Genomic DNA, 66472 nt, shown 5'->3' on the forward strand with positions numbered 1-66472 from the left:
CACAACTTGAAGCTGAACAAAAGATTGCTGGATATCAGATTTCCTAGACCATGAGGCTCTGATGCTGCGAGACCAGGAGAATTCAATACAACTTCTAGTAAGACCACTGTAACAATGTGATACCTCTAAGGAAGTTGGAGACTGGATTAAAAAAAATCACCTTGGGTTCTTTTTTTTTTTTTTTAATTTCAAGGCCATTACAGTAAGATCAAATTCAAAACATGGCCCCAAATCAGATCACATCTTGATTGGTACAGATTAGCTCCACTTCACAATTGCCAAAAAAGAATATAGAACAAGGAGAAATGACACTTAATTATATGTCATTTACATGAGATACATTTTCCATGCCAATAGACAAGTAAAATGTAAAATGCATAGAAAATATGTGAAAAACACTGAGCATAAAAATGCAGGTGTAATTATTTTAAAATAAAATATATTCCTACCAAAAGTCATCATCAGATATAAGACCACTGTAAATCATATTTATCAAAAAACCACAGTACTTCAAAATGTATAAGACCTAAAGATCAGAGCTTCAAGAATACATGAAGAAAAACTTGACAAAATTAAATTGAGAAGTAAACAAATCCATACTCATAAAGATTTTAATGTACTTCTCTATGTATTTGATATGAGTGAATTAAAAGACCAAGAGTGGTTGAACAATTCTATCAATTTAATCTATTTTACTTTAACAAAGGACTAAACTAAATAGCTGAAGAATACATATTCTTTCAAGTGCGAATGGAGCATTAACCAGAACATCCCTTATGATAGGTCATAAAACAAGTCTCAAAAAATATCAAAGGATCATCATCATTATATTTCCTGACTAGGTCACTACTCAATCAAATTTAAATCAATAACTACACAAATATCTAGAAAAACCAATATTCTGGGAAAATCAGCAGAACATCTCTGCATAACAAAATTTGATCAATTAATAAATTACAAGGAAAAACTAGAAAATATTTCATACTTGATAATAAAAACATGACATATTAAAATGTCCAAGGTGTACCTAAAGTATCTCTTAAAAGGAAATGTATAGTATTAAATGCTTTTCTGAGAAAAGAGGAATGGCATCTATACTTGAAGGATATTTGCCTTTCATGTAATCACAATTTATATATCTGTCTTTATGTAACCCTTTCCAATACTGAATTAGGGCTAACTCTTTATAATGAACTCTTTATAATGAAATAACTGCAGAAATGATGATGAGTGACTCCTAAACTAGATCATATGAGGCATACAGTTTCCACTTTGATTTCTTAGGCTATTTACTCTTAGGAAAATCAGTCACTAGGTCATGAAGCCACTCAAATGGCCCATGAGAAAGGTATTTGGAGAAATCGATTCTTTTTACCAAAAGGCAGCACTAACTTGTCAGTCAGATGAGTGACACATTGGAAGTGAGTCTTCCTTCACCAGTCAAGTCTTCTAACAAATGCAATCTTATTAATATCTTACTGCAACCCTACAAGAAACTTCAATTTAGAATGTCCACACATGAACTCTTTCTAAATTCTTTACTTATACAACCTATGAGCTTAAATATTTATTTTATTTCATTAAGTTTTAGTGGTAGTTTGTGATGCAACATTAATAAGTGGAAGAAATGAATAGCCATTGATCTAAGTTTTTGGCTAACAAACCTAGGAAAAAGAACATCAGCCATTCTTGGATAACAGCAGTTTTAGTAGAGCTCTGACTGTCTTTCCTTGAACCTTTTTATTAAGCAGCCTATCTTTGTTGTTATTATATCTGGTATGTAACTTCCACTAAAATAGATTATTCTTAAATTAGGTTTCAAAAGAAACCTTATATCCAGTATAATTTTTTTAAATTAAGGCAAAATAAAGACATTTCCAAAGGGACAAAAATTAAGAGATGTTGTTTCTAGTAGACCTACTATACAAAAAATGCTAATGGAAGTTTTTCTGGCTGAAAGCAAATAAATCTAAACACTAATTTGAACTAACAAAGAAAAATAGAACATTGGTAAAGGTAGTTGTGTAACTACCAAACATGGTAGGATTTTTTTTATTTCTACTCATTTCTTCTCTTAACTGACTTATAAATATACATTTATATCATATATTTACATAATTTTGTTGTTGGCTCCAAAGTATGTAGAAATGTAATGTATTTGAAAGTAACCCAGTAAAAGCCCAGATTGATTCAAAGCTATACTGGAGCAAGGGAATAATGCTGGATGAAAGTATGAATCTATAAGAACAAAGGAGGGGCCCATGCTGTGGTGCAGTAGGCTAAGCCTCCACCTGCAGTGCCAGCATCCTATATGAGCACTGGTTCATGTCCCAGCTGTTCCTCTTCCGATCCAGCTCTTTGTATATGGCCTAGGAAACAGTGAAAAAATGGTGCAAGTGCTTGGGCCTCTGCACCAGCATGGGAGACCTGGAAGAAGCTCCTGGCTCCTGGCCTCAGATTGGTTGTCTCTGGTCATTGTGGCCATTTGGGGAGTGAACCAGAAGATGGAAGACCTATCTCTCTGTCTCACCTTCTATCTGTAGCTCTGCCTCCAAATAAATAAATAAAATATTTGAAAGAAAAAAGAACAAATGAAAAGAATCAGAAATAGTAAATAAGAAGGTTAATATAACTGTACAGACATAAAACTTCTCTCCTATTTCTTTAGTAGATATATAATCATTATAACAATGTATTTGTGGTTTATAACATATATAGAGATGTTATCAATAATAGCAAAAAAGAAGGAAGAAGGAATAGAACTGTATAGAATTACATTCTATAATTCATTAAAATTAAGTCAATATAAGCCTGATGCAGTTTCTGATCCATTAAGGATATATATGATAAACCACAGAGCAACCACCAAGAAAATCATTAAAAACATATAGTGAAAAATCACTAACAGAATTAAAATGAAATAGTGAAAAATACTGAGTCAACAATATAGAAAGCAATAAAGGAAGAATCAAAGAACAAAAAAGACATGAGACACTATGTCAAAAATAACATTAAATGTGAATGAATAAACAATCCAATCAAAAGCCAGAGGCTTTCAGATCAGATTTAAAAACATAATATCCAACTACATACTGTCAACAGGAGATACAGTTTAGATTGAAATGTACAGTTGAAAGCAAAAAGAATGGAAAAAATATCATACAAACAGCAACCATAAGAAAACTGTCAGTATACTAATTTTAAAGAACAGCAAAAGACTTTAAAACAAATGTATTACTAGAGATAGAGAGGAATATTTCATAACAATAGAAGGACATGCTCATTAGAAAGATACAACAATTAATAAATATATTCAGACCTAGCCCTAGAGTGGTAAAATACAAAAAACGTTAGCTAAATGCTTATAGAATTGAAGAGAGAAATAAACAATTCAAAAATAATAATCAGAGGCTTCAATAGTTCCCATCCAATAAAAGATAGGACAACTAGGTACAAGATCAAAAAGGAAACAGAAGTCCTGAACATCATCACAAACTACGTAGAACAGACATCTATAAAACACTCTACTTAATGAAAACACAGTATACGTCCCTTCTCAAGCGCCATGGAACATTCTCTAGAAAAATAATGGGCTGGGCCATAAAATAAGCCTAAATAAAGTTAAAAAGATTGAAACCATTCAAAGTATTTTCAAACCACAGCAAAGAAAAATCAGAGACTGTGAATAGTAATTTGGCTCCTAAATATTCCTAAATATTCAATGGCTCAAACAAGAAATCACAAGGGACACCAGAAAAGACTGATGACGAATGGAAATGAAGTCTCAACACAACAAAACTTATGGGATGCAACTAAGGCAATTCTTGAAGGGAAATTTGCAACTATATGTGTGTCTATATAAGTAAAAAATAAATCTTTTAAATTAGTATCCTAAATTTCCACCTTAGTAAGATCCTGTAAAAAGAAGTGCAAACAAAATCTAAACCACACTGAAGGAAAAAGAGATTAGAATGTACATCATGAATATATATATAAGGGAATAAACAAATGTTTACTAACACATCACATTAATGAAATGAATAAATTCTTAGAAAATCACAATTACTGACACTAAATCAACAATAAATATAAAATCTGAATAAACATGAAAAATAAAAAGTGGATTATGTTTACAAATGCTCACAAATAAAAGCCCAGTTCCAGATGGCATCACTGGGAAAATCTACCAAATTTTATATAAACAATAATAACAATTCTAAAGAATCTTCAAAAACCTACTAGAACTAATAAATGAGCTCATTAAAGTTGCAGTATGCAACATAAATATGCAAATCAATTATAATTATAGGTGCTGGCAATGAATATGTGGAAACAAAACTAAAAATATAATACAATTTATAATTGCTCAGGAAAAAAATGAAATAGGAAGGTATAAATCTAACATAATACATACAAGATACATATGCTTAAAACTACAGAACACTGTGAGAGAAATCAAATATCTAGAGAGATGTGTTTATGGATTGAAAGGTTCAACATGGAAACATGTCTATTTTCCCCTAATTGATATAAAGCTATAATGAAATTGCTAGTAAAATCCCAGCAAGGCTTTTTGGTACATAAGCAATATATTTTGACATATGGACTAGATTACAATTTATACAGAAAGACAAAAAAATAGCCAAAATAATTTTGGGAAAATAAGAATATTACTTATTACAAAGTAATACTAATAAGGCTGTGTGGTGCTGGCAGAGGAGGTACATAGATCCATGGAGTAGAATAGAAAATCCAGAATAATTCCACACAGAAATATTCAACTGTTTCTTACAAAGATGTGAAAGAAATTTAGTGGAAGAGAAATGGACTTTTTTTTTTTTTTTTTTTTTTGACAGGCAGAGTGGACAGTGAGAGAGAGAGACAGAGAGAAAGGTCTTCCTTTTGCCGTTGGTTCACCCTCCAATGGCCGCCGCGGCCGCGGCCGGTGCGCTGATCCGATGGCAGGAGCCAGGAGCCAGGTGCTTTTCCTGGTCTCCCATGGGGTGCAGGGCCCAAGCACCTGGGCCATCCTCCACTGCACTCCCTGGCCACAGCAGAGAGCTGGCCTGGAAGAGGGGCAACCGGGACAGAATCCGGCGCCCCGACCGGGACTAGAACCCGGTGTGCCGGCGCCGCTAGGCGGAGGATTAGCCTAGTGAGCCACGGCGCCGGCTTGAGAAATGGACTTTTCAATAAACAGTGCTGGATTAAGTGGACATTAAAATCAAAGGATCAAAAATCTAAAATCAAAAAGGTCTAAACTCCATGCCTTCTAAAAAATTTAACTCAAAATATATCACACGCATGAAGTTAAATGGAAAACTATATAATTTTTTTTTTTTTATTTTTGATAGGCAGAGTGGACAGTGAGAGAGAGAGAAAGGTCTTCCTTTGCCGTTGGTTCACCCTCCAATGGCCGCCGCTGCAGCTGGCGCACCGCGCTGATCCGATGGCAGGAGCCAGGAGCCAGGTGCTTTTCCTGGTCTCCCATGGGGTGCAGGGCCCAAGCACCTGGGCCATCCTCCACTGCACTCCCTGGCCATAGCAGAGAGCTGGCCTGGAAGAGGGGCAACCGGGACAGAATCCGGTGCCCCGACCGGGACTAGAACCCGGTGTGCCGGCGCCGCAAGGTGGAGGATTAGCCTATTGAATAATTTTTTATAGAAACATAGATAGTCTTCAGATTACAGAGTTGGCACCAAAGCAAGACCATAAAAAGAAAACATTGATATCATTGATCTTGTGAAAATTTAAAATATTTGATCTGCAAAAGATCTTTACAAGAGGGTATAAAGGGAAGCTACAGAATGGAATAAAATATTTGTAACTTTTCTTACAAAGAAAGAATTCTCAAAACTGAATGTTAAAAAACATTCCAATTGGGGTTGTCATTGTGACGCAGCATGTTAAGCAGCTACTTATGACTCTGGAGCACCTGTTGAGTCCCAGTTTCTCTGCTTCCAATCCAGCCCCCAGTTAGTGCACCTTGGAAAGCAGCAGAAGATGATCCAAGTACTTGGGTGCTTGCAACCCACATGGGAGACCAAGATGGCTCCTTTGCTCCTGGCTTTGTCCTGGCACCACCTGAGCTGTTGCAGCCATTTGGGGAGTGAACCAATAGATGGAAGATCTTTCTCTCTCTAGTACCATACCTTTCAAATAAATTAAATAAATCTTCTTTTTAAAAAAATTTACACAGCAGCCGGCGCCGCAACTCACTAGGCTAATCCTCCATCTTGCGGCGCCAGCACACCGGGTTCTAGTCCCGGTCGGGGCGCCGGATTCTGTCCCGGTTGCCCCTCTTCCAGGCCAGCTCTCTGCTGTGGCCAGGGAGTGCAGTGGAGGATGGCCCAGGTGCTTGGGCCCTGCACCCCATGGGAGACCAGGAAAAGCACCTGGCTCCTGGCTCCTGCCATCGGATCAGCGCGGTGCGCCGGCCGCAGCGCGCCGGCCGCGGCGGCCATTGGAGGGTGAACCAACGGCAAAAGGAAGACCTTTCTCTCTGTCTCTCTCTCTCACTGTCCATTCTGCCTATAAAAAAAAAAAAATTTACACAGCAACTTATCTATAATAGCCAGACCAGAAAACAATTCTGATTGTTTATTTATATATATATATATATACATATATATAAATTATGGTACGTTTATTCAATGGAATACTACTAAAAGTAATGAACTACTGGGCTAATGGAAATGTTCTCCGTGTTACAGTGTTGGTGCATACATGACATGCATTTTTCAAGAATAATAGAACTATATTCCACAAAAAATGACTTTTACTACTTAAAAAATTTAAAAACTCAGCCAAGATGATAGGGAGAAACCAAAATGGAATGTAGACCATAACAATTGAACACAATTTTCTTTCAAATGAAGGATATAATTCAATCATAGGAGATAGAGAGAAATGAGTTGACTTAAATATCTTTATTAAAAAAGAAAACATGTTGACTATATATGTAAAGTTAAAAACTGCAGATAACCACTGAATTAAAGTTGAGAAATTTGTTTTTTACAAAGATGGAAATGAGTCACCATTCTGAAATTACTTTCAGGATATATACTAGACTAAATTGTAGATCATGAGAGCCAGGGAAAAACATTATAAAGAAGCAAAAGGAAGATGTTGGAATTAACCCTGTGGTGTGCTACTAGATTAGTGTCAGAGACACCAGTGTGACCACATATTTATACTAATGTGTGTTTGTGTATGTATGTGTTGTAGAATCTGTATACCTGTCTATAGGTGTGTATGTATGATTATACAAGTAGGTACAAAAGTAAATATAGATTAATGTGTATACATGTGTTAATAGACATATATGTATTTCCTAGCTCTTTTGTCCACAGAACCCAGAGAAAGTGATACCCCAGCAGCAACAAGTACATTTCTGGCCCAGATACTGGTTTTTGAACACCGCTCTCCCATATAAGGCACCAGGATTCCCTGAAGAAATTATTTACTCTAGAACTTGAATGGGAAAAATACAACTTGCCAGACTTGAGCCTAGAACATATTGAGGTGCCAGCAAATAGAAGTAATAAAAACTCAAAAATGGGGGCCACCTGAAAGAGATTCTAATGATCAAACCAGGGACAACAAGAATAACAAAAAAAAAAAAAAAAAAAAAAGCACAATCATTTTGATTATAACCTAAAGAATAAGATGTAAATGGCCATGAGTCAATACTAAAATAAATAAATGATTAAATTAGTGGTGGAGAAGGGCTAACTTTTCCTTACAGCAGAAATATAATTGATAAATGAAGATGAAATGAGAAAATAGAACATAATAATTTTAATACTGGGATCCAATTTCATCGGTGAATTCAAAACTCAGTAGGTCAAATTTAAAGAGATCCATCCTAGAGTTTTCAAGATGGAGGAATAGAGACAGAGCTTACTGCTCTATCTAGGGGAAGATAGTTTGAAAAAACGTGGAGAGAGAGCAATCTCAGGAAATCGTTAAGAGAAAACGGCAGAGGAAACTCCACACAAATTAGAGGGACATGGTGGACCTACGTGGAGGGTATGGATGTGCACAAATCAAGACCCCAGCAGCCAAGAGCCTCAGTAGCTGCTTTGGAGTGAGGTAAGACCAAACTTCAGCAACTCAAGCCACTGGCAAAAAAAAACTGCAGGAAGAGCCTAGAGGGAATCTAGCTTGGAGCCCTCTGGGGGACAGTGTGCCTGCCAACCTAGAGGAGAAAAAAAGAGGGGCACGTTTCTCTCTTCCTGACCACCTGGCACTGACCTCCTGTAACTAGCCAAGAGCAGGTGTGCACCATATTGGAAATATGTAACAACTGTGCAGCTCATGTCCAGGTGCCCAACCAGCCAAGAGACACCTGAGTCTGGCTGGGAGAATTGACAGTGGGAACCTTGTGTGCTAGAACTGTGAAAAGACTGTGGCTGTGTGAGAGGGCACAGGGTGTGGCTAGGAATTTGGACTTTCACTGTGGACAGCTCCCTGGTGAGGGTCATTTGCTACAGATCTGTGTTCACACTGAGGACTGCATGGATCCTTTGTATGGTTCTTGTGGCAGCACAGATGAAAACTGTACCCACTGAGACTAGCACCTAGGCATTGGTCTCTTTTGAGGAGAGGAGGTGAGTGTGAATACGCCAACAGAGGAGAACAAACCTCTCCTCTGATAAATAAAAAAAAAAAAAAAAAAAAAGAGGAGATTCACCACACCCAACTGGGATGTCTCACCTTCGACACTCCTCAGCCTAGAGCACTGAACAGAGTTCCCTAACCACACCCAGCACATGCCTCTGGGTGTTCATACAAAAAGCTGACACTCCACTAAGCCACAGAGGCATTGTCCAAAGATAAAAGTCATCACGGGAAAAAAAAAAAAAAAAAACAAGTAAAATCACAAATGCCTAATAATAAATGCAAGAATAAGGAAGACAAAATGACACCCCAAAAGAATACAATACTTCAATTCTAGAATGTGAAGATGAAGAGATTAATGAAATACTAGAAACCAAACTCAAAAAATTGATCATATAATTATTTAGAAGTAATCAGAAGCAAATTCATGAACTAAAGAAATCCATACATGGCATTGCAAACTATGCAACTGATAAAGAGTTAATAACTAGAATATATAAAGAGATCAAGAAATTCAACAACAAACTTAAACAGCCATTTTTCAAAAGAGGAAATCAAATGGCCAACAGACACAAGAAAAAAATGCTCAGGATCACTAGCTGTCAGGGAAATGCAAATCAAAACCACAATGAGGTTTCACTTCACCTCTGTTAGAATGGCTTTCATAGAGAAATATAAAAACAACAAATGCTGGCAAGGATGTGGGGAAAAGGTACCCCAACCCATTGTTGGTGGGAATGTAAACTGGTAAAACCACTGTGGAAGACAGTATGGAGATACCTCAGAAATGTGAATACAGACCTACCATATGACCCAGCCATCCCACTCCTGGGAATTTACCAAAGGGAAATGAAATCAGTAAATAGAAGACTTATCTGTACCCCCACATTTATTGCAGCACAATTAACAATAGCTAAGACATGGAATCCACCTAAATATCTGTTTACTGAAGACTGGATAAAGAACTTATGGAATATGTACTCTATGGAATACTACACAGTGATAAAAGAAATGAAATCTGGTCATTTGCAACAAAATGGATGAATCTGGAAAACATCATACTTAGTGAAATAAGCCAGTCCCAAAAGAACAAATACTATATGTTCTCCCTGATCTGTGATAACTAATAGAGCACCTAAAAGGTAATCTACACAAGTGAAATTAACATTTTGAGATACAATAACTTTGAACAGCCCTTGTGTTGACTGTTGAGGAACAGCTTTTTTTTTTCCATACAATTTGTTGAACTCTTTACTTAGTATAGAGTTAACCATATGTATATAAAGTTAATTGGAAATAGATCTTAGTTAAAAATAAGAATGGGAATAGGAAAAGGAGAAGGAAGAAGGGTGGGAGTGTGGGAGGGAAGGTAGGTGCGGTGGGAAGAGTTGCTATATTCCTAAAGTTTTATTTATGAAATGTATGAAGTTTGTATTCCTTAAATAAAAGATTTCAGGGTGGGGGGGGCACACTGTGGCATACCAGGCGAGGCCACCACCTGCAGTACCGACAATCCATTGGGTTCGAATCTTGGCTGCTCCTCTTCTAATCCAGCTCTCTGCCGTGTCATGGGAGGGCAGTGGAAGATGGCCCAAGTTCTTGTGCATCTGAGTGGGAGACCTGAAAGAAATGCCTGGCTCCTGGCTTCAAATAGGCTCAGCTCTGGCCACTGTGGCCATCTGGGGAGTGAATCAGTGGATGGAAGACCTCTCTCTCTCTCTCTCTCTCTCTAGCTCTGCCTTTCAAATAAATAAATAAATCTTTTTAAAAAATGTTTCTGTGGGAGAAAAGCTACACAGAGAGTAAAATATGTAGCTTTTGAAACCTTTTTTATTAAAGATGAGAGTTTAAAAATAAAGGTAATAAATGAAAGATCTCTGTGAGTGAGATCCCAGTGGAAAGAATGGGCCATTCCGGCGCCGTGGCTCAATAGGCTAATCCTCCACCTTGCGGCGCCAGCAATCCAGGTTCTAGTCCCAGTCGGGGCGCCGGATTCTTTCCCGGTTGCCCCTCTTCCAGGCCAGCTCTCTGCTGTGGCTCGGGAGTGCAGTGGAGAATGGCCCAAGTGCTTGTGCCCTGCACCCCATGGGAGACCAGGAAAAGCACCTGGCTCCTGGCTTCCGATCAGCGTGATGTGCCGGTTGCAGCGCGCCTGCCGCGGCAGCCATTGGAGGGTGAACCTTTCTCTTTCTCTCTTTCATTCTCTTTCTCTTTCTCTCTCTCTCTCACTGTCCATTCTGCCTGTCAAAAAAAAAAAAAAAAAAAAGAAAGAAAGAAAAGAAAAGAAAAAAAAAAAAGAAAAGAAAGAATGGGCCATTAAAGAAGGAGGTACCTTTCTCTGAAGGAAGGAGAGAACTTCCACTCTGACTATGGCCTTGTCTAAATAAGATAGGAATTGGTGAACTCAAGAGGCTTCCATAGCCTTGGCAGCTCATGACAAGAGCCTCCGGTGATTACTGACACCATAAATAAGAGTGTCAATTGTTAAATCAACAACGGGAGTCACTGTGCACCTACTCCCCACGTAGGGTCTCTGTCTTTAATGTGCTGTACTATGTGAATTAACAGTAAAACTACTACTCGAACAGTACTCTGTACTTTGTGTGTTTGTGTAGGTGCAGTCTGTTGAAATCTTTACTTAGTATATACTAAACTGATCTTCTGTATATAAAGATAATTAAAAATGAATCTTGATGAAGAATAAGATGGGAGAGGGAGTGGGAGATGGGATGGTTGCGGGTGGGAGGGAGGTTATGGGGGTGGAAAGCTGCTATAATCCAAAAGCTGTACTTTGGAAATTTACATTTATTAAATAAAAGTTGAAAAATGATAAATAGTATTAAAAATGGAAAAAATAAAGAGAACCATCCTATCTGCCTAGCTTCATCATCTCCTTGGAAATATTTATTACAATAGTAGCTTAAGATGTATCTCCAAATTCATTTTTTTCTAAAGATTTATTTCTGGACTGGTACTGTGGCATAGAAAGTTAAGCCTCCACCTACAATGCCAGCATCCCATATGGGTGCTGGTTCCAGTCCCAGCTGCTCCACTTCTGATCCAGCTCCCTGTTAATGCACCTGGGAAAGCAGCAGAAGATGGCTCAGGTGCTTGGGCCCTTGCATCCATGTAGGAGACCTGGAAGAAGCTCCTGGTTCCTGGCTTTGGCCTGGCCCCTCCCTGGCTATTGCAGCCATTTGGGTAATGAACCAGTGAATGGAAGATCGATCTCTCTCTCTCTCTCTCATTCTCTTTTCTCTCTTCTCTCCTCTCTCTCTCTCTCTCTTTCTCCTTTTCTACATCTTTGCCTTTCAAATAAATTGGAAGGCCAAATTGGGGGTGGGGGAAGAAGAGGGAGTAGGAGGGAGGGGGAACAGGAAGGGGAGAGGGAAAGATCTTCTATTCCTGGGTTCATACCCCAAACAGCTTCAACGTGCCAGGTCTGGGCCAGGTGGAAGCCAGGAGCCTGGGACTCCATTTGGATCTCCCGCATTTGAGCAGGGGTCCAAGCAGTTGGGCCATCTCTCATTGCCCTCTCAGGTGCATCAGCAGGAAGCCATAATGAAAGCAGAGCACCTGGGCACCCGCAGGTCAACCCACTGTACCACAAAGCTGTCCCCTGACCAAAAATCCTTTACTATATTCATCTCCAGAGGAACAGCTTAATTCCCCTCACAAGAAGTATGGGCCAGATTTAATTGCTTGCTCCTAAAATAGAATATGAAAAGAGAAATACAATAACTTCACAGTGAAGAAACCTCACAGATACCACCTCAACAAATGACCAGAGTTAAGGTAAGCAGTAATAAGATCTACTGACATGATGCAGCCTCAGTATCATACCACATCACCTCCACGGTATTCCCCCAGATCTATACCTTTAGCCTGTCATGACAAGACACCATTAAAGGTCAAAATGTATAATGAGAGCTCTTCAGAAGTGCCAAATCAGGAAGACAGAGATGTTGTCCTGGATTGGAGGAGACAGGAGAAACACAGCAAGTAAATTCAATATTGTATCTGGGTTTGGAACCTGGCACAGAAAAAAAAAATATCACTTATAGAAAAAGTGGGAAGGCTGGCGCCATGGCTCACTAGGCTAATACTCCACCTGCGGCGCTGGCACTCCGGGTTCTAGTCCCAGTTTGGGCACCTGTTCTGTCCTGGTTGCTCCTCTTCCAGTCCAACTCTCTGCTGTGGCGGGGCGGGGGGGGGGGGGGTTGGGGGGGATGGGCAGAGGATGGCCCAGGTGCTTGGGCCCTGCACCCGCATTGGAGACCTGGGGTGGGGGCACCTGGCTCCTGGCTTCGGATTGGCACAGCACCGGCTGTAGTGGCCATTTGTGGGGGTGAACCAAAGGATGGAAGACCTTTCTCTCTCGCTCTCACTGTCTAACTCTGCCTGTCCAAAAAAAAAAAAAAAAAAAGTGGGAAATGTGAATACTGTCTATAGTAAATAAAATGTTATGAAATTAAATTCTCAGTTTTGATCATTGTATTATGGTTATGTAAGATGTTAACATCAGGGAAAGCTGGGCATAGGCTCTGTTTAAGAACTCTTTGTAGCTCTGTAAGAATAACTGAAAAATGCCAAAACATAGATGACTATCGAAAACATTATGCTAAACAAAGGAAGCCAGATGCAAAGGAGTGTCTGCTATGGGATTCTATTTACATGAACTTCCAGACCATGTAAAAGCAACGGCGATAGAAATCTCATCCACAAGTGTCTCTGGATAGGGAAGGACTGACTTCAAAAGGATAGAGGGAGACTTTCCGAGGTCATGGAAATATCCCATATCATCACTAGGGTGATGTTTACATGGTTGTTTATATTTGTGAAATCTCATGGAACCGAACACTATAAAAGTTACATTTATTATATGTCACTTATACCTCAATGAAGTTGCTTTTTTAAGAAAAAGAGATTCTGCAGTGGAAATTGAAGACAAAAATATTTATAAAATACATGGGGCATAAATAAAAACACTAACTTGATCATGGAAAATATCCAAGAACAGGCTTAGGTCTGTTTAAAACTTTGAAAATAGTCATAACCCAAAAACTGACCCTAACCTTCTGAGCACTGAAACTGGGAAATGTTCTAAATTTCCAAGAAACAGGGCTGAGAGCAGGCTGTTCCCACATCTTCAGCTAGTTCTGGCCTTCGTGTATTTTTTAGATTAATTTACAACTATTAATATCCTAATAAATGATCAGAACTCATGGCACCATGGTAGGGCTCACTTTGAAGTTTAGGCCATTTCCTTCATCCGCTTGGAAGCACTTGAGGCAAGAGACGGCTGTGTTATCCAAAAAGCCTGTTAAGTTGACCTGAAATGAGACTGGGCAGCACCTTCAAAGAGTTAATCCAAGCAAACCTGGTGTCGCCATCATCCACACCTCTAGTCCCAAACAAAGATCTCCAGGGGACTGCCAAACACAGAAGCCACTGAGAGAGTAAGTCTAGTTGAGGGGGAAAACTGTGGGGGCTACTCCTCCCATTGCATCGATTGACTTTATGTATCTGGGGGAAAAAAATCACAAAATTCCTAGTAGACTTTTATTATGGGGTATATAAATCAGCTTTGAATGGTACTTGCTTGTTGGTAGTGCCTACAGAGTAGTCTTCTGGGTGTAGAAATGAGTGCCTTTGGCCCCATAGCCACTCCTTGGCACAACCACATCAGAAACATTGCCTAAAGATGCTGGGGAACACATCATAAGGAGCACAGAGGACAAGCAGGGACTGAGAGAAAAGCATAAATAAGATGATCAAAGAAGTAGGGGGACTATGGATGAAGCATATGACAGGACCACCTGGTCACCCACTTGACCATTTTTTTAAGATTTTTGTATTTTTTTACTTGAGAGGCAGATCTACAGACAGAGAGAGGGTGAGACAGAGATAAAGGTCTTCCATCTGCTGGTTCACTCCCCAAATGACCACAATGGCCAGTCAGGCTGAAGCAAAATCCAGGAGCCTCCCTCTGGATCTTCCACATGGGTGCAAAGGCCCAAGCACTCGGGCCATCTTCTACGCTTTCAGGCCATCAGCAGAGAACTGTATCAGAAGAGGAGTAGCCAAGACACAAACCAGCACCCATATGGGATGCCGGTGCCACAAGCAGAGGCTTAGATTACTACACCACAGCACCGGCCCTGATCAGTCATTCAGCCACCACCAATAGCTTAGCTACTTATCCCCATCAACACCCAGCACCCTTAAGTCTCTTCCATCTCTAAAAATCTCTCCTTTTATCAAATGAAGGGGCTCCAGAAAAATCCTGAAAAATGGAATTGAAAGATAAATTTATTTTGGTGCAAAAAATGTTAAAATCCATGCATATTAGGGTCTTCAAAATTTCATAAAAATGCATATTGTAAAAAATGCATGGATTTCAAACATTTTTGCATCTTTTCTTTTTTAAAACTTTTTGAAGTACATTCATACAGTTCTTTCCTTGTCATCTTTTATCTCTCATTCCCTTCCCAGTGAAAGTCCTTTTTTTAAAAAAAAAAAAAGAATTTATTTCATTTGACAGTAGAAAAAGAGATACAGACAGACAAAGCTCTTGTCTATGGGTTTGCTCCCCAAATGCCCACAACTGCTGATGATGCTGGGCCACACCCAAAGCCTGGCCTCCACGTCTCCCACATGTGAGGCAGTGACTTAAGTGTTTTGGCTATTACATGCTGCCTCCCAGGGTGAGCATTAGCAGGAAGCTGGAATCAGGAATGGAACCAGGACTCAAACTCATGTACTTTGAGATAAGTTGTGGACATCCCAAGTAGACTTAACTTCTAAGCCAAACACCCACACCCCAAACTCCTTTTTCCAAGGACATTAGGTTCTGACTGTTTCCATTTTCTCACCTTCATTCACTTTCCTCAGTTTGAGCCAGCTTCTTCCCTCACCCTCCCTAAAGTTGTCATTGCCAAGATCCACTATGACCAGCCTGTTGCTAAATCCAACAGACAAATATTTATCAGTGTCTACATATTTGCCTTTTCAACAGCATGGGCTCTGGGTGCCACTTCCTCCTGTTTGAGACTCAGCCATTGACTTGACTTACAGAGTGCCACTCCCCATAAGTTTGCCTGTCATGTCTATGGCTGCTCCTTTTCAGAGGCCTCCACATTCACTTCCCCTTCTCACGTGAGGTGTTCACCAGGTTCAATCTCCTATCCTCTGAGTGATCACACAGGCTCATCCCCCTGCCTTTCACAAACACAGCCAATGAGCCCAAATCTAAAACTCCTACCTGCAGCTCGTTCTTGAAACCAGTTCAGTGACTGTTTCTGTTGCATCTCTGAGCTTTGAGTTGTTCATCTCAAATTCAAATTGGAGCTTCAGCCTAAAACCTCTACCTCACCATCAATGCAGTCTACCAAGCCAGAATCTGGTAAATTTCTGGACTCATCCTTCTCCTCAAACTTTCTTTCACCAAATCCCTCTGAGGGTAACTCTTCTCTCAGTCAGATCACTGAGTCTCTGAACAAATGGCAAATGTGTCTTTTTCTTTTGTCATCTTTCCACCAGCATGGTCTTTTTGAACCTCCAATCTGATTATTTGAATCCTGTGCTTCAGCATACTCAAAGACTTCCTATTGCCCACAGAATAAATTGCAAACTCCTTAGCAAAGTGTTCAAGGCACTTTATGATCCCATACCAATCTAAATCTTGAGCTTCCTCCCTCTAGATTCCCAACCTTTTGTGTAATGCTTCAGTCCTTCTCAGACATTTCCAGTTACCCCAGCGAAGCAGCATGCTTTACACAAGTCCCTAGCCTTGGACATTCAGTCTCTTTACTCAAGGAGTCATAATGCTGGGGCAAGAGTTTGCCACAGCAGTTAAGAACATATGGCTCATTACACCTCCCACTTACTAGCCAGTGTTGTGCAGAGTTGGTCCACTCAACTACCACCTCCTCCAAAAAGTCTGCTATGTCCTCCCCACCTGAGACAGGTGCCTGGCCCCTGTGTTCACACTGCACCCAGTCCTCCTCGGACATAACAACCATCAGAAGGCTTTGTGTCATTCCTCTTTTCTGCCCCACTTTGCAGCTCACAAGATAATTTCCCAAAGTCTGTATCCAACCCATTGAATCTTTTATTTTTTACCCAAATAATACTTTAAAATAATACTCTTAGTTTCCCATAATAAAAATCAGGAGACTCTCTGTAATAAGATTTCTTAAACTCTGAATGTCTAATATTACATCAAACATCAGGCCACATGGTTCATCGTCCTGAAAAGTCACAATTTCCTGAGGTGGAGTTCTGCATGCCTCTTTGCAAAGAGAAATTGCTTCCCCAAATTCCACAGTCCTCACATGACCTTCTTTCCTCACTGGGCCTTACCTGCCTGGTCCCCAAGAAGGCATTTGATTTGTGTAAACTCCCAAAAGACTATGTGCTCCCTAAGAACAGGAATGGCATTTTGTTTATTTTACTATCTTTAGTGCAGCTTAATAACTGCTGTATTTTCTCTTCCTCACCATGGTAAGCCCAACAGAGCCCTCTGCATTCAATGGCTGCTAACTAAACAAAAGCTGTTAATCACTGCAACCACGACTTCATGAAAGTAACCAAGATGACTGGGCCTGGGGTTCCATGTACACGCTGGCAAGTGGGAAAGACAGTGGAGCTCAAATAGAGACATCTGAGAGGACTGCAGAGAAGCAAGGTGGCAAGCTATTGCATTCCTGCTACTGCGGCTCTGGGAATCCTACTCTGGTAACATTGGGTTTTTGGTGAATGAAGAGTTGGCCCAAATTTCTAAACACAATTTGAAGAAGGAAAATACATCTAACTTTCCCCATGCTGAGGATACAGCATTTTTTTTCTCCTTGGAGAAAAGACCAAGCTTAAAGATCAGTTTCCTCAAAGAGCTGAAGACTTTTATAACCAGTTCATATTGAATTTGTGACAGCAGACTGCCTTATTCCATCCCCAAGTTAGCAGTATTATGGAAGAGTGATACTCAAGACTGTGGTTTTCTGGGAGAAAAAAAATCTCCTAAGAATAACAATGGAACGAGGAACAAATGTTATTTCAAAGGTATTCCACCTCACCAATCATACATGCCAGGTGAGCACTTGGCTCTCTGGATGAGTCCTGGTGTTAACAAGCCAGCATCTCCCCTGTATGTCTAAAGGGAGGAGGCTCCCCAAACCTGAGCTACAACTGTGCTGAAGATTCAATTCCCAAATAAGTACAACTCCCATCCATCTTCCCTTAGTCAGCTGGCCCAGATAAAAACTATTTTTATACTTTTCATTCTTTCCCACACCCAACACACACACACACACACTTCTTTTTTCCTAGCAAAGGAAATTCACAGTTTTAAATTCATTCCATATCTTCACAGAGTTCCTTTTCATTCTTTATTTTTCTTATGCTTCAGAAATAGACATTTTAGATAACTAAAGCAAAGCTATTTCCATTTCAATGCAATACTGTCATAATGGTATAAGCTTTTACATCAGTGAGAACCATGCTCATATCCTGATGCTAACATTTTCTGAGTGACCCAAGTCAATTTATTTAACTTTACATCATAAGTGAATTATTATACATGAGTTTGGGAGAATATTCTGTATTTGAATATATATGAAAATTGTGAAATAAGGAATATAATTACAATGCTATGTGAACACAAAATTTTTTTCATTATCAGTAAAACTAAAGTTTGTAGAATGGTTTTTAGTTAATAAAGTTTTTTTCACATATATAAGTACAAGTGTATCTCAAAAATGTTTTGGAAAGTTGAATGGAAAGATAAGTTTATTTTAGTGCAAAATAATTTGAAATTCATACAGTTGACTACCATGGAATAGCAGGCCAATCGCAGAAATTAGACAATGGAGTAAATGTCAAGCCTGCAAACACACAGGTAGTGATATCTTGGCATCTGAGCTAGAAAAGAAGGAAGTCATTGGCCAGATTCAGGGGACTTACCCGTCTCTCTTCACATCATCATCACTTTCTCAAATACATTTTTATTTCTTAATTAAAATGAGATAAAACATTGGGGTCATAGAAATGCCTCAAAGAAAGAGAGTGATCTGGGAAGATGGCATATATTGGTCAACTAACTATAAGAGTCTTAGACAGTGGCAGAATAGCAGCAGATCGGTTTTCCATTCTTTGAATAAGATGGGGCAGGTGAGGAGGTGAGGGGGAAAAAGCAGGGCATTTCTGTAAGGAAGTATTTGAGGCAGGCTAACTTTACGAAGCAGAGAGCTTTACTTAACTCACACTTTGGGAAGTTCAAATGTATGCCATGTTCAGGGCTTAGCTGTCTCCTAGCTTTGTCACTTAATGACAGGAAAAGAGTTAGTTGTCTCCTAGCTTTGTCACTTCATGACAGAAAAGAGTTTCATGGAACAATGAAATAAAATGTTAAAGTTTATTTTGGTGCAAACATGTTTAAAATCTATGCAGTTTTTTCATAATATACATTTTCCATGAGCTTTCTGAAGACAATTCATATTGAACTATTCCTTGATTTAATTTCTCACTTGGAACATTCCATTTTTAGGCAATAGGAAACTGAAAACTTCTGTAGTCTAACCAAATTGATTTCAACACTTGTGTTCAACTTACTAATATTGTGACATGGCACAGATTAATTAAGTACTGCACTCCTCAGTTTGCATATGTACACTGGGAGGATGATTATAATTATTTGATCCTCAATAGATCAATATAATGTCTTTTCATTAATAGAACTTTGGTATCCTGAATAAATCTCGACTGTGGCTCAGTCTCAATAAATATGGCAATGCAAGAAACAGTTCAGTTATAAAAATTATTACTAGAATAATTCAGTGCTTTATTTTATCTCTTAGAAGAGTTATTCAATAATGCAAAACTTTTAAATATCCCTTTTATTCATCTGTTCCATTCTATTATCCTACAGCTGTTCCAGAAATGTGTTCCTTCTCTCCCCCCCCCCACGTCAGGTCTTTCTTTCTCCTTCATATGTGCCTCTTTCAGCTCTTGAGTATCTCAGTTGGCCTTAGCTTTATTCATATTTTCACTTTGTTTCCACTCTCTGCTTTATCTATTACTCAAATCCTTTATGACAAAGGACAAGAAGAATGACTCTTTTCCATTTCCTGCCCATTGTCAGTCCTGTCTCTTCCTCTATTAATTTCCTGACTATACTTTAAAACATAACCAAACAAAACTTAGGAACCAGATTGCCTAGATTAGACTAATTCTCACTTGGGAAGGGGAGGAGGTGAAGTTGGTGAGTGCAAATGAAATTCTGTGTATATAGGTTAGGGGAAAAGAAAGTTTGAGAAAACTTATATATGCCAAAAATGAGAGCTTCCTAAACTTTATCCATATTCAGGATAGCAAACTATGAAATTACTGTTTCAGTATGTAGTTTTCAATCTTGGCTCCACTTCCTGTTCTCTGCTTGGGGACACCTATAGGCCTTCAGCTGCTGCTTATTTTTCTCGTATTTTAACCTGTTCTGGAGTACATTGATCTCCCAACTCATTCTTCTCCCTAGAACCCTAGAATGCCGAGTGCTTCAATTTTCCACTTTTCCTTCTTGTTAAATCCAAGGCCAAGATTCCCCCAAGATACCATTATTTTCTAAATTGTGGTAGGAACACATGATATGAGATATACTTTCTTAATGAATTTTTAAGTATACAGAGTAGTAGGTCTGTAGAACTTATTTTGCATATCTAAGATTTTATATCATGGATCAGCAGCTCCACATTGTCCAGCTCCTCAGCCCCTGATAACCACCATTCTAGTTTCTGTTCTGTGAGTTTTGACTATTTTACATACGTCATATAAGTGGGAAAATCTAGCTATCTACTGGTAAATTAATGAATAAAAGAATGTAGTATACATATACAATGAAAACTTACTCAGCTATAAAAAGAAGGAAGTCCTACCATCTATGTGACAACATGGGTAAACACTGAGGATTATTATCCTGTCAATATGCCTCCAAAACGTATGTTGAGAATGGCCAAAGTGATAGTGTTAACTCCTGAGGGCAGAAACATCATGGATGGGTAAGAATAAGTGGAAGAACCCTTGTAAAAAAGGCTTGAGGGAGTGGGTTCATTCTCTGCTCTTCCACCATGTGAGAACAGTGTTTGCCTACATTTTTACATTTCCATCTCTCCCACCATGTGAGGATGCCACGGCAAACACCATCTTGGAAGCAAAGAGCAACCCTCACCAGACACCAAATCTGTCAACACCTTGATCTTGGTCTTCCCAGCCTCCAGAACTGTAACGTCACAGATGTCTGCACTTTATCCATTACCCAAGCTAAGATATTTTGTTAGAGCAGCACAAAGACAAGGACTTTTCCTTACGTTAAATAGTCAGGGTCCATTCCTACAGCTTCTGGGAGACTTTGAGTGTGGAAACTTCCTGAGAAGGTCTTTTTTCATCTCCTTATACCGAGCGCACAGAAGACACTGTGATGGCTGAAGCCGGAGTAAAGATGGTGGCGCGGGCGGAGTGACAGGGGTCCCTCCTCAGCCCAAGCCGGCGGCCCTGGTGGCAGCGGCATCGCAGGCCGAACTCACCGCGCCCCTTTGCCAGCCCGCGACGTCACACAAAAGCCAGGCAGCGGCCCGGCCTAGAAACCGCGAGAACTGCCTCACAACCCGCGGTCTGGCTGAGCGGCGGCGATAGGTGCCCGGCGGCCAGTTCTGGGTGCTGGGACGCCGGGAGAGCCTCGCTTGTCCACTTCCCGCTGCCCTCCTCCGCAGCCTTGCCCCGTGGACGAGCCTCAGGGGCCTCCGTCCTCCCCTCTGAGGTGTCCGGGCTTTGCCTTCATCTTCGTCTCTCAGGATGGCGAGCAGCCACGGCTCCAAGGCCAAATTCATTGCCAGAGGGAAATACAAACAGGTAGGGGAGATCAGGTCTGGCTCCTTCGGGGACATTTATCTAGCGAGTAACATCACCAACAGCGAGGACGTGGCGATGAAGCTAGAATCACAGAAGGCCAGTTGGCTGTACGAGAGCAAACTCTAAGATTCTTCAGGGTGAGTTTGGCACCCGGCACACAAGGTGGTATGGTCAGGAAAAAGACTATAATGTACTAGTCATGGATCTTCTGGGACCCAGCCCCGAAGACCTCTTCAGTTTCTGTTCAAAAAGGTTCACAGTGAAAACTGTACTTATTTTGGCTTATGTACTTATGATCAGTAAAATTGAGTATGTGCACACAAAGAATTTTATACACAGACACATTTAGCCGGATAACTTCCTAATGGGTATTGGGAGTCACTGAAGTAAGTTATTCCTTACTGGTTTTGGTTTTGGCCAGAAAGTACGGAGACAACAGGACAAGGCAACACATACCATACAAAGAAGACAAAAACCTCCCTGGCATGCATCAATGCACATCTCGGTGTTGAGCAGAGTCGCCGAGATGGCATGGAGTCCTTAGGCTGTTTTTTGATGTATTTTCATAGAACCAGCCTGCCATGGCAAGGACTAAAGGCTGCAACAAAGAAACAAAAATATGACAATATTAGTGAAAAGATGTCCACTCCTGCTGAAGCTTTATGTAAGGGGTTTCCTGCAGAGTTTGCCATGTACTCAAAACTATTGCTGTGGGCTGCGCTTTGAGGAAGCCCTAGATTAGATGTATGTGAGGCCGCCATTCCACATCCTTTTCAGACCCTGAACCACCAATATGACTACACATTTGGACAATGTGAAAGCCCAAAGCAGCACAACAGGCAGCATCTTCTAGTGGGGAGGGTCAACAGCCCCAAACCCCCACAGCTCTCTGCTATGGCCTGGGAAAGCAGTGGAGGATGGCCCAGGTGCTAGGCCCCTGCATCCACATGGGAGCCCCAGAGGAAGCTTCTGGATCCTGGCTCCTGGCTTCGGATCAGTCCAGCTCTAGCCGTTTAGGGAGTGAACCAGCGGATGGAAGACCTTTCTCTCCGTCTCTCCCTCCCTCCCTCTCTCTTTAACTCTACATCTTAAATAAATACAATCTTTAAAAAAAAAAAAAAAGACACTATCATTGCATATATTACCAAATGAATTTTATCCCACTAAAATTCTGACCCCCAGATCTCTACAAGACACTTAGCTGCATGTAGAGAGTCATTACATCCATTCCTAAATGAATCCTCATTAAATATCCATAGCAATTGTTCCAAATCTTCCATACACCTCTCACACCCAGTGCCATTTTCTAACAACCACCTCCTTTCTTTTTTTTTTTTTTTTTTTTTTTTTTGGACAGGCAGAGTGGACAGTGAGAGAGAGAGACAGAGAGAGAAAGGTCTTCCTTTTCTGTTGGTTCACCCCCCCAGTGGCCACTGCAGTCGGCACACCACGCTGATCTGAAGTCAGGAGCCAGGTGCTTCTCCTTGTCTCCCATGCGGGTGCAGGGCCCAAGGACTTGGGCCATCCCCCACTGCACTCCCAGGCCACAGCAGAGAGCTGGACTAGAAGAAGAGCGACTGGGACAGAATCCCTGGCACCTCGACTGGGACTAGAACCCTGGGTGCTGGCACCACAGGCAGAGGATTAGCCTATTGATCCACGGCGCCGGCCTCCACCTCCTTTCTTTTGGTCAGCCTATTTCATTCTTTGAAGCTACCTAAGGAATAATCTTTGCAGGTAATCATTTAAGTTTATGCTTCACAACTCCCAGCTACTCCCTAAAGATTTCTGCTGACAGAAATATTTTTCCAAATCACACTATTATGATCAAGTCCATACTTTTTCCTACAAAATGTCTAAAACATATTTTGAACCACATGGAACCATTTTTGAGCCCAGTGTTTTCTCACAGAAGTCTTTTTCCCTCCAAGTTAGACAGCCTCCAGAACATGCTTTATGAGAAACCAGAGAAAAAAATAAAGAAAAATCTGTACAAATACATCAGTCAGCTTTAGTCTAAAAATGTTTGCTCCTAGAAACCTCCCAGTTTTAAAAAAATATCAGGTTATTCCACGTTAAGAAATCTCATACATACTTTCTGGGCTCTAAATAATCTCCATTTTCCTAACAAACAATAGCAGGGTAGAGGCAAGGAGGCATTCACAGATGGGCACAGGCCAGTCATTTAGACAAATATGAGACTGCTATCTTTGGGTGAAAGATTCCTAGTATCAAGAAATTTCCCTGTGTCCATGTCAGAATGAAACAGGCTTGGGTTGATTCAATATTTAAAAAAAAAAAGGCATTTAACCAGTTTCTATAAGAATGGTTCTCACAAGACTTTGAGGAAAATTATTTTGTCTAAGGCACTTTGATGAGTATCTTAGGTCTGGTTCCCTGGAAGCAAGAATTGGGGTGGCCAAATAAATGTAATTTATTGAAGAAGCACTCTTCAGAAAGAATCCATAGGGGAGCAAGAAATGTAGAAAAGAGACAAATAAGAATGTCCAGTAAGGTCCAATCCTCTTTAAAAAAAAAAAAAAAAAAGATTTACATTTATCTACTTGAAAAGCAGAGATAGAAAGAGAGAGAACGAGAAAATTTTCCATCAGCTGGTTCACTCCCCCAAAAGGCCGCAAGGGCCAGGGCTATGTCAAGTAGAAGCCAGGAGCTTCCTCCAGGTCTCCCATGTGGATGCAGGGGCTCAAGTACTTAGGCCATCTTCTGCTGCTTTCCCAGATACACTAGCAGGGAGCTGAATTAGGCTGCCTGGAGCAGCTGGGACTCAAACAGGTGCCCACATGGGATGCCAGCACTGCAGGCAGAGGCTTAACCTTCTATGCCACAGGGCAAGCCCTAAGGTCTAGTCTTGACCTGAGCCAGCAGGAACCTGGGGTACATAAATTGTGCTTCAAAGTGATATTGTATTAAAACCAGGGTCAGTCTTTTGTAATCCTAAATCAATCAGTCATTAGTAACAGCATTGTGTGCTCTTCTGGGTAAAGTGGCTTCTCTTGCCTAACAGTAGGTAGCTTTGAGTTGATAACAGTGAATACTCACAGCAGTTTGGGATGAGTAGATGGGAGAATGGACATTAGCATGTGTCAGCCACCTCCTGCTAAGCAGTGTACCAGGTGATCTGCATACTTGTATGTGATTGCATAAAATCTTCCTATGAGGAAGGTATTATTTTCCCTTTCTTTAAATAAGTAAACTGAGGCTCAGCAGGGTTATGTAAATATTCTAATATTACTTAACTAGCAAGGGTAGCTGAGCTTAGCTTCTGGAGAGTTCCTCTCAAGCTCCTCTCAAGAATTTAAGATCCAACCTGATCATTTGCAGGTCTGTAACAAAAACTGAAACAATTCCATAGGAGTAAATTTTATCATAATATATATCAAAAAAGTAAATGAAATTTTTTGCACTAAAATAGGAATGCAACCTGACCTGTTTGGATATGGACATTGACTTAATGCCCTTGTCAACAATAACTATATTAATATTCTCCATTGGGAAACCTCTGTTGAATGATTTCTATCAGCCAAACACTGTGCTCAATTGACATCTACGCTGCTTCATTAATCCCCACAATAACCCTGTGAATTGGGCACTAGCATTATCCTAATTTTGCCAGTAAGAAAATTAGAGTCCAGAGAGGCCATGGGAGTTTCCCCAAATTGCACAATAGAAATAATGATAATATCAACTAATCTGTTGAGTTGCAACCACCTGACAACATTCTGGCTTGCATGCCTACTTTAAGGATTAAGCAGAAAAGTCAAGATTTACTCTGAATTTGCCACAAAGCTTTAGGAAGTTAGCACTTTGCCTTCTCTTCTGGAAAGTGGTGCGATGGAGGTCATCTCTCTAACCATAAAAATCCTAAATCCATTAGTCCTTGCATTCCTAGATTCCTGCATTATGTTTTTAGCCATGACCACTAAAGTTTTTTTATAGATCTAGACCTTACTGACATTAGCCAGCTAGTTGACATGAACTCTACAGAATGGGGTGATGTTCATCCTTGATTGTATCACACATAGTGAAATTTCCCGCATTTGAATTTCCCACTCTGAAGTTGGTATCCATGACTCAAATTCATTTTCCATAATCTTTACAGGTTTCAGGCCATTTGTACCGGACACATTATCAATACATTGAGGGAAAATGTCCCAAATATATACGTAAGGATATATCTTTTGAAAAATTCAAAATCTGACTAGGAAACATGATTGTTTCTTTGGTTCTCAAAGGTTTTGTTTACTCCACAAACTCCTATACAGGCATCTGCCTTCAAACAAATTAAACATCCAGTGTCCCAATACCAGTAAAGAGGCAGGAAAAGTCACACAAAGGCATTCAAGAAAAAAATATGGGTCATTCTCCATTTAGGGTAATTTACTACTCAAAAAATAAAAGTCTTGTAAAAATAAAGTGATGAAAAACATATTACACAGTGATAAAAGTGCTGAGTTGGAGTCATCTTGAACAAACCCTTCAGTTTATCTGACCTCTAGCTTTTTGCCTAAAAGCTGGGGACAATTGTGCCTGACCCAGTCACCCCGCATAATTATGGAGTAAGGAATAAGGTCCAAATTGGGCTGAGAGCAAACGTTCCATATGTGTAATCACTTGAAAATGCTATAGGGCTAGAGAAATGCAATAGAGGGTGTTTGTGAGACAATTATGGTGTTGTAGAGAAACCCTTTTATTTAGAAACAGAAGAGATGATAAAGAGTCTTGCTGTGCCTTGCTACTAGGGGGACCCTGACAACAGGGCCATTACTTTGGCCCTACCTAGGTGCTTTAACATATGCTTCCTGTGAGGTGAGGACTATATTTATCTGTTGTTATAAATGAGTCTTTGTGCTTCAGAGAAAAGAAGTTGCCTGCTGCATCTCACTTAGGTGAGAAGCAGCCAGGATTCCAAGTTAAGCAATGTCTTTTTACATCCCAACAATGACACCACCCAACTTGTCCTTGGTAACTCCGCCTGTCCAAATCCTTGTCTTATGATTGGTAAGAAGCTGATGAAGCTTCTCTTAGAGGCTTTGAGATACCTACATTCCATATGGGAGTGCTTGGGTTTGAGTCCCAGCCCCATTCCCAATTCCAGCTTTCTACTAATGCACGCTCTGGGAGGCAGCAGGGGATCGCTCAAGTGATTGGGTCCCTGTTACTCATCCAGGTGGGAGACCCAGATTGAATTGTGGGCTCCTGGTTTCAGCCTGTCCCAGCCCTGCCAGTCATGGGTATTTGGGATAGTAAAGCCATGGATGAAAGGTCTGAGTCTGTTTCTCTGCCTTTCAAAAAAAATTTTGTGAAGGATGAAATTAAATACATGTGCAAGTTTTTAATGACTTTAAAGGCTTAATACACAGGGAAACATTATAATCTTCCCTCTTGCAGTATTTGTAATTTCATCACACAAACCACCTTGAAAGAAATACAAATTGAGCACTAATATTATATTGTTCTAACAATCTATCATCGATGTTCTAGTTGTAGTTACAATCATTAATATATACTTAAAATAAAAATTACCTTTCCAAAGGGTTCATCTTAAAAATAAGGTCATTTTACCAGCATGTTGAAATTGCCTTTTTATGTCATGTCCTTCAAAATAGATCTGAGTTTACAAAGAGAAAAAGTGAGTGAATCCTTGCCTTAGAGGTATTCAGTGTGTGAATACCTTTTCCTTCCAGTTAGTTTTGGCTGATGAGATACAACAGCAGTGGGTTAAAGGACAGGAGGGGACTGAATCAGGGCACTTATTCTTTTAGAATTCCTTCTTCACCACTCCTGGATAGGTATTGTCTGGGTTCCTCTATCCTTTGCCGTTGGTTCACCCTCCAATGGCTGCCGCGGCCGGCGCGCTGCGGCCGGCGCACCGCGCTGATCCAATGGCAGGAGCCAGGTGCTTCTCCTGGTCTCCCATGGGGTGCAGGGCCCAAGCACTTGGGCCATCCTCCACTGCACTCCCTGGCCACAGCAGAGAGCTGGCCTGGAAGAGGGGCAACCGGCACAGAATCCAGCACCCAGACCGGGACTAGAACCCGGTGTGCTGGCGCCTCAAGGCAGAGGATTAGCCTAGTGAGCCGCGGCACCGGCCACTGCTTGGACTCTTGAAACCTTTCCTATTTAAAACTATTTGATGAATGAAATAGACCCAGAAATCTACTGGGATAATTTGTATTTCTTTTTCCTTGCAGTTAATGCCCAAACTCTTTCATGTCCCTTAAATATATTGCTAAGTATTACTCGTTTAATAAACACTTTTAGCTAAAAAAAAAAAAAAAAAAAAAAAAAAAAAAAAAAAAAAAAAAAAAATCACTGCTTAGGCCAAGCAGCCTACTTCTCCAGCTGCAGCTCTTTCTCTGGATGTCAGTATCAACTCCCTCTTTCTCCCTTCAGGTTTAAGGAAAACGTAAAGGTTCCTTCTATATCTAGGCTACTTCAGTCTACCTCATTGGTTTTCCTTAAATCAGCCCTGACATTCACAATTAGCTCATTTATTAAACTCACCCAACCACCTGTGTTTCAGTCATTTCCTATGAAATCTATCTTGGAAAAGTGGTGTTCAGAATTTGGAGACTCATAAATGCCTTGAAATGTACCCCTATGAGTTACTCAACACTTGGGTTAATGTTCGAAAACCATATTACAATGGTTTGAATAAATATTTACATAGTCTCTGTGCTAAGTAGGACCAAGATCTGAGGCTGAACTCATTGATAAAGTCTGTTAGAAAAAGCCATTATGCTGGATTAAATCAATTGAAAAAGCATTGTTTTCAGTAGCAAAAAAAATTAAAATAGTTTGAGTTTCCACCAATAATAAAATGGTTGGATAAATTTTATATCACATCTATAACAGGAATCTATTGAAGAATAAGTTATATCTATAGTTATAGATATTGGAAGTGTATCAGTGAGGTATTGTTAAGTGAGAAAAGATTTGCAGAGTAACATGGAATACACAATCTCATTTTTTATAAAAAGAAAGAACTATACATATATGGTCATAGTTTTTATACATATGCAAAAACTGTAGAAAACATACTAAATTATTAACATTACTTATCTCTGGGATCATTGGTGTAGAAGACATTTATTACTATTTACATAACTGCAATTGTGCAGTGAATGTAGTCTGAAATGGTATTGTAATTTTATAGAGAAATTCAATAAGGAAATTTTAAAGAAAAAACAAAACGTATCTTCAAGCCTAGAGTTACTCCTGAAATCTTTGGACCAGAAATGGTGTCTCCACAAGCTTGCTTCACTGGCCTCAGTGCTGCATAGAATATAAGCTAAGAAATGCTCATCTATTTGGATAAGTAGGTGATTACAGAATCACCATGAAATTAAGATTGGGTTAATGTAAAGTAGTGTAGCTAGTTTTCTTTTATATCAACATGTTTTCCAATTACCAAAAATTTGGTACTGATAAATCACTATTATTTTGGTCTTACCTTTTGACATGTACAGTATACAAGTGTAATTCAAAATGTGCATGAAAAACTGAAATTGAAATAAATTTATTTTGGTATAAAATTTTGAAATCCATGAATATTTTTTCAGAATATGCATTTTCCATGAACCTCTTTTTTCTGTGAAGTAATTTCATCTTTGTAGCCCTAGCTTGCATTTCACCTCCTCTTCCATCCACCATGAAACAACCACTATTGCCAAAAAATGCAGTCTCCAATTTGGCCTAGGCCTGAGCTTGACCTCCAGTCCTGACCCAATAACTAGTAAAAGGGAAATAGCTATGATGATGACTGATTGAAATCATTCTAGAGCCAGTGGAGTTCATCGGTCCCAAATCACAGGACATCAGTGGTTGATTCGTGGACATACTCATGTCCTAAACTGATCACAGGTAAGAAAAGTACTTCAGTTTGATGGTGGGGAGAAGATTCCTTCTTTCATTTCTGGCTGTAAACAACAAAGTACTTGTCCCCAATTACTGCCAACAACCATCTTAATTAATAGGAGGATTTTATAATTATGTTAATGCCTTGGGAAAGAAGGAAGCAGAGTAATAAAAGTAATGGTTGCTTCTCTCATTGAATCACTGAATCAAAACTGGCCCAGAATGTACCCAAACACTGGATTTTTACAGTTATGTAATCAATGTTTTCTTTATTACACTAAATTTTTTTAAGAATTCATTTTATTTATTTGAAAGGCAGAGTTAGAGAGACAGAGGGAGGGAGGGAGGAAAAGAGGGAGGAAGAGAAAAAAGAGATCTTCTGTCTGGTGGTTCATTCCCCAAATGACTGCAAGAGCCAGAGCTGGGCCAGGCTGAAAGCAAGAGCCAGGAGCTTCTTCTGGGTTTCCCACATGGTTGCAGGGGCCAAAGCATTTGGGCCATCTTCTGCTTCTTTCCTAGGCACATTAGCAGGGAGCTGGATAAGAAGAGGAACAGCCAGGACTCAAATCGACACACGTATAGGATACTGGCATTGTAGGCAGTGGCTTAACCCACTACGCCACAATGCCAGCCCCTATTACACTAACTGAAGTTTATTTTTCTGTTATATGTCACCAAAAAAACTCTTTTAAAAGAACCCCTCCCTTCATTATTTAAAAAAATCAAAATTGTATTTCCCCCTATAGATATTACTACTAAGAAACCTCTGACATCCTGCAAATCACCTTGATGAACGTGCCCCACTCACAGGAAGCAAAGAAGAACTAAAACTTGGGCCAGCAAAAGACCAGTATGAATGGTTGCTACCAGGGGCTGGAGTTGAGGAAATGGTTGTCAAAGCAAAATCTCAGTAGGAAAGAATGATCAAGTTCAGAAGATCTGTTCTACTATGTGGTGGTTGTAGTTACTAATGGTGTAGTACATTCTTTTTTTTTTTTTTTACAGGCAGAGTGGACAGTGAGAGAAAGAGACAGAGAGAAAGGTCTTCCTTTGCCGTTGGTTCACCCTCCAATGGCCACCACAGCTGGCACGCTGCAGCCGGCGCACCGTGCTGATCTGATGGCAGGAGCCAGGTACTTATCCTGGTCTCCCCTGGGTTGCAGGGCCCAAGCACTTGGGCCATCCTCCACTGCACTCCCTGGCCACAGCAGAGAGCTGGCCTGGAAGAGGGGCAACTGGGACAGAATCCGGCGCCCCAACTGGGACTAGAACCTGGATTGCCGGCGCCACAAGGCGGAGGATTAGCCTAGTGAGCCGCGGCGCCGGCCTACTAATGGTGTAGTACATTCTTGAAAATCAGTCAGGGAATAGACTTGCTTTTTAAATTTTCATTTTGTGTTTGACAGGCATAGAGACAAAGACAGAGATTTTTCCATCTGCTGGCTTACTACCCATATACCCATAACAGCAAGAGCTAGGCCAGGCTGAGCCAGGAACTGGAAACACAATCAGGGTCTCCTATGTGGTGTCAGGGACCCAGCTAGTTGAGCTGACACCTGCCGACTACCAGGGTAGGCATTAGCAGGAAGCCAGAATGGGAAGCAAAGTAGGGGCTTGAACCCAAGCACTCCTATACGGATTGTGGGTGTTCCAAGCACCATCAACACCTGCACCTAAGACAATAGATTTTAAATGCTCTCACCACCAAAAATAAGCATGTAAGGTAGCACAAATGCTAGCAGTTTAGTTAATCCTGTCACATAATACAAAGCATCATGTGGTACACAATGAATATAGAGTATTCTAAAAAGTTAGTGAAAACAATAAATTAAAATATTTCTATTTGGGTGCAAAAGAAATTTTGAAATTCATGGATAGTTTTTATCTACTACATATTTTCCATGAACTTTCTGGCTTGTCTGCATAGACTGCAAAATGTTTTGCACCAAAATAAGCTTGTCTTTTAGCTCCATATTTAATGAATATTTTCAGTCCCCTTGTGTATACAACTGTTTGTCAATTCCAAAAGTACTTTTGAAAACTTAAATTTATAAAAGACCAATATGGCTTGTCTTTGTGACGACACCCACGGAGCATATTTCCCTACCTAAGGTGGGCTTGACACCAGGTTTTGTATTCTATTCCATCAAAAACTGTTGCCCAACATTTGCCTTTCTCAGGAGGAAAGGCCACAGACGCAGTTGTTGGTATGCCATAAAACTCTTCAACAGAACAGATCTTTGTCTCTGCTGCTAATAAACAGGACGGCCCAAGGCCAGCAACATCATTCTGAAGGAGGGAAAGTGTGTTTGCTAAACTCATCTTCTCTCAGCTCCCTGCCTCTCCTTTGCTGGGTTTCACCCCACATTTGGTCTGAAAGCACATAGACACCTCCCTAGCTCTCCTGGAAGAGTAAGAAGCTAAGGCTGAAGAGCTGGAACCTAGAGGCACTTTGGAAAGTCTCTCCGGCAAGCAAGCACCTTCGGCAGCTTCTGGGGGGGGGGGGGGGGGGCGGTTGTTTCACTGTTACACAAGGTCCTTCAGAAAGTTCATGAAAAATGGAATTAAAGGTTAAGTTTATTTTGATGCAAAAAATTCATTGAATTCATGCCTATGAGGGACCTACAAAATATTCATAGAAATACATATTATAAAAAACTGCATGGATTTCAAAATTTTCTTATACCAAAATAAACTTCTACTTCTACTTCCCACCAACTGTTTGAATTACTCTCATATGTGTAGTCTCTGGAATGAAACACTTCCAGGTTTCAATATAGCCTTTGCTGTTTACCCATTCTGGGACATTAGAAAAGATTTTTTAATATTATTTTTATACCATAATTGACACATAATAATTGTGCATATTTATGAGGTACTGTGTGACATTCCAAAACATGTATACAATGTACAATAATCTGGGTAACTGGTATATTTAAAACTTCATATATTTGTCTTTTTGTGTTCACCAGGAACATTCATAATCCTCCCTACCAACTATTTATTCATTCTTTTATTTAACAGAGTAACAGAGAAAGAGAGAGAGACAGAGAAAGAAAGAGATCTTCCATTCTCTGGTTCACTCTTCAAATGGCCACAGGAGCCAGGTCAGAACCAGGCCAAAGTCACATACCAAGAACTCCATCCTGGTCTCCCAGATGGGTTATAGGGATACTTGGGCCATCATCTGCTGCTTTCCCAGGTACATTAGCCAGGAGCTGGATCAGAAATGGAACAGAAGGGACTTGAACTGGCATTCTGAAATGGGATGTTGGCGTCTCAAATGGTGGCTAAAACTGGTGAGTGAGAACACCTGCCCCAGTACTAGCTATTTTGTAATATTTGAGTAAATGTTGGAAACTTTCTTGACTTGTGCATGCTTCAGCATCCTCATCTAACTAGAGATAATAATGAACACCCAACTTTTAGGGCTGTAAGGCTTTGGCCAAGTGATTTCCAGAACTCGTTCAAGGGAGCCTTACACTCAGGAGCTATGAGCGCTAAAGGTGTAAGAATAGCAGAAGCAGTAATAGCAACAGGTAGCCCAACTGAACTAGTTAAAAATCAGGTAAAAATAATTTCCAGATGATGAACACAGCTGCAGGGAAATAGAGTTTAAGACTTATTCAGCCTTTTTAAGGGGTCTATACTGAATATTATATTTTCTTGACTAAGATTTTGCTAATTCTTGCACATTATTGATAATAACTTTGCCCATCACATCTGTAGACAATCAGATCAAGGGCAAAACCTTCCAGCCCAAGACTCAAGCACTCTTTTCTCCCCTCCGTTACATGCTGAAATTGCTTTTCCAGTCTCCTAATACCATAAACATGCACACAGAGGCTTATTGAGATATATTTTGTGCATGAGAGTGGGAAAAAAAAAAAGAAACATTACTTAAGATCAAACATTGTTTTCAAGTCTAGGTTAGCATTCCTGGAAAATTCATTCACAGTATTTTTCAAGCAGGTTAAAATCTCCAAGCTGTGACCAAACAGTGTGCCAAGAACATGGTCAGACAGACAGGCTTGGAAAACTGGAGAGGAAGGCTTGTTTCCAAGGAAAAGTATAGCATAGTCACAGCTGGCATCCCAGCATGAGGGGCTTTGTGAGTAAGACCATGTCTTGGAGACGGGTTTGGGGCCTGGAGCTAGATCACTATCGGAGCACGGTTTGGGTGCTGTGTGGTGCTTTTAAGGAGTCACTCCTTTCCACTTCTTCATTTAAAAAAATTGCTTCACTGTGGCACTTTTGCCTCCATCAAAACTTGGTAAAACTTTTGAATTGGAATCAGTAGAGGTAGCACATCTCTGTGCTGTATTGTTTGGTTCTGTTCTTTCTATTGTAGTCAACACTCTGATTCCCAGGACAAATGTCCCTAAAACCTGTGAATTGTATAGACTTTCCAAGTAATAATATGCTTCCTCTTCATCTTGGAGTCCTTTGGAGAAAGTTAAAGGACTGAACAGAAGTATTGAGGGGCCTTTCTTTTCCAAGATCCACCACAGAAAGGAACTGGGTTTCAGATTTGGTAAATAGAGCAGGTCTTACTAAGAAGCAATGTGAGCTCGAACTTGACTAATCCTCCCTATCTGGAAAGCCAAACTTTTGTCTTCAACATGATATAAAAAACAGAGCATTGAGATTTAGAAAGAAAGAGACTCGGATTTGACCTCCGATCTTCTCATTACTACCTATGTAATTTGTGGTGGAAAGGTTAAAACTCCTTTTCACTTTCATCATCCGTAAAGTGAAAATAATACAAATGGTTTCATAGCATTATGTAGCTCAAATGAGAGGGTAGATGGTTCTCCTTTGCAAAGGCAAACACAAGGCGCCTGATTAACTTTAAAATGGTTCTAATCATTACTCATTATACTTTCCACTTGCATTGAGACCTATAAAATACCTTTAAGAATAGCACTTTAGCAACGTCAATCATTGCATTTTTTTTTTTTTGACAGGCAGAGTGGACAGTGAGAGAGAGAGAGACAGAGAGAAAGGTCTTCCTTTTGCCATTGGTTCACCCTCCAATGGCCACCGCGGCTGGCGCGCTGCGGCCGGTGCACGGCGCTGATCTGATGGCAGGAGCCAGGTACTTATCCTGGTCTCCCATGGGGTGCAGGGCCCAAGCACTTGGGCCATCCTCCACTGCACTCCCTGGCCACAGCATAGAGCTGGCCTGGAAGAGGGGCAACCGGCACAGAATCCGGTGCCCCGACCGGGACTAGAACCGGTGTGCCGGCGCCACAAGGTGGAGGATTAGCCTAGTGAGCCGCTGCGCAGGCCAATCATTGCATTTTAATGTGAATAAAGAAGGTAAATAAGGAAGAAGACATGACTGAAGAAGGGTGCTTAGAAAGAGAAAAAGAGCCTAGGAGTCTTAATATTATCTTTCTCTGCTTCAAAACACTAGTTAAACTTTTCCTCCTGACTCTTTCATGCTGCTATTGGGTTAGCCTTCTCTTCCCCAGCAGAGAAATATAGCAGATATAGACTTTTGTTTAGGAAAATGTATATTTATTGTATTGCATGCTAAGTGCCAAGCTTTGTGATAAGTGTTGGGGCTATAACTAACAGACTTGTCAAAACGCCCTTTGGGTGATTACAATCCATGGAAGCAGTTGGCATCACCTAGAGAAGAGGACCAGGGACAATGCCTTGAGATCAAGTACATGTAAGAAACTGGAGGAAGATGAAGAGAGAGCTATAGCTAAGTAAGAAGAGGTGGGAAGAGAGGGCATAAGAGCACAAGTGAGAAACAGTCTCAGGCAAGAGAAGGGTAGTCTTCTCCATTGATAAAGCTAATTCCCAGTTATTGAATAGATGGCTTTTTGCACTTACAGTTTGTGAAAACTGGACTAGGCCCTGACAACTTGTCACTGAAAAAATTAAAATTGTTACAGATTGGGCTTTCCAGGAAGCAACTTTAATAGGGAGATCAATGTAGAGGAGGTTTATTATGATCAACACATGATTAAGGGAGAAGCTAGAATCAGGATTGGGCAGAGAGAGGGGTCAAACTGCAATGCACCTGCAAAGAGAGCCTCAGAAACCCCACAGGGATCTCTGTAGCTAGAATGGCCCTTCAGAATTGTCCACACTTGGGCGGAGACAGTTGCATGGACTAGTCACTGTAGAGGATGACCCTGAAAGATGGTACTGGCAAGGTAGCTCTCTGTTGCTGATGGAGTCACAAAAGAAGCTGCTTGCTGAAGGCTGTCTACCCACAGCACCCCCAACATCTATGGAACCAAGTGCATCATTGACAAAAGATTGGAAAGACATTACAGTGCATACCCCAAAAAACAATGCAGTCCCTTGTTCCTGCAGGACACAGTATCTCCCAAGGTACAGATATTAAACTATGAAGCCAGCAGGTGGCAGCATCATAATTCAGGTCAGTCGGATTGAAGTAGGATTTGTTGAGTCAGGGTCCTTGAAGGCAAACTGAAAGGGACTGCAGCTATCTAAAGTAAAAAAAAAAAGGGGGGGGGGCGGAGTTTAAGGAAGGGCATGGACTAACTCAGGTAGTAGAAAGAAAAGTCCAAGAAACAAGGTCATAAATGAACAGGAATAGTGAACAGAGAGTAGGTGTCCAGAAGCTCAACTGTAGGAACAGTCTGGATTGGGTGTCTCCAGTGACCCTAGGAGACACTGGTGTCAACATCTCAGCCTCTGGAATGAATTTTTATCTGTGCAGTGCTATTGTGTATCACTGGTTCCAAAATGAGAGGCTGAGGCAGGAGCATCTGGCCTTTCAGGCATCTGTAGTGAGAGGTGAGGTCCTACCCACCACCTCAGCTCTGCAGATACAGAGTCCCAGGCAGAAAAAGATTCAGATACTGCACTGATTAAAAACAACAACAAGAATACATAAAGGCAAAGTCTTGGCCATCAACTTGACTTAGTGCTCATGGGAAGGAGTTAATTAGGGTTATGCAGATTATGGGGCCTCTAAGCACATGAAGGAGGTTGACACAGTGGGCTGATAAAACAGACAAAACAAACACTGAAGACCAGACCATAACTTGGGCTCGGTACCTATGAGAAGGGGTTAGGGAAACTCAAGCAGATACTGGGCCCAGCTGGATAGATGTGGTGTTGACAGAAGGCTCTAGTCCCAGCAGACTGACATGCGCTCAGGAAACCAAAGCTGAGCCTCCGATGGAAGATGGGGATTAGAGAGGAGAGCTGGAGTGCAGAAAGGTGGAGAGATGCCCATCATCCACCCCAGTACAACCTTGGCAACAAGATGAATCCCAAGTCCTTTTCAGTGGTAAGGGTTGGCCCTTCAAATGTAGCCACGTTTGGTCTGAACTGGCAGAGGCACTAAGTAAAGGCTCAATCTGTGAGCTGAAAGTTTTCTAGTCCAGTGACGGAATGGGGCTGGAAAAAGTAATACCAGGAGGATAAATAACCCAGAAGGAGTTTTCTTTTCTTTATCTCCTCCAGGGCCCTCCCCCAAAGAGAGGAAAAGGCAAGTAATGTTTATTTGGTGCCAACTATACGAAACACTGTGCTACTCTAAAGCCTCAAAACAAGATCTGTTATTCTCATTTTTCCCGTTGCAGAAGCTGAATATCACAGATGTTAATAACTTGTCCTGAGTCTTAGAGATTTAGAATTCGAGTCTATTCATCCCCAAGCAAAACACATTCATGTTCTGTTGTCTGTACTCTTATCATCACTTGCTTTATTCTCGGTTCCTTATCCTAGCTTTACTGCAACAGCCACATTGTGTTTTTAGAATCATGCTCCTCAAACTGGAATTTATCTTCTCATCATAATACGTCAAGGGGTATCTGAGGTCACAGGCTTAGCATAAAGCACTTTCTGGAATGGAAAATTTATTTGAGAATTGTTCAGGTTACTGGTACATGGAGGATTCACTTAATTGGTTCAGGTTTAATGTAGTGTTGTATGAAAGCAAGCATAGAGGTATTTAAGGTATAAATATTTAAGAGAAAATAAGTAATGTTGAAGAAATCTCAAGTCAATGTGTTCAACCCTACAAATCCCTCTGAGATATGTGCGCATGTTTCTCTGTCATTGGGCTACATGAATAGATAATTTTATAAACGCTAACTGTGAGAAGAAAGCCTGGAGAAAACTCAGGTAATGACGCCACCACCTCTCAAGACCACTCCCAGCATCAGACTGCAGGCTTCATTCTGGAAGTTCTCCTCTTGGGGGGAGGTGATGTGCTAATGACCATTCAGAAATGCTCTGGCAGGAGACATCACTAAATAAAACTGGCAGCCTTTAGAAAGCATGGAAACTTCTAGAGACAATAGAACAAGTCAGAAGCCCAGGAGTAAAGGGGAAATAATGAGATGAGCTAGAGCAAAGGAAAATTTTGGCATGGGGTTGGGAAAATGTCCAAGGAGTAAGAACTGTTAGATGACCGACTCATCAGGACAGGAAATGAGGAGTCCCCGACACGTAGCTCATCAAACCCAATAGGATTCAGGCGGCCTCCTCTGCAGGGAACATTGAACTGACTCCGGAAGGGTAGGATGGCCAAGCAGGTCATTTTCAGCTCCTATTTCAGTTACTCTATGGAACAGGATGATTCAAACCGTATGGCTTTAAAGCCACTCTTCATTTCGGTGGTTTGGTTGTTTGGGTTCTTTTAAGGCACCACGTGACAAAGGCCCTTGTGACAAAACAAAGCACTCTCACAAAGCAAGTTTGTTTCAAACCTAACCCCCTTATCTTCTCTTCCCCATGCATGTAAAGTAATGTGCTTTCTTTTAGAACTTGTTCCAGGGTAAACTGGATTGATGTAGTGCTTTATGGAAACTGTGTGCCAAAGAACAGAAGAATAATGAGAGATCCCACACTGGGTCAGATCGAATTTCAGGGCAGCCTGGGGTTCTGAAGCTGACAGTGGTACCCAGGGATATGTGGTTAAAAACACATTGGTTGTTGTTAACCTCAAAAGGACAGGGAAGAGCCCCAAGTGGACAAATATGCCTATCTGTGGGCAGCAAGTTTTACAATGTCTTGCTTCATCTCCAGAGTGCAGTAAAAATGGCCTGGGCTTTAGGAGCAGAGAAAATGGGATTCTGGCTTACCCCAAACAGACTCTGATGAGTGACTTAATCTTCTCTGAGTCTCATCTGTAAAAAGGACACAATAAAACCCACCACAGAGCATGGCTGAGAGAATGAAATAAGAAAATGTTCAAGGGCCTGTGTTGTGGTACAGTGGGTTAAGCCACTGCCTACAAAGCTGGCATACCATATGAGTGCCAGTTCAAGTCCCAGCTTCTTCACTTCTGGTCTAACTCTCTGCTAACGTGCCTGCGGAGGCAGCAGATGATGGTCCAAGTACTAGTGCCCCTGCTAGCCATGTAGGAGACCCAGATGGAGTTCCAGGCTCCTGCCTTTGGCCTAGCCTAGCACTGGTCATTGCAGCCATTTGGAGATTTAACCCAAATATGGAAGATCTCTATCCATCTCTCCTTCTTTCTAACTCTGGCTTTCAAATAAATAAATAAATCTTTTAAAAAAGAAAGCTCGAAGAAGAAATACATTATTTATGTTTGCAATTGGAGACTGTTACGCTTAGTGAAATAAGCCAGTCCCAAACAGGCAATATCATGTTTTCCTTGATTTATGGTAACTAATATACAAGATACAAATATGTAATACATTTGAGCAAAATTGACACTTTGAAATTTGATTATTGTTTACAGCTCTTGTCTATATTATTGTGGAACAGCTTTTTTTCTGCTTACCACTTCTGGAGTTATTTATTTAGTGGAAGGTTAATCTGTGACTATAAAGTACATTAAAAGTATGTCATTGTAAAAACTAAAAGAAAAATAAGAAAAGATGGAGGGTGGATGTATGAGAGGGAGGGAGGAAGGGTAGCATGAGAGGTATCATTATGCTCTTAAAACTGTATATGTGAAATACATGAAATTGGTTCCCTTTATATAAATAATTATCTCAAAGCAGAAAATTTGCACTACTAAACACAGTGCCTGACACATAGTAAGTGCTTGATAAATTATAACAAGAATATGATGGAAGTTCTATTTAAAAATCCCATAAGACTCTATATATTCTCTCAATTCCTGGTACATTAAAATGATAGCTCATGTGTGGATATGACCCAAGCCAGTATTACAGTTATGCTCCTCTGATGATTCCCACCTAGCCAAGAGATAGCTGGTGCCTATCACAGAGAAAGAGGTAGAGACACATCATGAGGTTTTCCTCTGCTGCTTCACTCCTCACATGCCCACAAGGGCCAAGGCTAGGCCAGGCCAAATCCAGGAGCTTTATCCAAGTCTCCCAAGTGGGTGGCAGAGGTCTGAGTACATGTGCCATCCTCCACTGCTTTCCCAGGCACATTAGCAGGAAGCTGGGTCAGAAGTGAAGCCCAGCATGGGCTGAAACTGTTGGTCATATGGGATGCCAGCATAGGGATTAACCTAGTTCCTATCTTTCAGATGCTGTAAACTAACCTTTATCTTTTAGCTTTACCTAGATTAGCATAATATTCTTTAATATCTGCCATTTAAATCAGAGATTTATTATTTACTTGTGGCAGTGAGATTTTTATGAGTCAAGAGGGAACCCAAAAAAACTTGGATTGCCTGGCGGTATGTGGGCCATCTTCAGGGTCAGCCAAATAACCTCTTCTTACCATTGCTATGATTTTCACAGGCCTTGCATATAATTTTAGAATGCACCTAGTGACTAAATTAGGAGACTACTCTACAGGGAGAGGGCTGAAGCTCTGAAGTTACTGACAGAAAAGCCAACAGGTCTTTTTGTTTCTGCCAGTTTTATAGCCACTGCAAAATTAGAAAGGGATCCTGCAAGATGACCCTGGGCTATTCAACCATCAGCCCAAGTCTATGATATAGTGACTCCTTGATGTGCTAGTTATCACTCATCAATAAAACTGGAGTTCTATTTATCCGAAACTGGGAAATATCTGGGAAATACCTCCGTTGGGTTCCTGACCACACAAACTGTCCTGATGTCACAGATAACTATGAAAAACTAGAGTAGAGGCTACAAGGAACAAAGTCAGAGCCTCAGAAGAACAGTAAGTCCCTGTTCCTTATACAAGTAGCCTTTAACATATGTGTAGAAAAAGGGAATGAAAAGACAAGCTTATTTTGGTACAAAAGCATTTTGAAATCAGTGCATGGCTTTTCCGTAACATGGATTTTCAATGAATTTATTGAAGACCCTTTGTATTTGTTGGGCCATCAAAGGGTCATTTCCCTCACTACAAAATCCAGAAATCCAGGCTTCCTTAGGGCAAAGGGCAGGAGAGGTATTCCATCTGCCATTTTCATCTGTCTTTATCTACCTGGCACTGATTTGCCCTGAAATTTAAGTGCCTGAACTCCTCCTCAACACTGTTAGCTAGCTGTACTTCTAGGAGTATCCTGGAGGATTTGTATGCTAGGGTTTCGGAATGTAAATCACAGATATAGACTCTGGCTAACATAAGCAGAAAAAGAATTGGCTGCACAATAATTTACTGTAAGGTATTTAGTACCTTACAAAATTGGCAAGAAGATGTAACAACCAGACTTTGCAGGAACCAAGGGAAATCCAGCCAAAATCCTTTCTAGAAATGGACTGCAGAGAATTTCACCAGTATTCCTCAGCCACCAGCCACTTATTATAAAGGCACTGAACATGACTCTTCCACAGTGCAGGAATAATTGTTAAGTGGCCATGCCACTTATTCCTTCAACATTCAGAGCTTCATGCTAGGAATTCTGTGGCTCCATGCTGGTCACATGACAATGCCCAACCACCAGAAGGCTGTCTGAGTGTAGCGTTGGTGTTGTGAAGTACAGAGTACCCCCTGCCAAAACTAAGCAGGAAATGAAGAAGAAGACTCCATGCAGCAACAAAGTGCTTGTTAGAACAAGTTACAGGTGGGATGCCAGCCTGGGGCCCTGGGGCACTGAGCTGTCTGGGCAAAGTTAAAGCAAGATTTACGCTACCCCTCATGTAAGAACAGTAGCAGAGATAAGCCTTTGTAGGTTTACAAATCATAAGGGAGCTGCAGATTAAAACTTCTCTTACAACATTTGTTTATTATTCTTTAGAAATAGCCCTTAGGCCCTTTGCTGGCCTGTCCCACATTACTAGAAAGGCTGATTCGCACTTGGGCTTCAAGGCTGGAGAGTGGTGCTGATTAGGCTCACAGCTTCACCCTGCAAGACAGCAAGGCTCAATAAAGCATCACTATGGGTGTGTTGCCATACAGTGGCTACATGACAATGGTTTCCTCCATTTCTGTAGAAAAACATTACCTCCCACCAATCTTAGGTTTCTTTTCCCAAGGTGAAAAGAATATTTATAGATTCTAAGACGTCAAAATAGGTAATATCCATCACAGTCTACCACTTTAGCTAACATTCTCCCAGATCCTTCCTCTGTTCATAACATTTCCAAAAACATTACTCCTAACAAGATAACATCCTCCCCAGGACAACCAAGAAGTCAACATTTCATGAGTGGGAAGCACAGTGAAGCCTCATCTGCTATTACAGGCAGTGCCCATTCTTCTTACTGATATCCTGCCTCCTGGACCAAATAATAAATTTGCCCACTAAAACACATGATATGCACATCATATAAGTATGAGCTGGAATGAGATGACAGAAAAGGAAAGGAAGTACACACACACGCACACTACACTAAGGAAAGAAATATGGTCTGAGGCTCTGTTCCTTATTTCTATAACTGAGAGAGGGTAACTGGGATTGCAGTTTAGGTTCTTTATGGTGTAGATTCTGAGATGATATTTAACTGGCTGGATATTTGTTTAAGAGAGTTCTTGGGCTCAAGATCTGTGAAAGGGTGAGGGAAAAACCAGAGAAGACAAAGGAATGAGTTAGGTCCTAACGCTGGCCCAGCAGTCCTAGCCAGACCCATGTGTACTTGAAAGACAGAACGACCATTCATTTGTCCTCAGCCAGGCAGAGATGACCAGGTCTTCAAAATCCTCCATTGATAAATTACCGAATAAAGGCCACCCAAGAAGTGGCATGAACTTGAGTGAGGAATCTGTCTACAGTAAATCCAATCCATGAAAGCACTGAAAACTCAGAGATTTCTGCATGATCTGGGGCCACAATTCTTTCATGGAAGGATGATCTGAGTGGTGCATCAAGTGGCCACCATAGCTAGTCTTTATATTTCTCTTCCTCTGTTTCTTATTCTATATTGTCTTTATCTTCAACAAGCACTTCAGCTAACTGGGATCCTGCATCCAGTGGAGAAACAATGCAAATTTTTATTCCTTGGGTCGTAATATCCAAACTCACATTATATTCTTCCCCTTCTTCCCCTTCTACAGCAGTAACTGAGACTCCATAGGATGCTCTACTGTTCTATAAAGACTATTAGAGGTGGTAAGATATGGCCAGTTAAATCCCTGAAGCATTATAAATGCATTCTCTAACACCTCTATAATAAATAGGTTTCTCTGTCAGAAGTAGTGTTGTTGGAGATACCAGGACATTTTATAAAACATTCACAGGTTTTAAAATGGTAGCTCTTGCACAATCCAGTGAGGATCAATCATGACCTTTCTGAGGGTTATGCCCAAATTAATCAACCTTCTTTTGTTTTTAAGATTTTATTTATTTGAGAGCCAGAGTTACAGACAGAGGGAGAGAAAAAAAGAGAGAGATAGGTCTTTCATCTGCTGGTTCACTCCCCAAATGGCTGCAACTGCCAGGGCTGGGCTGATCCAAAGCCAAGAGCCAAGAGCTTCTTCCAGGTCTCCCACACAGGTGCAGGGGCCCAAGGATTTGGGCCATCTTCTGATGCTTTCCCAGGGCATAGCAGAGAGCTGAATAGGAAGTGGAGCAGCCGGGACTCAAACCAGCGCCCATATGAGATGCTAGCGCTGCAGGTGGAGGCTTAGCCTACTATGCCACAGCACCCGGCTCCATTAATCAGCCTTCTATAAGGGCTCAGGGATCATTAATGATGCCAGCAATCTGGCTAACCAATAGTGGCAGACCATGTTGTTCAGCCCATGTGGAGTTTATCCTTAACCCTAACCCCAAGAGACCTCATGGTCTTTTGTTCCTGTGTCAGTAAGCAAGCATCAGGATAGATTAGGAAAGACTCCCTCACATGTTGGTTCCTGGATTAAAAGTTTTATTTGCAAGAGAAATACTTTATTGATAATTCACAAATCACGGAACTAATTGTTGCTATACTATGTCAATATTTAAATTAATAGACACTGTTGTTTTTTTACGGCAGTTTTAGGTTCACACCAAAATTGAGTAGAAAGTATGGAGAGTTCCAACCCACCCTCTACTAGACCAACATTAAGATTTAGAATAATATATTTCTTCCTTGAGCTTTTTAAGAGGCAGTATCGTACAATGGCAAAGGGTAAGCCTTTCAAGTCAGACTACCTGGGTTTGAATCTTTGCTCTATCACTTACTAGCAAATGTAACTTTTGAGCAAGTTACTGTCCTGTGCTTCAGTTTTCTCCTCTTTAAAGTAGGAATGATAATTACAGTACTTATGCCCATAATTGTAAGAGGTATATTCATTTCCTATTCTCTCCAGAAAGAAAATATTGATTTCAAATGAGCTCTAATGTTCCATCAATTACAGATACATTTTTATTTCAGAGATGCTTAATGGCTCTTGTTTTAGAAATCAGGAAGACATTGTGAGGACTTTTCATGTGCTTAAAGATATTTCAACTATTGTAACATGTTTGAGTATGACATTTTTCCTCTCAAATTTAACTTTAAAGACTCCATCCCAACTATTCTAGAAGCAAAGTTGATGAATCTAGAGTCAATGAGGTTGATGGGGAGAGGACAAAAGAATTGGCTTTCTGCAGGAATTAGTAACAGGATCTTCAGGCAAGGTTGCAACATTTTATTAGAAATAGAAGAGCTGTTTCAAGTGGCCAGGAAGATTCAGTGGAATGGTGAGTTTATGCCCTGAATTCTTCCACATACTCCTATTCTAATCCATAGGGCCTTATTCTATTTCACTATCCCAGCTTTAAGAGATGGTTAATAAGATTTTAAAGTCAACTGATTTTGTAATTTGGCAAACCACAGAATCAAACTATTTGTTTGACTTTTGGATATTCTAGCCCTCAGGCACCAGAAGATAAGATATTTCTTTTTCCATAGTCAGAGAAAATACTTCTTCTTCAGACTGTGAGCCAAGAATGTAGGAATTTGGGTTACTCAATCTCTTGAAAGATATCTAGTGCCACTAGAAGCAGCTGCCTGTGATGGATGGTCTCATTAGCCCACCATGATGGGCTCCAATTTTTACACCTTGTTCTTTGCCCCTCAAAGTTGACTTCTATGTACTTCATCAACCAGCTAACCTTAACCTTCCAGCTTCAGGCTGGTGCAGTCCATGGGCTGCACAAGGAGGAGATCAAATGGAGAAAGATAAGGAGGAATTTATTTCCTGACCCTCCCTACAAGGCTGTAAGTTAGCAGTGCATAGATTCTTTTACCAAAGTCTACCGCTCCTATTGTAAGACCCCCTCTTGTAGCCACAGCAATTGCTCTGTATGGGTTTGGGTAACTGCTCTTTACTCTTGCTTTCTCATGCCTAGAGTAAGGGACCTTGCAGTTCAAATCCATAAAGTGCTTCACCACCCTTTAACTCTGCCTACTATATTTTAAGCAGACCTTTTGTTAAGATCTCAAATGCTTCATTTGTGTGTATCATTTGTTTCCAACTGAGAACCCAAATAATACAAACCCCAGTGCATGGTTTTCAAATTTCTAGGCTCTTCATCATATTTTAAACCACTCAGTCCACCAAAGCCTTACCTTTAATGAACAATTCTATTCCAGATTACCAAGAATTCTAGCTTAATTGTAAGACTCCCAAATATGTGACAGGGGCTTCTAGATTCCTATCCTTGAAAAGAGACAAAACATAACCAGAACACCACCACAAGTACCATTGATGTCATTGCCACAGTTTACTCAACTGCCATCATCAGTGGAAGGAACACCACTGAACTTGAACCCCTCTGGCTATTCAACGCCAACACAGTTGTGCCCTGTATCCTCTAACTTTATGACTTTTCATTCTCTAATCCATTGGCACCAACATTTTCACACAGTCATAAACCAACCCTAGAATTAGTGTCAACATACAGCTCAGACTTTTTATCCTGTTTGGACTCAGAACTCTGTTGCTTTTCTTGTTCCTCATTCTTTCCACTGCTCCTCGTTCTAAGCATTCCAGCATAGTACAGCTCATTCTGCTCCTGTTCTTAGACAACAGAGTGAAGCATAGCTTTTGTAAGGATTTATGAGTCTGATGCTTATATAAGAATACTTTTATTATTCCTATAGAGTTATTAAGACCTCTTTGTTGGTTTCATTCAATATTCAAATTCCAGGACAAAGTTCTGCTCCTATACAGAAGTCTATCCAAATATTTGTGCAACACTCAAGCTTTAAGATTTTTCAATAGTCTTGGACACTGTTTTATCAAGTAGTTGGATAGTCAAAACATCAACTTGTTTATAGTTTTGCTATATAAAGATGTTTTTATGTAAATGCTCTTCTTGACTCTTTGGTTCTAGAAAGAATCATTTAAAGAGTTTCTGTAAGCTAGATAAACATAAGACAAATGGGCATTAATTGTAATTATTTGGGGGCATTTATCAAAGCTTGTCCCTCCTAATTTTCTTTGTTGTGATAAAGACATTACTGTGATTATATGGTAAATTTTCATAGAGGTTAGAACTGTTTAAAACCTTTGAAAGAGGCTTCAACAGCTTCCATTCTGATGTTCAACATTGGATCCTCTTGAATGGATTGGGATTTCCCCCATTTAAATTCCCCAAATCTTCAAAAAGGGTATCACAATAAACAAAGATGGAGCATGTGTAGAAGACCGAGGTTCAGGCTGGTGCCGTGGCTCACTTGGCTGGTCCTCCGCCTGAGGCACCGGCATCCTGGGTTCTAGTCCCAGTTGGGGCACTGGGTACTAGTCTCGGTTGCTCCTCTTCCAGTCCAGCTCTCTGCTGTGGCCCGGGAAGGCAGTAGAGGATGGCCCAAGTGCTTGGGTCCCTGCACCCACATGGGAGACCAGGAGGAAGTACCCAGCTCCTGGCTTCGGACTGGTGTAGTGCTGGCTGTGACGGTCATTGGAGAGTGAACCAACGGAAAGGAAGACCTTTCTTTCTGTCTCTCTCTCACTGTCTATAACTCTCTCTCTCTGTCTCTCTCACTGTCTAACTCTGCCTGGCAAAAAAAAAAAAAAAAAAAAAAAAGACAGACAGACAGAAAGACAGAAAGACAAGACAAGACAAGACCCAGGTTCAAAGACAAAGTCTACTGTTTATAGAAAGGGGAGTGATTCCATCTATACAAGGGGCTTATGTTAAAGTTCTCCCTGATCCAACAGCCATTGTAAGCACTTTGAGAGTAATCCATATGAGAATGAACCAAAGAGCTACAACAGTGACAGTTCACCCTCAAAGTACCTTTGGTCCTACCTAACAATAAGAAAGTTTGCTCCCATCTCTTGCAGGAACACTGTGGCAGGCACAAGAATCTGGACCAGCAACATCTTTCTGCTAAGGCAACTAAGGATGCAGTAAATTCAGTATTCAAAAATGAGCCTATTTGTACCATTAACAGGTTAAGCATATTACCTTAGTTAAATGTAGCTTATAACCATAAGATATTACCATTACAGTGACTTCCTAGTACATCTTGGAAGGATATTCCTGCTTTATGATTGGGTAACATCCTCCTGGATTAGTGAATTAGTAAAGGCACCCCTGTGCTGACAGCAAGGTGTACCAAAGTTAAATCCTTGAAGAGCAAAGGTATTCAACTTAGTTTCTTTTCTGTTTCTCTTATACCTGTCTTCCTAAATCTGTGGTATGAACATTATCTGCTGTGGAGACTTAATTGTTTTTCATTCAATGAATATATTTAAAGTTTTACCAGTAAGACCTCATGATTAGGTATAATAAGCACTAGACTGGGAATGAATATACTAAGTTGATTCCCAGACCTCATAAAACTTTTAATTATCTATGCAACTATGGACAAACAAGTTACTTTCTTTAAACCTAGCTCTCATCTATAAAATCAATAAAATGGAAAAAGCAAAGCCATTCTTGACTACAACCCCGGATTACTATAAAGTCAAGTGGAATAATGCATGTGATATTGCATTGCAGATTGGTTTAAACAATGCATAAATGTGAGAGATGACCTCATTCATCTTCAAATTTTAACTGGTGAATTTGGAATTGGCAAACTCATTTGAAATAACATTTCCCTGAGGAGTTCAGGGCCTCTCGATCATCAGTTCCCAAAGGTTTTTAAAGAGAGTCACAAGGCTAAATCTCCACTGCCACATTCAGAGTATGAAAAGCCCATTTAGCTGTCATCCCCTGCTGTTGGCAGACTCTCAGGGAATGCCAGCAAAACGTCTGAAATTGGAACAGCAACCCACCAAGTACATCCAAATCTTTCATCAAACTGTGCCTAGTTTAGAAGCAATATTATGTTAACATTACCCCCACCGTGGATTATTTCTAATGAAACCAATCTGCCAAGGTGAAATGAGAGCATGTGTCACAGAGAGGCATAATTGGGTTGACCTGAAAACTAAGTTTAAAAGTAAATACCCTGTCAATTAAAGATGAGCAGAAAAATTCCAGAAAATATCAAGACTCTTAACTCCTTTAAATCTGTGCCCTATCCCTTAAAGAATAGTATAATCAAATCTTTCAAAGTTTCTCAATATAGTTAGGATAGAAATTTGTATCTTTGTTTATTAAGTCAGATTCTCCTGATGGGTAAACTCTCCTAATTGTAGGCTAGCAAACTTCAAAGGCAGAATCAACTCTTTCAAACTAAGATGACACTATTCAGGATGTGGAAGACAGCAGAGCAGTCTTTAAGTTTGATCTCTGCATTGTCATTTCCTTCCTCTCTTTAACTGTGTCATCATCTTCTTTCTATCTCCATTTATAACTATCTCCTGTGAGACACCAGCATTTTATCATTCTCCTACCTTTTGGACACCATACAGAGCCATGGCACTACAAAAATGTGTAAGACATGAGCCTTGGTGTTGAACACTCTGCTCTCATTCCCAATCACCATCATTGTTCCTTCTCTCAGTTTCTGCTCAGATTACCTGCTCTCTTATGCTTTTCCTTATTGAACCAGGAAGACTTGAAAGTTCTTTCTTTTTGACTTAACTTTCCCTTGAACATACTCCCATTCTAATATCTATGCTGTATATATTGTAGATATTAGTTTACATGTATCTTTGAAATCAGCAGTTAAGTCTTTTTATCTTTGTACTGTAATATTCTACAAGCTATCAGGCACAAAATAGATGTTAAAAAATATTTGTTGAGTAACTGGTTCCCCAATCCAGTCATTCCTCAATCAAATATTTTCACTTCTTCCCTCTTAATGGTTCTTATGTACAAGTCCTTTTTCTTCTCTACTTCTACTGCCCAACGTTGACCTTCATCACCTTTCATTATGCATGTTTTATATTCTTTTCTTGCATACTTCAGATCTACTTTGTGCTCTGTCGTTCCCCCATTCGCGGAGGAATGACACTGGACCCTGCACTGTTCTTTTGTCTGCTCAGCCCTTCCCGGGTTTGCTGCTGGTCCTTCCCAGATTGGCTGCCGACCCCTCCACCTCCGTGGAGGGGCAGCTCCCCCTGCCACTTTCCCCGCTTCCGCAGAGGAGCGGCACACCGCCGGCCGGCTCTCTCGGGGGCTGCTCAGGTGTTCCTTCAGATGTTCCTGGTGCATGTTGACTCTCTCCTCCTTTATAGTCCTCTTCCACCAATCCCAACTCTGCTGCCCACACGCCGAGCACGCAGCTCTCCTCCAATCAGGAGCAGGATCAGCTCCTGCAGCTTATCAGTCAAACTGGCGAGAGGCAGCTGCATAGAGGTTGTTTGGGCTCTCTCTCAGCGCCATATTGTGGGAGAGCAGATGCATAGAATAAGTCTTAATTCCAGTAACTTAGTCTAGTCTCAGTTGCTCCCCACAGTGCTCCCATCAGAACTATCTAAAGGAGGTGGTAGACCATCTTATTCACCAACATCAAATATTCTCTCCTAGTTTCATAATAAAAATATCTGCCCTAATTTACCTTCTTCAACCTATTTCTACTCCTCCAGCCCAGCCTCCTATGCTCCTAAATATCTTAGGTACTTTTTCTATCTCTGTGTCCTTTTTCATGTGTTCCTTTTACTTAGAGGGACCTTTCTTCTTATCCGCCTGTCAAAAACCTGTAAATCTTTAATATTCTAGCTTAAATATTGTAGCACAAGCCAATAAGAACCTGTGTTAAAATTTGCCATAATCAATTCTACAGGCAAAACTATAAATAAAATCTAAGGTTCATAACCTTAGATATCTTTATACTGGCTCTGGTGTGTCTTCTGTGTATATACAGATGACCATACCATGTATGGCCCAATATGGGATACTTTGGACAGTTAGGGAAGGTACTATTAATAATTAGGCCTGGACAAAAATATAAATCAGTATATATGATCAACCAACCAAAATATAATCCCTTTCTGGTTATGGTAAAATTACATGAGTCCTGGGGCTGGTGCTGGGTGCAGCCCTGGCCTGAAGCGTTGGCATCCCATATGGGCACCGGTTCTGGTCCCGGTTGCTCCTCTTCCGATCCAGCTCTCTGCTATTGTTGCTGTGGATTCGTTTCTGGGAGGAGGAGCGTGGTGGGGGCAAGAGGCGCAGAGTCACCACACAGACCCCAGGAGTCAGGTGAAAGCAGGCCTGAGGCAAGCAGCCCGTGGACTCATTTATTTCAGTTGCTACAAAGCTTATATAGCCAAGGCAGCCAATCTGGTCAAGGGGCGGTCTATGCCCTAACCAATCACACCCTGATGCCAGGCAGTTTTCGAAGCCATCCAATCACAGCCTGTTGCCAGGCAGTTTCTGTTGCCAGTGGCCATCTTGACATGGCCTTCTCATTCCACCACATTGCCCCCTTTTCATTTATTTTTGAGCAATGGGAGGCATGATTTTTGGCCATACCATTGTTGACCCCATTTCCATGTGGTCTCTGTATGTGTCTATGCCTGTCTTAGGTTGTCCCCCAGGGGATTTTACCCATCATTGACTAACCAGCGCTCAAAACGGGAGACCACAGGAGTGCTTGCTCGATGGGGGTAGGAATGAGAAACAATGTTAATCAGGAATGGCATGACTGCACACAGGCTGTGGGCCATTTGAGTGGCTGACCAGAGCTAGTGGGGTATAAAACAGTTAAGGATGTGGCTATGGGCAGTTCCTCAGGGTAGGATGCTAGGGCAGGTGCATCCGCTAACAAGGCAGACTCTCAGTCTTGTTCAGCTGGTTCTCGTTGGCTGTCAGTTGCAGGCTTGATGTTTCTGGCTGGTACCCAAATGGGCTGTCCTGCATTCTCTGGAAAACACAAGCATATCCTCGACCCTTGGTTAGCAGAAGCCTTTTTACAGGCGTTGGAATCCAGGGCCTGAATTCTGCATCCACTCCTACATTTACGGCAAATGTGCAGGTGGGATGGGGTCTAGCAGCTGCCCTGAGAGCCTGGGGTACCTGGGGACTGCCACAAATGTGGAGATCCTCACTGGGTGCGGATGGGATGACCTCGCATGGGTTATTGCCTTGAGGTCGTCTAAATTCATCCCATGAGTATTTGGGGGGTGGCTGACCAGGCATTGCTACATTGTCTGCTGTCATGTCATTTTCATTGTCAGAGCTCTCTCTCCCTAAGTCATCAACTGTTGTCTGTGAGGCAGGGACCTGGAGTGTCAGGCTCTTATCACTCACAGATTCATTATGTTTGGTAATCTGTGCGGGATTCTGAGAGGGGGTATCTTTCCCATGTTTGAGCACTTAAGAGCGGTGTGCCTCGCCAACTCTAGCCAAAGGAAAGACATGTACAGCACTGCTGCCATAACAAAGCAAATTCCTAGCACCTCAGTGGCTGATGGCATTCTGCAGGGGGTTCCCTACCTTAGACGAACAGACAGTGGTGTATCAGATCATACGTATGTTCTGTGCTTAGTGGGGGACTTCCTTGATTCATTAGGTCAAGGCCATATGCTCGCACGGTGTCTCCGAAGCGTCACCTCTCTCGAGTGAGGGAAGATAACTTGGTTCTGAATCCTGAGATGATCAATCCCTTATGTGAATTCACCGGGCGAACCGAAAGTAAAAGGAGGAGCAGAGAAGCGGCGTATGCTTCTGGGTGGTGTGTGCCTAACCTGGGGTCACTTAGACCAAGGACAAGGACAAGGAAAGGGGCGTAGGAGGAGGTTCTGCCTGGGAAAGCAATAGAAGATGGCCCAAGTCCTTGGGCCCCTGCACCTGTGTGGGAAACCCAGAGGAAGGTCTTCCTTCCATTGGTTCACCCCCCCAAAAGGCCGTTACCGTTGGCGCTGCACTGACCCGAAGCCAGGAGCCAGGCGCTTCTTCCTGGTCTCCCATGCAGGTTCAGGGAACCAAGCACTTGGGCCATCCTCCACTGCCTTCCTGGGCCACAGCAGAGAGCTGGACTGGAAGAGGAGCAACCGGTACTAGAACCCGGTGCCTATATGGGATGCCAGCGCCGCAGGCAGAGGATTAACCAAGTGAACCATGGTGCCGGCCCCAAAAATACAGATTTTTAAGTTCAACACATGTGCATCTCAAACAAGGATAAGTGCTATGATCCTCTACTACCACATAACAAAATAAACCTGATCCAGAGTGTAGGCTTGTAAAATGCTTGAGAACTTGATGTTTACCTTGAGATCTTAAGAGTAAGCAAAAGAGGAAATAAAGTTCATTCCAGGATTATGGAATAGCAAGATACAAAATCCCCAGAGTCCATGTGGATCCTGGCCTAATCTAGGAACACAAGAAAGCACTGTGTGACAGGAGCACATTAAAGGGAAGAAAAAAATGATAGGAAATACGACCAGAGAAGGAGTCAGGGATCAGTACAAGAAAAGAGTGTCAGCTATGTTAAAAGTTTCTGTTCTTGTTGTTTTATTTGTTTATTTGCTACAAAGAGCAATTAAACTTTAAATACTTCTAAATAGATAGTTAATGAGAATGGAGGCAGGAAGAATATTGGTACCAATTACTAGGTTTTCATTTGGAAAAACCACTTTTGTTGAAGAATGGAGAGTAGTTTGTAGGAGTACCAGAATGGGGCCAGGGAGACCAGATAGGAAGCTATTAGAATGTCTTGGTTGAGAAGGAAGTAAGGGTGATTTGAACTAATGTAGAGGCATACAAAGTACAAGAAGGAAGATAAAGAAGTTCAACTACCTTACTGAATGATGTTGGAGTGAAAAGAAGATAATGGGATAAATCACTCCCACGTGTCTGACTGGATGGTGATGTCCTTCGTTGCAGTAGAAAACACTAAGAGAAGAGCAGGTTGAGGTGAAGCTTATGTATTATTTTGCATAGAGTAAATCCAAGGTGGCTGTGAAACATGCAAATGTTGACACTGAGTAGAAATGTGTTTGTACAGATAGATGTGAGGCTCTGTGGTGAAACTATGCTGGAGCCTGCTAGGACGTCATCCCTGCTTGTGTGGCAATGGCAGCTGTAAATATGAGTAGATTTTGAGAGAAAATAGAAGAAAAAGAGGATGAGAAGAGGTCCAAGACCATGTGTTAAAGAACCTCAATGCTTAATGGCAGGGTAAAGAAGACCTATGATGCAAAAAGAACGACACCGTAGCCAGCAATGGAGGAGGCAATCCAAGGAATCAATCATCTGGGGTGTCAAATATGGCAGAAAGATCAAGAAAATGCAAACTGAACCTTTCTCATTGGACTGTATGAGTGTCAAAAAAGACATTAGTGAGCATCTCAGCTGTGTTGGAAAGTGACACGGCATAAGCCAGATGGAGGAAGAATGAGAAATGAGTGGAAGATAAGGAAGGAAAAAGTTCAAGTATAGATAGCTTTTTGAGAAGTTTGGCTCTGAAAATTGGAAAGGTTGGCCAGTGCCACAGCTCACTTGGCTAATCCTCCACCTAAGGCACCGGCAGCCTGGGTTCTAGTCCCAGTCGGGGTGCCAGATTCTGTCCCGATTGCTCCTCTTCCAGTCCAGCTCTCTGCTGTGGCCCAGGAGTGTAGTGGAGGATGGCCCAAGTGCTTGGGCCCTGCACCTGCATGGGAGACCAAGAGGAATCACCTGGCTCCTGGCTTCAGATCGGTGCAGCGCGCTGGCTGCAGCAACCATTTGGGGGGTGAACCAATGGAAAAGGAAGACCTTTCTCTCTGTCTCTGTCTCTCTCTCTCTCTCTCTGTCTCTCTGTCTAACTCATCCTGTCAAAAAAAAAATTGGAAAAGGTTTAAAAGAATCTTGAAATAAGAATGGTTAGAAGAAGCTATTAAAACTGAGAAATACAATGTGAGTACAAAGAGAATTCTTTTGCAGACTGAGAGCTGTATGTCTTTATTTCTGGAAAGACCCAGTTGAGGAGCTGTCTTGGTAGTGTAAATCCCTGTGAAGAGAGAAAAATGTAGGTAGGATCTGAGGCGCAGGGTGGGGAATGGCCTTAGGAGGACGAACACCCAATAACTAACACAGGTGAAGGCTGGTTTTGCTGTAGAGGCAGGTAAAGACATGCTGGATGAGTTTAAAGAATTTCCTGTCTGATGGCATCAGTTGCCTCTGAAGGTAAGAGGAGAAGTCAGAAGTTCAGAATGAAGACACATTAAGCATGGTCAGATGTTGGGAAAGAATGGCAGTGGTATGATGGAGTGTGGTGAGAGAACTAATGGGACATCAGGAGGGCCCATGTAAGGATGTGAGCATGAATTTATTGAGATACTACCATGCCCTATTATGTGGCTTTCTCTAACAACACCACGCTGCTTAGATACAGGTTTGGAAAAGTAGAAAATAAAGTAAGGATTCTCCATATCACTGTGAAAAAAAATTAGGCAAACAAGAAATCCGCAAAGAGAAGAGCAGGTCTGAGGGCTTGCATTAAAGCTCTCACTTTGCACATAGCTACCACGGCTATCAAGCGGCCCTTTCACTGGCATCCTTGAATTGCAACTGAAGCTAAAGCTGAACACCAAGTTGTCACATAGATGTCACATTCTAAAGAGAGCTTCCAACACTGACTGCCAACAATTAGGGTCAAACCCACAGCCTTCTGCCTTCCTCTCACTTCCATCATCAGGGCCTACTAAGATGAGATTGAACATATCCAACTACCCCAGGACTGCATTCCCAAATCTACCCAACGTGTCACCAAATATTCATAAGCATCCAAACACACTTCATTATTAAAGAAAATAAAGACTGAACAAGAGAATTGTAGACTTTCTGGAGTGTACAGAAGTGGTTAGAAAGTTCTGGCATTTGTCCAAGGTGTCTGTAAGGGAAGAAGTGATACAATCATAGATGTGTCTCAACCTCAATTCGTTTTCTCCCCCATAACACGTTAGCCACATGAACTGTAACATGACTTTGTATGAAGTAGGCATTATACATGGAACTACATTTTTTGTCAACTCCAATCCATTGTTATTTCCCACTTCTTGTGCTCCTCTCTCTCCCTCCCTCTCTGTTTCTCCCCCACCCCACCCAACTCACTTTCATTGTTTCCAAATCAACCATTCTGTTTTCTCTATTTCCAAAGTCAGCAAGTGGAATAGAGATAAGGACCAAGGGTAAAAAAATCTGTCAAGATTCTCCCCTATGCCTGCCTTTCTTCTATAACTTATATTTGCCCAGAGTAACCAAGAAACAGATCCTCTGCCCACCTCCTGTTGCCAGTGCTGTGGGACAGAGAACAAGAGTTGTCTCCTCTATGTCCTCAGGGGACTGAGGTTTTACTTCACAGTCTGGGGGACATGGCACCTCTCCCAGAGTCAGAAACGAGCAAGGGATGACTGCCAGCATTTCAGTCCCTCTGGTGAGATGAGATCTTACCTTAGTGCAAATCCATCACTGAGCTCCAAAGCAGTGACTTCCTCTCCCTTTTCCAAAACCAACACTTGACTATTTGATGAGTCACTGGTTCCCTGACACTTGTAGAATACCCTTGAAATATTCCCAGAAGAAGGAAAATTATACTGTATTCAAGCTACTCACTCTCCCCCTCACCCTCCCTCTTTTCTCCAGCCTGTGCAAGTGAGGGCCCTGTAAGCTTAAAGTAGAGGCCTCTATAGCCAATAGACCTTTCTCATCTAGTTCAGCTGAGTGAGCTGGTTCCTAGGTTTTCAGAAAGGAAATGAACCTGGTCTCCCTTCAGCCTCACCCAGAAATGGCATACTTGGGTTAATCCTTGTGACTAAAGAGTTGTGGAGGAAGAAGATGGGTGTGATTATATAGGTTGGTGTGATTATATATTTGTTACAGCACTTGAATGGTGCTATTAGAAAGATTAGAGTCAGACAAGGCATTAATAAGGGAGAAAGCACTAGCAGGAAGCTTGTAAGGATTACAGGGATCAGGTGGGTGGGCAAGGCTTAGAGAAGATGAGTTAGTGGAGGTGATTGTGTGGCAAAAAGAAGTTGTAGCAAGAGTTTTGAAACAGAATAGATGCTGATGATGGGATTATGGTATGTGTATATGACTAAGGCTATTTTCTGAGTCTTGAATTGATTCATTCATCTTAGTCTTCAGAAAGAAGACATGACCAGCTCCTAAGTGATTTAAGATTCTTTTAATTAGGTATCAAAACCTAGCTGAAACTAACTGAAGCAAAAACTGCAGGTGTTGGCCTATGTTACTGAACAGTGTAGTGGGAGAGTGGGGGTGCCTATAGTTTGGCTTAGGCAGGGGAACCCAAGTTCTTTCTCTTTCTCTTAGCTTTAAATTCTCTGTAACATTGCTGTTTTTCCCTCCTGAGAGAGAAAGAAGCCCAGCACGATATTTTCCTGGGCTTAACTCTGATGAGAATGAGAATCCTTCCATTTCTTGAGGTTCCATCCAAAGTGCTACTGTATTTTGTTGGTCTTGACCAGGTTATAGGCCATTCAGAATACTCACTGTACCCAGAGAACAGATCTGAGTAACACAATGATAGAACTGGACTGAATTCATGTTTTTCAATTTGCAAAAATTTTAGCAGGGGTAAATAAAGGCAGTTTCTTAAGAGAAAGAGGTAGGAAAATGCTGGGTAGACAAATCATTCAAATGTCCTTATAGTTCTATATGCTCCAAATTCATATGTGGAAATCGAACCCCCAATGAAATAGTACTAAGAAGTAGGATTTTTAGGATGTGATTAGATTACGAGGGCGAAGGCTTTGTCCTTATAAAAGATGCCCATAGAAACCCATTTACCTCTTCTACCATGTGAAGAAACCAAAAAAACATGCCATCTTTGAAGCACAAAGCAAGCTCTCACCAGATAGTAAATCTGCAGATTCTTAATCCTGGAATTCCCAGCCTACAGAACTGTGAGAAATAAATTTGCTTTGTTTATAAATTACCCTATCAAAGGAATTTTGTTATAGCAGCTTGAATGGGCCAGGACACCAGCTTTTGTGATATTTCTGTATTCTGATGATTTTAAAGATCAACAAAATTAGGAGTGAGTATTGTGGCACAATGGGTTAAGTCACCACTGCTACATCCCATATTGGAGTGTTGGTTTGAGTACTGGCTACTTCACTTCAAATCCAGCTTCCTGCTAATACCCCAGGGAAGGCAACATATGATTGTCCAAGTATTTGGGTCCCTGTCACCCACTTGGGAAACCCAAGCATAATTCTGGTCTCCTGACTTTGGTCTGACCCAGTCCCTGCTGTTGTGGGCATTTGGAGAGTGAAGTAGCAAATGGAGGATATCTCTCTTTCTCTTTCTCTCTTCCTTTCAAATAAATAAGTAAACAAGTTAAAAAAAAACTATAAAATTAGAATAAATTAAATAGTCTGACATGTGATACTGTGGTTTTTTTCTGCAAAGAACATTGATAACTTTCATGCCAGGCACTCACATAATTATCTTATTTATTCTCACTTCATTTTAGAGGTTAGAAAGAGATGTTCAATAAAGCTAAGTGACTATTGCAAAATCTTGTTGCTAGTAAGTGGGTGAGTCAATCAGAGCTCCTAAATAAAAATTCAAATAATCAGAAAATATCTTCCAGAGGTCTCATCTAAGAAATTTTTTTTATTTGACAGGTAGAGTTATAAACAGTGAGAGAGAGAGAGGCAGAGAGAAAGGTCTTCCTTCTGTTGGTTCACTCTCCTAATGGCCGCCTTGGCCAGTGCTGCGTGGATCCGAAGCCAGGAGCCAGGTGCTTCCTCCTGGTCTCCCATGCAGGTGCAGGGCCCAAGCACTTGGGCCATCCTCTACTGCCTTCCCGGGCCACAGCAGAGAGCTGGCCTGGAAGAGGAGCAACCGGGTCTAGTACCCAGTACCCCAACCGGGACTAGAACCTGGGGTGCCGGTGCCACAGGTGGAGGATTAGCCAAGTGAGCCGTGGCACCGGCCATCATATAAGAAATTTTTAAAAGAATACCTGAGGCCGGCGCCACGGCTCACTAGGCTAATCCTCCGCCTTGCGGCACCGGCTCACTGGGTTCTAGTCCCAGTCGGGGCGCAGGGTTCTGTCCTGGTTGCCCCTCTTCCAGGCCAGCTCTCTACTGTGGCCAGGGAGTGCAGTGGAGGATGGCCCAAGTACTTAGGCCCTGCACCTCATGGGAGACCAGGAGAAGTACCTGGCTCCTGCCATCAGATCAGCGCAGTGCGCCGCCCACATCACACTGGCCGCGGCAGCCATTGGAGGGTGAACCAACGGCAAAGGAAGACCTTTCTCTATGTCTCTCTCTCTCACTGTCCACTCTGCCTGTAAAAATAAATAAATAAATAAATAAAAGAATACCTGAAGGACAATCTCACTCACAGTTGACAGGGAAGATTTTTATGAGAAACTGTGTAATTTGAAGTCACTTGTAAACTGTGGTGCCCAGCTCCCTTCTAAGACTTCCTTAAATTCATTTTCCTTCCAAGTTAAATGAAAGCAAAAGCTTGATCGCACAAGCAAAATGTTACTGAGTTCTAGAATTCAGTCCATCTGCCTGAATATTCAAATCTCTCCAAGAAGCCAACTGGAGAAGAGGAAAAAGAAAAACAGGAGCAGGGCTTGACTAAGCAGTGTGAGGAGAAGTGGATTTTGGGACATGAAGCAATTGGCAAAGGCCCTGGGTAACAATAAATCCAAAAGCAATTTTTATTATATTTAATTAAATAAGTTAACTTTGTTCTACTCCCCTTCCTACCAAAAAAAAAAGACCCACAAACATTTTCAATGCCTTTTTTTTTAATGCTTTCATGCATTCCTCAGACATTTATCAAGCTCTTGGTAAACCTTAACGCAGAACAGAGATTGAACCAATAGTTTATAATTCAGCCAAGAAAGAATCAGTGGCAAACTACTAACCAAAAATGAAGACATAAATATTATCTCTTACTTGAATAAGTTGTAAGGAGAGCACAAAGACAGTAATAAACAATATTAGCTTTGGAATAAACTATTGGTGAAGATAATATGAGAACTCCACATTGGAACTGAGTAGACCAAAATATCCAGAGATGAAGGATGGAGGGAAGGGAGAAGTTCAGAAAATTCTAACTCCAAATTTCAAGATTCTAATCACTGAATCAGACCAGGGAGGTCATCTAACTCATTTCCATTTTGTACTTGGGAAAATGAAGCTCAGATAAGGCAAGAACACTCTGAAAGTTAGCAGCAGCATAAGATTAGAACCCATGTTACTAATTAATGACTTAACCTGAGGCTCATCTTGATGCTTTTATCCCACTTAATTCAATTAGTACGTATTGGATGTCTACTGGGAGTCACACATGGTCCCAAGACTTGTGGTTGCTAAAATCCCAACTTTGCTTTTAGGACCAAGAAGGAAATGCCTGAAAAATACCAGTTTTTTCTTGCCCCTTTGGAAGCTGTAGGTCTTTGGAGCTCTCCCCCAAAGTCACTCTTGGTTGGCCTGTCTTAGGTATAAAACATAAATGAAAGTCATATTTTCATAAGCGAACCCCAAGAGCCACCTATTCATTGAGCATTCCCATTAATTATTGTCATTTTTAGTGAATATTGCTCAGAAATAAAATATTGTTAGATTCAAAAGAGTTAATTTTGCCTTCAAATTCTTGCACTTTTATCATGATGGGGTGGATGTGATATACACATGTTGACAGGCAAACCAGTACTTTTAGATTCAGATTGAGTGGAAGTGTTTACATCTCTCTAGATAAAACTTTTGACCTGTAAATACAGAGAAAAGGATGCTTTATTTACTCACAGTCAGAGCAACAGAACTTTTTATGTCAACAGATGACTAGGATGTGGGTTTGTACAAGCCAGAGAGCTATCTACAGTGACTCTCACAGGACTGAGCTCTGTGCTCTTACTAAAATGCAAAAAAAAAAAAAAAAAAAAGAGGGCAAGATCCATCTCCACCCTCAATCTCCACTCCAAGTTTAAAATTATTCTCCACAAAGGAAAAAATGTTTTGCTTCTGGTGTTAAATAAAAGATAGGCTTTAAACTGCCTTCCTTCCCATCACCCCGCAAAGTTCAGTCAACTGTGAAACTGAGTGCTCAGCCAACTTCCTACTGGGAAGGAGGCTGGTGGAATAGACAGTCCAACCTTCCATACTCATTGTAGCTAGAAGGGAGGAAAAAGCATTGGGTTAAAACTGAGAAATCTGGCTCTGACCTTGTACAGACACGACTTGGAATTCTAGCTCTGGCTCGGACATGTGATAATGAGCGAATTGTTCAGCTTCTCCGAATACTTGCTCATCTACTAAATGATCCCACTAATATACTTACCTTCTGGGCTTTGGGGTGACCTACTCATTCCAGTTTGTCTAGGACTGTCTCAGTCTTAACTCTGAATGTCCCAGGTCGGCGCTGTGGTGTAGTAGGCTCTGCCTGCAGCGCCAGCATCCCACGTGGGCTCCCCTTCGCATCCGCTCTCTGCTATGGCCTGGGAAAGCAGTAGAAGATGGACCAAGTGCTTGGGCCCCTGCACTTGCATGGGAGACCCTGAGGAAGCTCCTGATTCCTGGCTTTGGCCTGGCCCAGCTCCGGCTGTTGAGGCCATCTGGGGAGTGAATCAGTGGATAGAAGACCTCTCTCTGTGTCTCTCCCTCTTTCTGTCTCTAATTCTACCTCTAAAATAAATAAAAATCTCCAAAAAATAAAACAAAATAAAACTGAATGTCCCACAACCTGGAAATCCCCCAAGTCCCAAGACAGTGGGTCACCTGTGTTTTGTAGAGGTTAGATACAATAATACCTATGAAGTATTCCAATCAATGTTTGGAACATGATCCATTCTTTAAGAGATTAATGATTATGCAGTAGCTCCTCCTGAGTTGTGGTTTCATTTTCATGGTTTCAGTTACCCACTGTCACCTGGAGTCTGAAAATATTAAATAGAAATTTTTTTGAAATAATACATCAGCTTTAAATTGCACATCACTGAGTAGCATGGTGAAATCTCCTCCCATCCTTTTGATACCTTGTCCAGAGCATCCTACTGTACCAGGGGTGGGGAACATCTGGCTGGCAGGCCATGGAAGGCCCATGGAATCATTTGGCCTGGCCTTTCCAAGACAATCACAGACCGGGCTTGAAATTCAATAAATCTGTAGCAGGCTAATTCTTAAGTTGATAATTTTGAATGGCCCATGAATGATGTTATAAATATCCAGTGGCCCTTGGCAAGAAGAAGGTTCCCCACCCCTGCAATACTACCTACCCTTAGTCACATAGTAGTGTTAACAATTATCAAGTGGATCTTTGTGCTATCACAGCTCTTGTGTTCAAGTAACATTTATGTAGTAGCCTAATGCTCTGTAACAATGTCAATATAATTAACCTTAGTTTATTTCATCATTGTATCATCTCACAACATTATAGGAAGAGTGAATACAGTAAGAGACTTTGAGAATAAATGATAATATTTGCATAAGTTCTATGACAGCATGTTTTTATAATTATTCTATTATTAGTTATTGTACTTATTGCCTAATTTAGAAATTAAACTTTATCATATGTATGCTTGTATTGAAAAAAGCAATATGTTCGTATAAACAGTTCAGTACTATCTGGCTTCAAGCATTCAACGGAGTCCTGGAATGTATCTCCCACAGGTAAGTGGGAATATTGTATCCCCACTTCAGGCCTCTGAGTTTTCTTCTCCACCAAGGTGACATTCATTGAGCCAGGCATCATATTAGGGACTGTGAATTCAACATCTCTAATTTTCACAAATATCCAAAGAGGTAAATATGACCTTCCCTATTTATAAGTTACCTTACCACAATGTAAGAAACATGTCCAGCAGAGTTTAGACTTGAACCCATGTCTGATTTCAGTTGTAGGGTCCTTCATCATGTTGCACAGTCCACTATTTATGTAAAGGAAACAGCATAGAGAATAGACTCATTTAGCTAAGTGGGCAATTGAGTTTTAGCGGAGTATGGGTAAAGTACAGAAAAAAAAATTAAAAAGAAAAAAGAAACCTTCAGTTCTCTAGCTGGGCTGTTTCCATGGCCTAGCAAGTGTATCATTAACACAGAAAAGAGTGGGCGTTCTCATTTTAAGATGTCAGAAGTTGTAAAATAAGGGCTTCTGGATTACTATTGTGTTTTCATCTCAGCCTAAGGATTTCTACCCAGACATTAACTGTCTCTTAGAATTAGGCTGATGAGCCATTCAACTCTCAAGGAATGGAAATCAAATCCATGCTAGGCACTATGCAAAGTTTTTTGAATATAGTGATGACTAAAACAAGATCTGCCACTTTCAAGGTGCAAGAGATAAATATATAAAAGTCTAGCCCTAGTTACAGTGACTGCTGAGATGACAAAGTTGTAACAGAGGAACAAGCTGAAAGCTTATTAAATTACTTAATTAAAATGGTAATGCCTGTTCAGTGGCAAAGCACTGATAAAAGTGCAAAATAATATAAATTTATGGCAAGGTGACCAGATTACCCTGATTTGCCCAAGTACAAGGTACAACATATTGGAGATACCTGGTCATTTTATATGAAGGTCAAAATCAAATGTGACTAGACAAGTAAGTTAAAGAAGGAAGGGGAGAGTGAGAAAAACAAAAGCACCCAGCACAGTAAAAACTGGCAACTTGTCCTCCCCCTGTGCTGGAAAAAGGAACCAAAAGACTCGTGACATCTAGAGCAGTAGTTATAAATGAAGGCACACATGTGAACCCAGCCAGACACCTGTTTCTGTCTGCCCAAAAATTAATAATGGTTTTTTTGAACAGTTGAAAAAATGTAAAGAAGAGCAATGTTTCTTCATGCATGAAAAATTATGTGAAATTCAAGTTTCAGTGTCCATAAATAAAGTTTCTTGCAGCAAAGCTCAATCATTTACATATTGTCTTGGGTTGATTTCAAACATCAACAGCAGGATGAGGTAGAGACCGCATGGCAAAGCCTGAAATATTTACTATCCATCCTTTTACAGAAAACTTTTACCAACCTCTGCTCTCAAGACATCCACTGACTATTGTGAGAAACAGCAACCTAGAAGCAATAATTCATTTTTAAAAATACTTTGATATTTTGGGGGTGTCATTGTTGTGTAGTGGGTAAGGCTGCTGCTGCCTGTGATGCTGGCGTCTCCAGATGGGCACCGATTCGTGTCTTGGCTGCTCCACTTCTGATGCAGCTCCCTACTGGTGGCCTAAGAAAAGTAGCAGAAGATGACCCAAGTGTTTGGGCCACCACTAACCACATGGGAGAACCACATGAAGTTCTTGGCTCCTGGCTTCAACCTGGCCCAATGCTAGCAATTGCAACCATCTGGAGAGTGAACAAGCAGATGGAAGATCTCTCTCTCTCTCTCTCTCTCTCTCTCTCTCTCTGTGTGTGTGTGTGTGTGTGTGTATGTGTCTCTCCCCCTCTCTCTTCAACTCTGAATTTCAAAATAAATAAATAACACTTTTTAAAAATAAATAAAATAGTTAGCTATTTTAAGAAAGGTCAAAAATTTTTACATGAAATTTTACATATTGGCATCCACTACAATTTCTAAGATGTGGTGTGGGCACTACCCATTCATCTGTGATCTCTTTTTTTTTAAGATTTATTTATTCATTTTGAAAGTCAGAGCTGCAAAGAGGAAGAGACAGAGGAAGACATAGATCCTTATCTTCCACCTGCTGGTTCACTCCCCAGTTGGCTGCAAAGGCCAGGGCTGGATCAGGCCAAAGCCAGGAGCTTCATTTGGGTCTCCCACGCAGGCAGCAGGCCATTAGCAGGGAACTGAATCAGAAGTGGAGCAGCCAGAACACGAACCATTGTTCATAAGACATGCTGGCATCAGGGTGGCGACTTTACCCTCTAAGCCACAATGCCAGCACCAACCATCCATGATCGTAATCCAGGTTGCAGGATACCGTGTTACAAAGTTTGATCAACTCATCTGTTCTATAATAACACTTACCCTGTGGAAGGCAAATGTATGACAGTTGACTATACATCAATTGCTTTCAATTTTAAATTTATGATTTAATTATTTTATCCATTAGTTCCTAAGGCTTCTTCTCAGCTGCCTCTAAAATGTTTTTTTCATTCCAAATAAAGTCCTCTTTCAATTCCACCTGCTTCCTGCAGTTTCTGTTGATTTCTTCTGTTTCCTTTCTCAAATTTCTTCAAAGGGTAGTCTTCCGTGACTATCCCCAGTGCAGTTTCCCTGTCCCTTCTCATCCCAATACAGCCATGTCTATTTTTCAGATCACTTCATTGACTGTGCATCCAAGAAAGTCACCAAAGGCCATCTCACTGCAAAATGCAATGGATACTTTGAAATTTCTGTTTGACTTAAATTCTGTCTGGCATTTGAATTCACTGACTACTTCTCCTACTTGAAAGAGTCTATTCTTTCACTTTACATTACCCACTCTTTCCTGGTTCTCTCCCTACCTCTCAGACTGCTCCTTCTATTCTCTTTTGATGTTTTTTTCTGGTTCAATTTTATTTAGTTACAATTCATTGAATAGTCAACATACAGCAAGTAAGGTGTTATGGATTTTAAATGTAGCTGGCATGCATCTCACACCACCAGAAATAAAAATTTTCCTCATTTCCTTAAATTTTAAAGTAATAATTTAAACATCCAGCTTATATGACTTGTGTGATGTTTTAACTCAGCTTTTACTGAAGTTCTTATCTTTATCAGAATATGGTAAATAGAAAATGATAGAATTGCCTATCATGCATATCTTCACTGCGTGTTTCTCCAGATCCATTGAAATTTGCTTCCTATTTCCAATGTCCTGGACTCCCAGGATCTCCCTATAAAGATCACACAGTACATACCAGAATGAACCACTTGCTCCAACCTACAGACTTCTCTCCACTTCTGAGTCCACAGAAATTTCCCTTTCTCTCTTGGCATCTAAGGATTGCTTCTTTTCATCTCTTCAATAGGTTTAGGCTTTCACAAAGATAGGAAATCCATTAATTTCATACTACTTCTGATCTCTAGCCCTCTTCTTAAAACGAAACAAAATAAAGCCAAGAAAATACTCTGAAATATGAGCCTTCTTTGGTGAGAAGTAGAGATAAAAATGCAGGGGAAACTTTACCAGTTGGTGTTTCAGTGAGATCTCCCATAAATCTTATCCCAACTTTGAGAAATGGACATATTTAACTTCATTTAGTAGATGAGAAAATTTGGACTTACACAGCCAAGGTCACATAACTGCAAATCTCCAGTGTTTTGTTGTTGTTGTTTTGTTTGTTTGTTTTACCACTGCCTAACCTGTCTCATCTCTTTGCTTCCACCCTGAAATGCTGCGGTTCTTTTTCTTGTGTGAATTTTTCACTCTATACAATTTCCAGAGGCAATTTCTCCCACATGGATCATATAAACTGACATCCACATAGGAGGTGTGCAAATTCTTCCTTATTTACCTACTTCCTAGTCCTCTTCCCAACGATGACTTGTTCGTACTTTAATTTATGTCTTTCTAAAATTGCATTTATCATCTTTTTTCCTCTCTCATTCTTCCACCTAGAATTCTTTCCTTGTGGCTTCACCATCTCTCCAACTGTCAACGTCTTGGCTTTCCATGATGGGCACCAGTTTCAATCCTGGCTGCTCCACTTCTAATCCAGCTCCCTGCTAAGTTGCCTAGGAAAGCAGTATATCATGGCCCAAGTCCTGCACCCACTTGGGAGACCTGGAAGAATCTCCTGACTCCTAGTTTCAGATTGGCTCAATACTGGCTGTTGTAGTCATCTGGGAAGTGAGCCAGTAGATTGAAGATTCTTGGCTGACGCCGCGGCTCACTAGGCTAATCCTCCGCTTGTGGCGCCGGCACCCTGGGTTCTAGTCCCGGTTGGGGTGCTCCTCTTCCAGTCCAGCTCTCTGCTGTGGCCCTGGAGTGCAGTAGAGGATGGCCCAGGTCCTTGGACCCTGCACCTGCATGGGAGACCGGGAGAGGCTCCTGGCTCCTGGCTTTGGATCAGCTCTGGCTTCGGATTGGCGTGGTGCGCCGGCCGCAGGGCGCCAGCTGCAGCGGCCATTGTGGGGTGAACCAATGGCAAAGGAAGACCTTTCTCTCTGTCTCTCTCACTGTCCACTCTGCCTATCAAAAAAAAAAAAAAAAAAAGAAGAAGAAGAAGAAGAAGAAGATCTCTCTCTTTCTCTATCTCTTTCTGCAACTTTCAAATAAATAAAAATAAATATTAAAAAAACAACAGTATCATGCATGTTGGTATAAAAACATATAAATAGACCAATGAAACAGAATAAAGAGTCCATAAATAATCCCACATCTACCTCCATAAACTGATTTGTGACAAAAGTAGAAAAATAATCTAAACAGAGGAGAAAGGACAGTGTTTATTAAAAATAAGGGCTGGGAAAATTGGATTTTCATATGTAAAAGGAAAAAGTGTTGATGCGTACTTCATATCACATACAACACTAACACAGAGTGAATCATAAACTTAAAGGTAAAACCTAAATTGTAAAACATTTTATAAAACATTACAAAATA

The 66472-nt window shown here is 41.1% G+C and overlaps 1 long non-coding RNA gene and 1 pseudogene across 1 annotated transcript; one reads left to right on the forward strand and one right to left on the reverse strand.

Annotated features, from left to right (window-relative positions):
* The first annotated feature begins 18083 nt into the window (after positions 1–18083).
* Positions 18084–27193, forward strand: LOC149126323 (casein kinase I pseudogene; annotated as a pseudogene).
* A 2515-nt stretch (positions 27194–29708) lies between these two features.
* On the reverse strand, positions 29709–55674 carry LOC149126324 (uncharacterized). The gene is made up of 3 exons (XR_016235913.1): positions 55382–55674; positions 32534–32618; positions 29709–29915 (listed from the first exon to the last, which is right to left on the reverse strand). It is a non-coding gene; the product is annotated as an uncharacterized LOC149126324 (long non-coding RNA).
* Positions 55675–66472: the final 10798 nt, after the last annotated feature.

The sequence above is a fragment of the Oryctolagus cuniculus genome, chromosome 6 (genome assembly GCF_051225735.1).
Source record: "Oryctolagus cuniculus isolate XC-2025 breed Fujian yellow rabbit chromosome 6, ASM5122573v1, whole genome shotgun sequence".
NCBI classification, from domain to species: domain Eukaryota; kingdom Metazoa; phylum Chordata; class Mammalia; order Lagomorpha; family Leporidae; genus Oryctolagus; species Oryctolagus cuniculus.